The sequence below is a fragment of the Silene latifolia genome, chromosome 10, assembly GCF_048544455.1.
Source record: "Silene latifolia isolate original U9 population chromosome 10, ASM4854445v1, whole genome shotgun sequence".
NCBI lineage: Eukaryota > Viridiplantae > Streptophyta > Magnoliopsida > Caryophyllales > Caryophyllaceae > Silene > Silene latifolia.
The window spans coordinates 3618531-3672953 of record NC_133535.1 but is presented as its reverse complement, the minus strand read 5'-3'; the positions used below and the strand labels follow the sequence as shown (position 1 = coordinate 3672953).

The 54423-nt window shown below is 37.5% G+C and overlaps 4 protein-coding genes, 1 long non-coding RNA gene and 1 other non-coding gene across 9 annotated transcripts; 4 read left to right on the top strand and 2 right to left on the bottom strand.

Moving 5' to 3' along the window:
- Nucleotides 1-11612: 11612 nt before the first annotated feature.
- LOC141604733 (uncharacterized) lies at nucleotides 11613-16593 on the bottom strand. The gene is made up of 9 exons (XM_074423202.1): nucleotides 16359-16593; nucleotides 15338-15428; nucleotides 15129-15217; nucleotides 14568-14631; nucleotides 13705-13782; nucleotides 12611-12687; nucleotides 12458-12524; nucleotides 12271-12378; nucleotides 11613-11972 (listed from the first exon to the last, which is right to left on the bottom strand). Exons 2-9 carry the CDS (start codon nucleotides 15404-15406, stop codon nucleotides 11943-11945), a joined length of 582 nt encoding a protein of 193 aa, XP_074279303.1. The 5' UTR covers nucleotides 15407-15428; nucleotides 16359-16593; the 3' UTR covers nucleotides 11613-11942.
- Nucleotides 16594-18592: 1999 nt separating this feature from the next.
- LOC141604736 (uncharacterized) lies at nucleotides 18593-21627 on the top strand. Its single transcript, XR_012526209.1, has 2 exons — nucleotides 18593-18907; nucleotides 20757-21627. It is a non-coding gene; the product is annotated as an uncharacterized LOC141604736 (long non-coding RNA).
- A 1871-nt stretch (nucleotides 21628-23498) lies between these two features.
- TRNAV-UAC (transfer RNA valine (anticodon UAC)) lies at nucleotides 23499-23571 on the top strand. The gene has a single exon. It is a non-coding gene; the product is annotated as a tRNA-Val (tRNA).
- Nucleotides 23572-23858: 287 nt separating this feature from the next.
- LOC141604732 (putative inactive heme oxygenase 2, chloroplastic) lies at nucleotides 23859-28260 on the top strand. Of its 2 annotated transcripts, XM_074423201.1 has the most exons (6): nucleotides 23859-24147; nucleotides 24798-25040; nucleotides 26555-26778; nucleotides 27132-27239; nucleotides 27339-27394; nucleotides 27851-28260. In XM_074423201.1, the coding sequence occupies exons 1-6, from the start codon at nucleotides 23928-23930 to the stop codon at nucleotides 27870-27872; spliced, it is 873 nt and encodes a 290-aa protein (XP_074279302.1). In that variant the 5' UTR covers nucleotides 23859-23927; the 3' UTR covers nucleotides 27873-28260. The 2 variants fall into 2 exon arrangements, with proteins under 2 accessions (XP_074279302.1, XP_074279301.1); XM_074423200.1 differs by lacking the exon at nucleotides 27851-28260 and having other exon boundaries at nucleotides 23860-24147; nucleotides 27339-27721.
- Nucleotides 28261-30618: 2358 nt separating this feature from the next.
- Nucleotides 30619-33687, top strand: LOC141604731 (uncharacterized). The gene is made up of 6 exons (XM_074423199.1): nucleotides 30619-30780; nucleotides 31264-31547; nucleotides 32043-32301; nucleotides 32399-32578; nucleotides 33082-33237; nucleotides 33331-33687. The coding sequence occupies exons 1-6, from the start codon at nucleotides 30745-30747 to the stop codon at nucleotides 33505-33507; spliced, it is 1092 nt and encodes a 363-aa protein (XP_074279300.1). The 5' UTR covers nucleotides 30619-30744; the 3' UTR covers nucleotides 33508-33687.
- LOC141604730 (uncharacterized) lies at nucleotides 33635-45832 on the bottom strand. 3 transcript variants are annotated; one of them, XM_074423198.1, is made up of 16 exons: nucleotides 45760-45832; nucleotides 42527-42897; nucleotides 42193-42418; nucleotides 41877-42104; nucleotides 41681-41796; nucleotides 41138-41236; nucleotides 40949-41036; nucleotides 40117-40343; nucleotides 38585-38769; nucleotides 37998-38197; nucleotides 36483-36815; nucleotides 35956-36057; nucleotides 35529-35826; nucleotides 34873-35021; nucleotides 34319-34603; nucleotides 33635-34178 (listed from the first exon to the last, which is right to left on the bottom strand). In XM_074423198.1, exons 2-16 carry the CDS (start codon nucleotides 42823-42825, stop codon nucleotides 33972-33974), a joined length of 3042 nt encoding a protein of 1013 aa, XP_074279299.1. In that variant the 5' UTR covers nucleotides 42826-42897; nucleotides 45760-45832; the 3' UTR covers nucleotides 33635-33971. The 3 variants fall into 3 exon arrangements, with proteins under 3 accessions (XP_074279299.1, XP_074279297.1, XP_074279298.1); XM_074423196.1 differs by lacking the exon at nucleotides 45760-45832 and adding an exon at nucleotides 45118-45478; XM_074423197.1 differs by lacking the exon at nucleotides 45760-45832 and adding an exon at nucleotides 43591-43820.
- Nucleotides 45833-54423: the final 8591 nt, after the last annotated feature.

Sequence of the window (54423 nt, the reverse complement as noted above, 5' to 3'; positions counted from 1 at the left end):
TAATACACAGTTTTTCGGGATTCCGGGGTCCCGGAATAAAATTCTCCGGAAATCATATAGAAAGATCCTCGAGTCAGATAAAGCGGCCACGCAAAGTTTGAGCACCAACGGAAGACATTTTGGGGTGCCGGTGTGCCACAAACCAGCATTCGCCGAAACTCGGATTATCGTGAAAAATGTGTTAAAGCTCGTAATTTGAGGCTGAAATCGAACAGGTTGATTCTTGAAATCGAACAGGTTGATTCCTGAAATGAGCTCGGACGCGTGATTGAAAAACAGGGAGAAAAAGAAACAGGTTCTGGTACGACCTTCCGAATGGCTGAAATTGAAGTGTATAATACACGGTTTTTCGGGATTACGGGGTCCCGGAATAAAATTCTCCGGAAATCAAATAGAAACTTCCTCGGGTCAGATAAAGCGGCCACGCAAAGTTTGAGCACCAACGGAAGACATTTGGGGGTGCCGGTGTGCCACAAACCACCATTCGCCGAAACTCGGATTATCGTGAAAAATGTGTTAAAGTTCGTTATTTGAAGCTGAAATCGAACAGGTTGATTTTTGAAATGAGCTCGGACGCGTGATTGAAAAACAGGGAGAAAAAGAAACAGGTTCCGGTACGACCTTCCGAACGGCTGAAATTGAAGTGTATATATAATACACGGTTTTTCGGGATTCCGGGGTCAAGGAATAAAATTCTCCGGAAATCACATAGAAAGTTTCTCGGGTCAGATACAGCGGCCACGCGAATTTTGACCACCAACGGAAGATATTTGGGGGTGCCGGTGTGCCACAAACCAGCATTTGCCGAAACTCGGATTATCGTGAAAAATGTGTTAAAGCTCGTTATTTGAGGCAGAAATCGAACAGGTTGATTCCTGAACTCGAACAGGTTAATTCCTGAAATGAGCTCGCACGCGTGATTGAAAAACAGGGAGAAAAAGAAACATTTTCCGGTAAGACCTTCCGAACGGCTGAAATTGAAGTGTATAATACACAGTTTTTCGGGATTCCGGGGTCCCGGAATAAAAATCTCCGGAAATCACATAGAAAGTTCCTCGGGTCAGATAAAGCGGCCACGCAAAGTTTGGGCACTAACGGAAGACATTTGGGGATGCCGGTGTGCCACAAACCAGCATTCGCCGAAACTCGGATTATCGTGAAAAATGTGTTAAAGCTCGTTAATTGAAGCTGAAATCGAACAGGTTGATTTCTGAAATCGAACAGGTTGATTCCTGAAATGAGCTCAGACGTGTGATTGAAAAACAGGGAGAAAAAGAAACAGGGTCCGGTACGACCTTCCGATTGGCTGAAATTAAAGTGTATAATACACGGTTTTTCGGGATTCCGGGGTCCCGGAACAAAATTCTCCGGAAATCACATAGAAAGTTCATCGGGTCAGATAAAGCGGCCACCCAAAGTTTGAGCACCAACGGAAGACATTTGGTGGTGCCGGTGTGCCACAAACTAGCATTCGCCGAAACTCGAATTATCGTGAAAAATATGTTAAAGCTCGTTATTTGAGGCTGAAATCGAACAGGTTGATACCTGAAATAGAACAGGTTGATTTCTGAAAAAAGCTCAGACGCGTGATTGAAAAACAGGGAGAAAAAGAAACAGGGTCCGCTACGACCTTCCGAACGGCTGAAATTGAAGTGTATAATACACGGTTTTTCGGGATTCCGGGGTCCCGGAACAAAATTCTCCGGAAATCACATAGAAAGTTACTCGGGTCAGATAAAGCGACCACGCAAAGTTTGAGCACCAACGGAAGACATTTGGGGGTGCCGGTGTGCCACAAACCAGCATTCGCCGAAACTTGGATTATCGTGAAAAATGTGTTAAAGCTCATTATTTCAGGCTGAAATCGAACAGGTTGATTCCTGAAATCGAACAGGCTGATTCCTGAAATGAGCTCGGACGCGTGATTGAAAAACAGGGAGAAAAAGAAACAGGGTCCGGTACGACCTTCCGAACGGCTGAAATTGAATTGTATAAATACACGGTTTTTCGGGATTCCGGGGTCCCGGAATAAAATTCTCCGTAAATCACATAGAAAGTTCTCGGGTCAGATAAAGCGGCCACGCAAAGTTTGAGCACCAACGGAAGACATTTGGGGGTGCCGGTGTGCCACAAACCAGCATTCGCCGAAACTCGGATTATCGTGAAAAATGTGTTAAAGCTCGTTATTTGAGGCTGAAATCGAACAGGTTGATTTCCGAAATCGAACAGGTTGATTCCTGAAATGAGCTCGGACGCGTGATTGAAAAACAGGGGAAAAAGAAACAGGGTCCGCTACGACATTCCGAACGGCTGAAATTGAAGTATATAATACACGGTTTTCCGGGATTCCGGGGTCCCGGAACAAAATTCTCCGGAAATCACATAGAAAGTTCCTCAGGTCAGATAAAGCGGCCACGCAAATTTTGAGCACCAACGGAAGACATTTGGGGGTTCCGGTGTGCCACAAACCAGCATTCGCCGAAACTCGGATTATCGTGAAAAATGTGTTAAAGCTCGTTATTGAGGATGAAATCGAACAAGTTGATTCCTGAAATCGAACAGGTTGATTCCTAAAATGAGCTCGGACGCGTGATTGAAAAACAGGGAGAAAAAGAAACAGGTTCCGGTACGACCTTCCGAACGGCTGAAATTGAAGTGTATAATACACGGTTTTTCGGGATTCCGGGGTCCCGAAATAAAATTCTCCGGAAATCACATAGAAAGATCCTCGGGTCAGATAAAGCGTCCACGCAAAGTTTGAGCACCAACGGAAGACATTTGGGGGTGCCGGTGTTCCACAAACCAGCATTCGCCGAAACTCGGATTATCGTGAAAAGTGTGTTAAAGCTCGTTAATTGAAGCTGAAATTGAACATGTTGATTTCTGAAATCGAACAGGTTGATTCCTGAAATGAGCTCAGGCGCATGATTGAAAAACAGGGAGAAAAAAAAAGGGTCCGGTACGACCTTCCGAACGGCTGTAATTGAAGTATATAATACACGGTTTTTCGGGATTCCGGTGTCCCGTAATAAAATTCTCCGAAAATCACATAGAAAGTTTCTCGGGTCAGATAAAGCGGCCACGCAAAGTTTGAGCACCAACGGAAGACATTTGAGGGTGCCGGTGTGCCACAAAACAGCATTCGCCGAAACTCGGATTATCGTGAAAAATGTGTAAAAGCTCGTTATTTGAGGCTGAAATCGAACAGGTTGATTTCCGAAATCGAACAGGTTGATTCCTGAAATGAGCTCGGACGCGTGATTGAAAAACAGGGAGAAAAAGAAACAGGGTCCGGTACGACCTTCCGAACGGCTGAAATTGAAGTATATAATACACGGTTTTTCGGGATTACGGGGTCCCGGAATAAAATTCTCCGGAAATCACATAGAAAGTTCCTCGGGTCAGATAAAGCGGCCACGCAAAGTTTGAGCACCAACGGAAGACATTTGAGGGTGCCGGTGTGCCACAAACCAGCATTCGCCGAAACTCGGATTATCGTGAAAAATGTGTAAAAGCTCGTTATTTGAGGCTGAAATCGAACAGGTTGATTCCTGAAATCGAATAGGTTGATTCCTGAAATGAGCTCGGACGCGTGATTGAAAAACAGGGAGAAAAAGAAACAGGGCCCGGTACGACCTTCCGAACGACTGAAATTGAAGTGTATAATACACGGTTTTTCGGGATTCGGGGGTCCCAAAATAAAATTCTCCGGAATCACATAGAAAGTTCCTCGGGTCAGATATAGCGGCCACGCAAAGTTTGAGCACCAACGGAAGACATTAGGGGTGCGGTGTGCACAAACCAAAGATTTCGTAAATCGGATTATCGTGAAAAATGTGTTAAAGCTCGTTATTGAGGATGAAATCGAACAGGTTGATTCCTAAAATGAGCTCGAACGCGTGATTGAAAAACAGGGAGAAAAAGAAACAGGTTCCGGTACGACCTTCCGAACGGCTGAAATTGAAGTGTATAATACACGGTTTTTCGGGATTCCGGGGTCCCGGAATAAAATTCTCCGTAAATCACATAGAAAGATCCTTGGGTCAGATAAAGCGTCCACGCAAAGTTTGAGCACCAAAGGAAGACATTTGGGGGTGCCGGTGTGCCCTAAACCAGTATTCGCCGAAACTCAGATTATCGTGAAAAGTGTGTTAAAGCTCGTTAATTGAGGCTGAAATTGAACATGTTGATTTCTGAAATCGAACAGGTTGATTCCTGAAATGAGCTCAGACGCATGATTGAAAAACAGGGAGAAAAAGAAACAGGGTCCGGTACGACCTTCCGAACGGCTGAAATTGAAGTATATAATACATGGTTTTTCGGGATTCCGGGGTCCCGGAATTAAATTCTCCGTAAATCACATAGAAAGTTCCTCGGGTCAGATAAAGCGGACACGCAAAGTTTGAGCACCAACGGAAGACATTTGAGGGTGCCGGTGTGCCACAAACCAGCATTCGCCGAAACTCGGATTATCGTGAAAAATGTGTAAAAGCTCGTTATTTGAGGCTGAAATCGAACAGGTTGATTTCCGAAATCGAACAGGTTGATTCCTGAAATGAGCTCGGACGCGTGATTGAAAAACAGGGAGAAAAAGAAACAGGGTCCGGTACGACCTTCCGAACGGCTAAAATTGAAGTATAATACACGGTTTTTCGGGATTACGGGGTCCCGGAACAAAATTCTCCGGAAATCACATAGAAAGTTCCTCGGGTCAGATAAAGCGGCCATGCAAAGTTTGAGCACCAACGGAAGACATTTGGGGGTGCCGGTGTGCCACAAACCAGCATTCGCCGAAACTCGGATTATCATAAAAAATGTGTTAAAGCTCGTTATTTGAGGCTGAAATCGCATAGGTTGATTCCTGAAATCGAATAGGTTGATTCCTGAAATGAGCTCGGACGCGTGATTGAAAAACAGGGAGAAAAAGAAATATGGTCCGGTACGACCTTCCGAACGACTGAAATTGAAGTGTATAATACACGATTTTTCGAGATTCCGGGGTCCCAGAATAAAATTCTCTGGAAATCACATAGAAAGTTCCTCGGGTCAGATATAGCGGCCACGCAAAGTTTGAGCACCAACGTAAGACATTTGGGGGTGCCGGTGTGCCACAAACCAGCATTCGCCGAAACTCGGATTATCGTGAAAAGCGGGATTCCAGGGTCCCGGAACAAAATTCTCCGGAAATCACATAGAAAGTTCCTCGGGTCAGATAAAACGGCCACGCAAAATTTGAGCAGCAACGGAAGAAATTTGGAGGTGTCGGTATGCCATAAACCAGCATTCGTCGAACCTCGGATAATCGTGAAAAATGGATTAATGCTCGTTATTTGAGGCTGAATCGAATAGGTTAACTCTTGAAACGACCTCGGACGCGTGTTTGAAAAACCGGGAGAAAAAGAAATAGGGTCCCGTAAAACCTCCCGAACAGCTCAAATTGAAGTGTATAATACACTGTTTTTCGGGATTCCAGGGTCCCGGAAAAAAATTCTCCGGAAATCACATAGAAAGTTCCTCGGGACAGATAAAGCGGCCACGCAAAATTTGAGTAGCAACGGAAGAAATTTGGGGGTGCCGGTATGCCATAAACCAGCATTCGTCGAACCTCGGATAATCGTGAAAAATGGATTAATGCTCGTTATTTGAGGCTGAATCGAATAGGTTAACTCCTGAAACGACCTCGGACGCGTGATTGAAAAACCGGGAGAAAAAGAAACAGGGTCCGGTAAAACCTCCCGAACGGCTCAAATTGAAGTGTCTAATACACGGTTTTTCGGGATTCCAGGGTTCCGGAACAAAATTCTCCGGAAATTACATAGAAAGTTCCTCGGGTTAGATAAAGCGGCCACGCAAAATTTGAGCACCAACGGAAGAAATTTAGGGGTGCCGGTATGCCATAAACCAGCATTCGTCGAACCTCGGATCATCGTGAAAAATGGATTAATGCTCGTTTAATGCTCGTTATTTGAGGCTGAATCGAATAGGTTAACTCCTGAAATGACCTGAGACACGTGATTGAAAAACCGCGAAAAAAAGAAACAAGATCTTGTACGACCTCCCGAACGGCTCAAATTGAAGTGTATAATACACGGTTTTTCGGGATTCCAGGGTCTCGGAACAAAATTCTCCGGAAATCACATAGAAAGTTCCTCGGGTCAGATAAAGCGGCCACGCAAAATTTGAGCAGCAACGGAAGAAATTTAGGGGTGCCGGTATGCCATAAACTAGCATTCGTCGAACCTCGGATAATCGTGAAAAATGGATTAATGCTCGTTTAATGCTCGTTATTTGATGCTGAATCGAATAGGTTAATTCCTGAAACGACCTCGGACGCGTGATTGAAAAACTGGTAAAAAAAGAAACAGGGTCCAGTAAAACCTACCGAACGGCTCAAAATGAAGTGTATAATACACGGTTTTTCGGGATTCCAGGGTCCCGGAACAAAATTCTCCGGAAATCACATAGAGATTTCATCGGGACAGATAAAGAGGCCACGCAAAATTTGAGTAGCAACGGAAGACATTTGTGGGTGCCGGTATGCCATAAACCAGTATTCGTCGAACCTCGGATAATCGTGAAAAATGGATTAATGCTTGTTTAATGCTCGTTATTTGAGGCTAAATCGAATAGGTTAACTCCTGAAACGACCTCGTACGCCTGATTGAAAAACCGGGAGAAAAAGAAAAAGGGTCCGGTAAAACCTCCCGAACGGCTCAAATTGAAGTATATAATACACGGTTTTTCGGGATTCCAGGGTCCCGGAACAAAATTCTCCGGAAATCACATAGAAAGTTCCTCGGGTCAAATAAAGCGGTCACGCAAAATTTGAGCAGCAACGGAAGAAATTTGGGGGTGCCGTTATGCCATAAACCAGTATTCGTCGAACCTCGGATAATCGTGAAAAATGGATTAATGCTCCTTTAATGCTCGTTATTTGAGGCTGAATCGAATAGGTTAACCACTGAAACGACCTCGGACGCGTGATTGAAAAACCGGGAGAAAAAGAAACAGGTCCGGTAAAACCTCCCGAACGGCTCAAATTGAAGTGTATAATACACGGTTTTTCGGGATTCCAGGATCCCGGAACAAAATTCTCCGGAAATCACATAGAAATTTCCTCGGGACAGATAAAGAGGCCACGCAAAATTTGAGTAGCAACGGAAGACATTTGTGGGTGCCGATCACACTCGATCGAATGGGAGTGTACTCTTTCGAGTACACGGACTGAGAGTTTTCGCGCAATTTCCTTAAGTCGGTTACACTCTATTATAAATACCCAATTCGTAACCTATGTTTTTTTTATCCTTTATTTACTTCAAAAACCATAGAAAACTCTTAGTTTAGTTTTATTGCTCTTATATCGGATCTAAGTACTCTCTAGTACAGTATTATTGTTAATCTTTTCTCAATTATTAATCATTCAGTTATTATTCATCTTGTTATTGCCTTTAATCATGTCTACTACTTTTGTTATTGTTATAGTTACTATTAGTATGAGTAGCTAATTTCATAATATAGGGTGAAAGGGGATCTAGTTTGTTAGAAGGGGATTATATAATGAATTGATTGTTAAATTTCTTTTGGTTGTTGTTCAATTGTTGTCTTAAACCAAATTGATTAATTACTGGTCAGGATTAGTTAATTAGCCTTTCGAATTAGAATTATTACTGACCGGATTAAGACTAGAATATAGGCTACGACAATTGAATAGGCTGACTGAATGATAGCAACCGCATGTTAAGTATAGACCTAGAGGACATATTAGAATCGACCGATCACATGACCTTCGATAATATAAATTGCTATATCAACTAGTTAAATCATACCTTCGGATAACTACCTAGTGAGCTTGATCCCTAGACTCTTTTAATATATTTGAATTCACCTTTATTTTATATTGCCATTAGTTGTTAGTAATCAAACAAACAAATACTTCAAGAAATCGATTACCTTTAAGACGAACTTAAATATTAACAAACTAGAATGATTAACTCGCCTCCCTGTGGATTCGACCCTTTCTTCCCACTAGCTACCAATTAGTAGTAATTTAGGATTTATTTTGATAGGCCAACGGCTGAAAATAACTTTATCAATAGAAGTACTAAACAAATTTTGAGGCGCAACAGAGGAGGTTCGAGGGTTTCCGGTGACGATAAACGACATTCGTCAAAATTCGGATAATGAGGAACAATGGATTAAAAGTTGTTATTTGGGGCTCAAATAGATTAGGTCCACTTCCTAAACGAACCCGAAAATATGGCAGAAAACTCGTGAAAAAAACAAATGTGACGCGGTACAACCTCTTGAACGTCTGCAATTAAAGTGTATATAATACATGGTTTTCGGGATTCTAGGGTCCCAGAACAAAAATGTTCGTAAAGCACATGGATGGTTCTTCGGGTCAGATATAGTGGTCAAACAAATTTTGAGTTGCAATAAAGGAGGTTTGTGGGTGCCGGTGAGAGATAAATGGACACTCGTCCGAAAATCGGATAATGAGGATCAATGGATTAAAATTTGTTATTTGGGGGCTATAATCGATTAGGTCAACTCCCGAAACGAACTCGGATATGTGGTAGAAAATCCGGCTGAAAATAAAACGCGCCCCGGTACGACCTCCTGAATAGCTTAAATTTAAATGTAATACACGTTTTTCGGGATTTCAGGGTCCCAGAACAAAAATGTCCGTAAAGCACACGGATGATTCCTCGGGTCAGATAGAGTGGCCAAACAAACTTTTAGGTGTAACAGAGGACGTTTGTGGATGCCGGTAAGCGATAAACGACACTCGTCAAAAATCGGATAATGAGGAACAATTGATTAAAAGTTATTTGGGGCTGAAATCGAATAGGTCAACTCTCAAAACGAACTCGGAAATGTGGTAGAAAACTCGTGGAAAAAAAAAAACGTGAGCGGTACAACCTCTTGAACACCTCCAATTATAGTTATAATACACGGTTTTTCGGGATTCTAGGGTCCCTTAACAAAAATGTTCGTAAAGCACAAAGATGGTTCCTCAAGTTAGATATAGTGTCCAAACAATTTTTGAGGTGCAACGACGTTTGAGGGTGCCGGTGAGAGATAAATGGACACTCGTGCGAGGATAATGAGGAACATTGGATTAAAAGTTGTTATTTGGGGGCTGAAATCGATTAGGTAAACTCCCGAAGCGAACTCGGACACGTGGTAAACAATCCGACTGAAAATAAAATGTGCCTCGGTACGTCCTCCTGAACAACTCAAATTAAAGTGTATACTGTATAATACACGCATTTCGGGATTTCAGGGTTCCGGAACAAAAATGTTCGTAAAGCACACGGATGATTCCTCGGGTCAGATAGAGTGGCTAAACAGATTTTGAGGTGCAACAGAGGACTTTTGAAGGTGCCGGGGAACGATAAACGACATTCGTTAAAAATCGGATAATGAGGAATAATCGATTAAAAGTTGTTATTTGGGGCTGAAATCGATTAGGTCAACTCCCTAAGCGAACTCGGACACGTGGTAAAAAAAATCCAACCGAAAATAAAACGTGCCTCGGTACGACCTCCTGAACAGCTCAAATTGAAGTGTATAATACACGCTTTTCAGGATTTCAGGGTCCCGGAACAAAAATGTCCGTAAAGCACATGGATGGTTCCCTGGCTCAGATAGAGTGGCTAAACAGATTTTGTGGTGCAACAGAGGACGTTTGAGGATGCCGCGATAAACGACATTCGTCAAAAATCTGATAATGAGGAATAATGGATTAAAAGTTGTTATTTGTGGCTGAAATCGAATAGGTCAACTTCCGAAGCAAACTCGAACATGTGGTAGAAAATCCAAGTGAAAGCAAAACGTGTCCCGGTACGACCTCCAGAACAGCTCAAATTGAAGTGTATAATACACGCTTTTCGGGATTTTAGGGTCCCGGACCAAAAATGTCCGTAAAGCAAACAAATGATTCCACAGGTCAGATAGAATGGCCTACAAACTTTTAGGTGTAACTGAGGACGTTTGAGGATGCTGGTGAGCGATACACGACACTCGTGTGAAAATCGGATAATAGGAAACAACGGATTGGTAGGTTTTATTTGGGGCGGAAATCGAATAGGTGCTTCCGAAGCGAACTCGAACACGTGGTAGAAATTCCGAGTGAAAGCAAAACTTGCCCGGGTACGACCTCTTGAACAGGTCAAATTGAAATGTATAATACACGCTTTTCGGGATTTCAGGGTCACGAAACAAAAATGTCCGTAAAGCCCACGGATGATTCCTCGGGTCAGATAGAGTGGCCAAACAAACTTTTAGGTGTAACAAAGGACGTTTGAGGATGCCGGTAAGCGATAAACGACACTCGTCAAAAATCGGATAATGAGGAACAATTGATTAAAAGTTGTTATTTGGGGCTGAAATCGAATAGGTCAACTCTTCAAGCGAACTCGGATATGTGGTAGAAAATCCGAGTGAAAGCAAAACTTGCCCGGGTACAACCTCTTGAATAGCTCAAATTGAAGTGTATAATACACGGTTTTCGGGATTACAGGGTATTGGAACAAAAATCTCCGTAAAGCACACAGATGGTTCCTTGGGTCACATAGAGCGGCCAAACAAATTTTGAGGTGCGACAAAGGACCCATTTAAGGGTGTTCTTGAGCGGCAAAAATCGGATAATGAGGAATAATTGATTAAAAGTTGTTATTTGGGGTTGCAATCGAATAGGTCAAGAAGCAATCTCAAACATGTGGTTGAAAACTCACGAGAACAAGAAATGTGACCCGATACAACCTCCCGAACAGCTCAAATTGAAGTATAATCCACGGTTTCCGGGTTTTTAGGGTCGCGGCACAAAAATGTCCGTAAATCACACAAATGGTTCCTCGGGTCATAAAAAGCGGCCACGCAAATTTGGAGGAGAAGTAGAGGAAGTTTGAGGATGCCGGTAAGTGATAAACGACACTCGTTCAAAGATTGGATAATTAGGAAAAATTGATTTAAAGGTATTATTTGGGGTTGAAATCGAATAGTTCAACTCCCGAAGTAGCGAAGGACATGTGGTATAAAACCGGGAGAAAAACATACGTGACCCCGCACTGCCTACCAAATAGCTGAAATTCAAGTGTATAATACACAGTTTTCGGGATTTCAGCGTCTTGGTTTCTGTTGTCAGATAAAGCGGTCACACAAATTTTGAAGTTCAACGGAGGACGTGTGAGGATGTCGATAAGCGATAAACAACACTCGTGCGAAAATCGGATAATAAGAAACAATGGATTAGTAGTAAGTAGGCTGAGCAAACCGTATCGGGTATACGGTTTTTAAAACACCATTTTTTGTGTTCCGGATACAATACAATTTTCGGGTACCCGGTTAAACCGGATATACGAAATCCGGATACCCGGATACGGTTTTACTCCACGAGGAAGAAATGCCAAGTGCCACTTACTCAATCCACATTGGTGCTGAGTTGGTCTTACTTAAAACCGTCTTAACTTAAGACATCACACACAGTTCTTTTTATTTTTGTTCTATTTAAATCGATTATGAGTGCTGTCTTATCTTAAGACGGTTTTAAACAAGATTTTGTGCATTGGTGCCTATTGCCTAATAACTGGTTTTAAGCCTTACTTGAATGCGGAGGGAACTAAGATCACTCAATTTCTCAGCTGCCTTCAAGCCAATTTATGTTGTACTAGCTGCTCAAAATGTGCAACGGTACAAGGTTCGATCTTTTTTCAAGATTATAAACAGCAGCTACTCAAAATGTGTAACGATACAGGGTTGGAATATCCGGCGGCAGTAAGTTGAGTAGCATCACGCAGAATGCTCAGAGTTGTTCCTTGAATTCTTGACAACCATGCATTGAAAAGCATTAACTATTTTTTTTTTTCTAATGAAGCAACAGTATTTGAAGAAGCTAGTTCACTGTGTCGTGCAGATCTTTCGGCTTTTTCATAAGCATATCAGCCTAGTCTTGCTTCTCGTCTCAGTACCTGTACGAATGATAGGCACGCAGATGAGCTATTAAAGATTATGTTGATGATGCATTGTAACAATTACACAATCTCCTCTAAAACGAAATATTTTCAATCATTTTTATCATGAACCAGTGGCTATATGATAGTACAATTTTCGGTACTATTTTCATTATGAACCAACTGAAAAAAGCATCTTTGTATTGTTAACACGGGGATAAGGGCGTGCATTCGAAAAAGCCCATCCCCAATTTGTTGGAGGACTTGAGGCACTACGTTAAAGAGAACAAAATGTGAGAACTGGTACGATAGATACCTCTTCAGCAAATTTTATCAGGATAGTGGTTCTTGGTCGCAATTGTCCTTCCACTGGCACAAAATGAGCAGTCACAACAGCCGGGAAACCCGCACCATCCAAGACACCCTTCATAAAGAGCAGAAATATCAAGCTTCAACTCGCTAGATAACTGTTAGCCAAAAATACCCATATATGGAAGACGTACCCTTACTATTCCAGCAACAAATGCACCACAGTTGAATGTTCCCATATCTTTTGGTATCGAAATAAATCTAAATATACCACAGCTCAACAACTTTATCAATGTGCAGTAAAATATCTCTAGACAAAGCATTCTCTGTATAATAGAGGGGCTTACCTGTTTACAAGGAGCTCTTTCTCGGATATCATATATTCATCTTCATGCTCAGTGCCCTTCTCAAGTGAATCAGCAACCTAGTATTGAAACAGTTGCCGAGATTAATTAGATATTTTACCTAAAACCTGAAAGTACCATGCTCCTGACCTACTGGGTTCATATTGACAAAAACCTGACAAGTTATCCAGCCAACAAATTGTCGATCAAGTGGCTAAATGTAAAATTTTAAACTGAAACGATTACGGACAGTGCCGATTGCACATATGGAGAGTCAAATAAGAAACATTTCAAGAGATTTCAAATCCTCGCCACTAAATAAAGGTGTGGACTAGAATTATAGCAACCTGCTCAGAGCTCCACCCAAATTAGTTGGAGCTAACAATGAATACTAAACCAAATACATGGTTCATGCTAAAATTAAGACCGCCCCCAAAATACTTTAGCAACTACGTATTTGCAGAACCTTCACCACCTAGCAAACTCTCCATGTCAGGTAATGGGTGGCAGATTGCAGGTAACTCAGTGCAGCTTTTAATCCCACAAAGTACGACCATTAACACTAAAAGACAACAAAATTTTATTGAATTACAGTGATTACAGAAAGAAGAATAGTTTTTGCTTCGCAAGTTGTAGGAAATAGACATGTGGCATAACTGTAAAAGACAGCAGCGTGATGACCATTCCAAGACTCATAAAAACTATGCTTCAAGCTTACTCATAAAAACTATGCATAAAGCTTAAATCAAAGGTGTATGTGCTATATACAGGACACAGAATCATTGAATAAACGTCTAACAACAAAGGCACTCTGAGGACAAGGATGATTTTCTACAATACCAGATGAGCATTGATAAATGCTGACCCACAAGAATAAGTGCTTTTCTAGAATTGTGTCAATGTGTCTATCATGTGGACCAACCTAGCGTAGCTGTTTCAAGTTACGCTACCCACTGTTCATCTCTCTCCCTAACCAGTAACACGCATTCTTCCTAGCATCATAGCACAACACTTAAAGATGACTTACAGGGAAAAATATTTCCATAAAGATACTAGACTTCCAAAACAAGTTGCAAAATATTATACGCAACACATACCTTACCAAACAGGACCTTCCACACAGTGCTGTGTACAAAAGACAGAATACCGAGTAGGCGGGTCTCCCTTCTATTACCCTGAAACCAAAAACGAGAAAGTTCTTGAATAATCATATTAGATTTATCACTTATAATGTTCTTTCGTGTGCACTGGAACCAAAAATTCACTTCACTACAACAACAACATCAGAGCCTTAATCCCAAAATGATTTGGGGTCGGCTGACATGAATCATCCTTTCGAACCGTCCATGGGTGAACGCACGCCTCAAAATGCGAATAAAAAAGGGAAGATGAAAAACAAAAATTCACTTCACTATTCTTTAAATTTGATGGAATAAAGCAAAACAACTCAACAAATTGTTTGTCTTTCTTTTAATGTGGAGAAACAATTGATCAATTCAATTTCAAACGCAACTTTTGTTAGGCTTAATCAGGATACAATCTCTCAGGAATCTCAGCACAAAGGAAAGGCTTTGTATATCCAAACCCCCTTATCTCGCATAGGCATATTTCTTTGAGGCACTAAAGTATTATTGCTGCATTAAATCTGTGAAGTTTTCAGGATATTATGCAACAGTTTATATAATCATGAGCCAAGTATAATAAGCTATTTCAATCAATCGACACAAACTTGTGGAGCGGTTTTGCATAGGCGACAGCTAAATGGCGAAAGTACTGACTGAGACTTCCGTAAAGTGTTAGCATTTATTTCCAAAATGAAACACGAAATAAAACAAAAATTTTATGTTGGTGGGACTTGGGAGCATAAATATTGCACAAAAGGAAGGAAAAGGTTTCATGTTGTGCGTCTTGTTGACACGAAAAGGGGGAAATAAAGTTCTGCAGCAAATATACACACTACCTTTTCCCTATGGCAAAGAAGTTCCAGAACTCTTGCCCCTACAGCATAGCCTGCATCTTCTAACCTGCTCCGAGATGTATATACCAGTGGAAGTCACATTAAACACGAATGACAAAACACAAAGCAAGATGGCAGGCGTACTTGTTTAATGAAGTCTTGTGTGAAATGGTTATACTGTTATAGTCATGTAGCCAAACGGTTATCATAAATGAGGAGTACAGCACTACAGCTTTAAATGGCTTGACAAGTTTTTGAATTACTCGTATTGATAAATTTTGACAACTAGAGACATTGTAAAGTCACAACATGGGTCAGGACACGCACAATGGGAAGATAGAGTCTACTTCATACACCCAAATACGACAACATCCAAAAAATATTCGGTAATAGGGGCAGTAGCTCTTTGGTATATAAAGCAATCAACTCTCCCCTCTTTTCTTACAGTGGGGACACTCAGATGAGCTATGGGGTTGGAACACCCTTCACAGACATGGTTACAACTTACAATAGACTAAAGATAAGTAAACATAATGCACAATCGAACATACACAAAAGGATCACCTTCTTTCTAACTCAGTGATATTGTCAACCTGAGTCTGGTTAAATTGAACAAGCTCCGAGAACAGAAAGGCAAAGGCACTTAAGCTAACCTGCAAGAAAATCCCAAATTTTACACCTTCCCTAAACACTAAATACATTAATGAGCCGAGAAAGTGGTATAACAGTGCACAAAGAAATGAATCTCTCCTAAGATGGGTTAAATCGTGCACCTCGTTTTTGCCTTTGCTGAGTGGTTTCTCAAGAACATTAGAATACTGTTTCATTTTGGTCATCATCATTCCTCCACCCTCTTCCTACGCTCTGGCAAAATCCAATGACCAAATCCATGAATATCAGTCCGATCCACATTATAAGTTAACAACAAATGTCCAATTAAAGAGTATACTATAACTCAATCTGCTTAGAAATTTCTCAATAACGTTGGAATATTATTTCATTTTTGTCATCATCATTCCACCAGCCTCTTCCTACATGCTACCAAAGTCCATAACCAAACCAATGAATAACTCTCCGATTCACAGTAACTGAGTAAACATATGTCCAATTTACCTAATTTATACACCAATTGAGCACAAATTAAAAAGTACTCCGTATGCAATAATTCAATTTGCGAACGGACTGAGTCACTTTTGTCAATCATCATTCCTCCACCCTCTTCCTACACTCTTGCCAAAATTCTATAACCAAAACCAATGAATACCGCTCCAATTCACAGCAATTGAGTAAACACGTGTCCAATTTACCTAATTTATACAACAATTAACCGCAAACTAAAGAGTATGCAACAATTCAATTTGTACGCTCTGATTAACCAATGTCGGTCCAATTTTTCGCATCAATTGAGCAAACATATGTCCAATTTCCACAATTTATACAACAATTAACGACAAATTAAAGAGGAATATACAACAATTCAATTTATACGCTCTGATAAACTACGATCACCAAATCGACGAATATCGGTCCAAATTCGCATTAATTGACTATACATACGTCGATTTTCCACAATTTACACAACAATTGACCACAAACTAACGAGTACACAATAATTCAATCGGCTAATTAGCAATAAGAAATTACAAATCAAGTTAAAACTATTCAAAATACAGATCACAAATTCAAAATTATCTAAATAATTCATTAATCAAATAAGCTGATTATCAAATAACAAGCTAGATCAAGCTTTCAATTGAATCTAAAACGGAATCAAAAGGACGAAGAATGTGATACCTGAAAAATGAAGAAGATGATCGCTGAAAATGGCGTCGGAAGAGAAAGAGAGAGGGAGGGGAGCAGTGGTGAAGTTCGGAGACAATATCGGTTGCGGTCACGGTGGCAGTTGTAGGTGAAGTTCGGAGACAATATTGGTCGTGGTCACGGTCGCAGTTGTGAGGAGAGGGGTAAATCACTTCTTAAACATCGTCTTTGAAATCTTTTTAGGGGTCTTTTGGTTCAACAAGTCGGAATGGAATGGAATGGAATGGAGTTTGATAGTATGGTGGTTGGTTCATCATAAATTATAAAAGGAGGGAATGGAGTTTGAATCCAAGGGAGGAGAGTGGGTATGAGATTACAAGGGGTTGGGGTGGAGTTAGAATCCATTGGGTATCTAACTCCATTCCAAATCACCCCAACCAAACAATGGAATGGATCAAATCCATTCCATTCCATTCCAATATGTTCAACCAAACACTCCCTTAATTTTTTACGACAAATAAAGAGTAATACATTGTGGGTGTCGTCTTAAGCTTAAAACTAAGAGCTTGTTTTAAACGAGAATTTGTGTTCTTAACTAAAGGCCCACGGCTCCGGTCCTCCAGTACTCCCACATTGTTAATGGTAAATTATATCATGCACTAGGTGTATGATGCATGGTACTCTCACTCAAATTTACTTTTTTAATATGTTTATATTTTATTAATTAAAAAAAGATAAAAATTATACTATTATTCATAATTTTCATTTTTCTATAAGTAGAAATCACATTTGATATTTTTTTGTGTTTATAATTTTATATTAATTCTACTTACTTATTGACATTACATTAGTAATATATTCACAAGACTGAGATATTCACATCACATAATTACCATATTCACGTAAATTAAAAATCATATTCTCATAATAAGCTCACATATTCACGCAATTAATATAGAGTATTCATGTAGTTTAACAAACATATTCACAACTTATCAATTCATAAAAAAAAAATGTATTCCCTAAGCTAATCATAAATATTCATTTAATAAAAGTATACATATTCACACAATGACACATATTCAAATACATAGTTACATATTATTTTATGTATAAATTTTACTTTCATAATATATAATTATATATTTACAACGTATAAATTTTACATTCACAAGGTATTACTGCATATTCATTATTCATTAGATATAACATGTGAATATGTCACCTTAATTTTGTGAATATATATTTATATATCATAAATGAGCATTACAGTATATAAAATAAGATCTCTATTTATAAAGTAAAAAAAAATGAACACTACTAATAATTTTTAATTTTTGCAAGTAGCATTTTTTAGCCATTTAAATGAATGTACAATTTTAAAAAACTACCCACTATCATAAAAAAGATTATGGATGGAAGTACCAAACACTATACACACATGGATGTATGGTACTTCCTCCATTCAACTCCACTCTACCTATTTGTGTTTTGCACAAATATTAAGAAGGGTGGGGTTGGGTGGAATATATTGTAAATAAATAATAGGGTATGATGTAAATAAGTGGGGTATGAGTGGAAAATAGTGGAGTTTGATGTAGAAGTAGTGGGGTATGAGTGACAAATATTGTAAATAAGTAATGGGGCATGAGGATAAAATGGTCATATGTTATTGTCTTTTAGGAAATAGGTAGAGTGGAGTTGAATGGATGAAAAAGGAAACATGGTAGAGTGGAGTTGAATGGAGGAAGTATAAGAATTACATTGATGATAAAAAGAAGTTTGTTAACGTTTTGTTGTTTCTCAAGTTGAGTTGTCAGGCACCTATTGGCCACTTCTATAGTTCTATCCACAATTTAATTATTTTTTTAATTATACCGCTCATCTCATTGAAGACGGTCACTATCCATCACAAGTTGAAGACGGATAATGCCCTTCTCACAATATCACAAGTGAAAAGGTAAGTGAGGTGCTCCATTTAATTCTCACTTGATTTGCCACTTGCATATTGGAAGAGGACACTATTCGTCTTCAGCTTGTGGCGGATAATGTTCGTTTTTAATGAGAATTTGTGTTAATTATATTCCCTTTCGCTTATTTATTTCTCTTGCCATTTTGCACAAGAAATAAGAAAATGATTTTGAATCAGACAAAACACTCTACCCCACATGCAAATGAATTCGGACCATATAAACCTTTTTCTAAAAGAAAATAGGGAAAAAAATCCGACTATTATAAAAAAGGAGATGGGGAAGAAATGACCGATTAGAAGGGTGTATTATTTTGGTATTTCAACAAGAAGAAATGGTAAAATGATGGGTCGGTTGTTGAGACGTGACTTAACACCTAAACAAATATTCTTGCAATTATCACACATTTATTTAACACATACCATTTCTACTTTTCCACAATCTTCTTGAGCTGATCTTCCTTTAACAAACAAGTCCAAATTTTCATTCTTTGAAAACTAAACACCAAAAAAAGGTAGATTATTGCAATTTCAAGGGATTTCCTAATTTTTTATTAGTTAGATTTATTCTAGTTTTGTGGCAAAATCAAGAGCTTCTTCATAAAGGGTTTTGGTAATCCCCTCTTCTTTGGTTATTTTGTTATTTTAATACTCCGTATATAAAAGGTAAACAAATAATCGGGAGTCGGACTGGGTTAGTAACTAGTAAGTACTTGCTCCGTCCCAATCATTTGTTATTAGTGAAAATTATTAAGATGGAGTTGTTGAGTTTTGATGAAAATGTACTTAGGAAAAGTATTTGTTTGTCTTTTGTTTGTTTTTATATTATTTTTATTTTATGTATGATTGATTGTATGCTGAGTGTGTATTTTATAGTAGTAATTTTGTTCAAGATATTGGTTGGCATTTTGATTCATTTGTGGTGCAAGTATGAAAGATGAATTTGTTGTTGAGATGTTGAAGGGTTTTGATTGTACTCTTTTACCAGTCATGTCTTTGTTGAGACTCTGGTTTGCTTGACTGTAGAATGAATATACTCTCTCCGTTCCAATCATTCATTTACCTTTTATTAATTCCTGGGATATTCTACCGTGTATCCTTGCGTTTTTCAGTGTTCTATGTTGTACCCTACATTTTTAAAATTCTATGGTATACCCCTAAACTCTATAAATTAGTCTATACCATAACCTTATTTATTATCTTTGCTAACTTGGTTTCTTAATTGACCTATTAAATCGTTTACTTACCATTCCAATTACTCAATAAGTTACTCATTTACTTATTAGTTGGCCGCATTACCTATTAACCCACCAAATAGTATAAGAATCTAACTAAAAGTTCATCAAATCCCCATTATCATGTCATGAATCATAACGGATGTTTTTAGTAGTAATTTGTGCTTATTAAAAGTGATTTATGATATTTCTCATATAGGATGGTGACACAAAACTAATAAGTCAGAATAAAAGTCAAAGTACGGTTGTTTGATAGTGATAAAGTTAATGGAGAATTAAACTTGGTCATGATGGAGAAATAAATAGGAAGTTTAGGGGTACAAGGTACAATATAAAAAAATGAGGGGTACAACATAGAAAACCGAAAAATTTAGGGGTACACCTAGAATATCCCGTTTATTGTTTGTGAGGGTATCAAAGGTAAACAAATGATTATGACAAAGGTGATGGTGATAAATCGCGCGTTTGTCTAGGCGGGTGTGTGGGTAGAGGGTTTGAATAGAGATGGCACTCATGATTATGAATTTGGATTCCATTGTCGGATTTTTCTATTTCCAATAGAATCAAAATCTCAATATTCCTTGCCTTTGGGACTAGGCAAAGCAAAGAGATATGGCTCACTAAAACAAGATACTGGTACGGTAACGGGGGTCGTCTTCATAACATAAATCAGATTTCAGTATATGAAACAGTGAGCTTATTTTATTGAAATTCAAAGATGTATGTAACATATGTAGTCAAAAACCATACAATATGCTTCATATACCATACTTGATACTTCTGATTTACTTTTGTCATGCAAGCCCTTCTTTTTGCATCTGCAAGGAGAATTGTGAAGGGAGCCGTTGAGGTGTAATGTTGTTGCGGGTCGTTGATGTCTAGTTTCGACTATGTGGTTATGGCCATGTACATTTAGCTTATTTGTTTGACGAATTGGGGGCATGTTAGCCTGTTAGGTACTAAGTAATAGTTATGTGCTTTTGAATGCAGCTTAAGATTTCTTTCATAGTGGACTCTATAAATATCTCGCTTTTTTTTTTGTCAACGATATTTTGTTAGGACACGTTTCATTCTATGCATTTTTGAATGCAGCTTAAGATTTCTTTCATAGTCTCAAATGTTGTTGTGATGGTTAGACGCATTCCTGTAGACCTGAACATTTATTGATGTTACTCGGATGACCAGTAGGTTTCCTAATTTCTGCTTCTGCATTGATTTATTTTGCAGAATATATCGAGAACTGAGAACCCTTTTGATCCTTTTGATGACTCTGCGAAAATCCAGCTGTATTTTTCTGGTGGCAACCTGAGCTTGTAAGGGATTCGCAGTTCTTTCATTGATATTCTTAAATCATATATTGAAAATAACGAAGGAAAATGATAAGATACTCAAACTAGTAGTGAGAGATCTTGAGACTGCATTTTGACATGGAATCTAGAGACGGAAGAACACATTGGAGCGTCTTTGACACAATCAAAGTTTTTCCTACTACACCTGAAGCACTCCTGGCAGAGATAAATACAGCTATCGCCGCTTTAGAATACGCTCATGCTAGTTCAATGCTCGAACCATTTCCATCCCCTTTAAAGAACAAGTCCAACAAGAGCCCCATTCAAAGTTCAGTTCCCGTTTATGACGCTCAGATTGCCGAGGAAGCGTATAAGCTTGGATGTGTAGCATTGTCTGAAGGGAAAGTTGAGGAAGGGCTTCAGTCCTTGAACATCTCTCTGTCGAAGTGTCCACCTGATCAAACTGATGCCATTGCCAAAATTCAGTCGCTGATTTCTCTTGCAGCTCGGCACTTTAGGACTTCCAAGTGACGATTATTAGAATCGTTTTTTTTCTTTTCTTTTTAATGCTCGAAATTAAAGTGATCATCAAATGTGATTTCAACTTTTGAATTTACTTGATGACCCATTTAATGCACTAGAGCCTTAGTCTGAAGTCTGAACTGTGAAGTCTATGAACACTAGAGCCGTCGACATAGAAATGCTAATTATCCTGTAAGTTTCTGGTTGTTCAGTCTGTATTACGACTGTAAGGTAAATGCCTTCCAAAATGTCGAAGTTGTTATCAGGAGTTGTTTTCTGTGCTTGAATTCAGGCTCTGATACTGATACCTTTTCTAAAGTTACCTTTTCTCTCTGAAGAACAATAATACAGGTTGAGGATTATGGATGAGTTGACAAGGGATATTCAGGACGACATCCCTTGGTGTATGATGTTTGCTGATGATATTGTGTTGATTGATGAGACAAAAGAGGGGGTGGAGAGAAAGTTGGAATTGTGGAGGCAGACTTTAGAGACTCGTGGGTTCAGGCTGAGCAGGAGTAAGACTGAGTATTTGAGGTGTCAGTTCACTAAGGTGGCGGGGTTGAGATCGACAGAGGCGGGGAGTATTATTTTCGATGGGAATGTTGTTGAGGTTGATTTCTTCGGATATCTAGGATCTATTATTCAAAAAGATGGGGAGTTAGACGGAGATGTGGCTCACAGAATTAAAGCGGGATGGTTGAAATGGAAGAGTCTTGGGTTTCTATGCGATAAAGATATGCCCCAAAGATTAAAGGGAAAATTTTATCGCACGGCAATTAGGCCCGCCCTACTTTACGGCTCCGAGTGTTGGGCCGTGAAACATTGTCACATTCAAAAGATGAGTGTGACGGAGATGCGCATGTTGAGGTGGATGTGCGGACATACAAGGAAAGATCGGTTAAGGAATGAGGTGATTAGGGAAAAGGTAAAAGTGGCGCCAATAGAGGACAAGATGATGGAAAACCGGCTAAGATGGTTTGGCCATGTGAGAAGGAGACCTATGGGCCTTTTGGGTTAGGGAGGCTGGAGACTTGGAGAACAGAAAAAAGGTCCCTAGAGGCAGAGGAAGACCGAGACAGACATGGTTGAGAGTGATAGAGCACGATATGAGAGTTCTGGGGCTTGAGGAGAGTATGGTGACGGAGAGGGCGCAATGGAGGGAAAGGATACATGTGGATTTTTAGTATTTGATGTTTTTTTGACAGATTTAGTGTTTTATTTATTTATTTAATTTAAAGAAATTAATTTATTTACCTCTCTCCTTTATTACACACTTTTTCAAGAACCACTTTCTTATAGATTTTACCTGGTTCATTCCGGATCCTTAACTCTATTTCGGTTTTTAAAAATCGTTTTAATCTTTTCTCTCGATTTAAATTTTAAGTTTTTATAAAAGAAAGACGAAATTCGATTTTAAAACCCCTAAGTTCACCTTGACTTTCCATCACATTTTCGTTCTCCCTTTTTGTTTTTCATCTTCCCTTTTTTATTCGCATTTTGAGGCGTGCGTTCACCCATGGACTGTTTGAAAGGATGATTCATGTCAGCCGACCCCAAATCATTTTGGGATTAAGGCTCTGATGTTGTTGAGGATTTTGCGGCATTCTTTAATGACCGACCAGGCGAGGTTGATCGAACACGAGTATGCGTCGAGCTAATTATCAATTATGTTTAATTTTGAGCCTAAGATGAAGTATCAATGTACGAATCCATTTCTAAGTATTAAGGACAATTAAAAAGGCCGAGAAACACAGGCTGGTGAAACGTATAGAGAAACGGCTCGTTAATTCATCCTCTGCATGTAACTATGTGAGATTTTATGAAAAAATTACTTGTATTGTTTATGATTGAGGATGAAGTGTTGGGTGAGCACGTGTAATAATCCGTATTAAAAAGGTTATTAACTTCAACATAAAACAAAGTGTTTAACTGCATTTCCTTTTTGTATGTTCCTAAGATTTGTAATAAAGTCGTTCATAGACTAGCTAAGCGTGCTATTAAACTGTAAAGATTTGTTATCCTGATTGTCAAAGAAAAATTAAAACATGTTACGTTTATATAAGGAACAAATCCGAGGTTCTCGACCTGGCGATCAATATTAGAGGATGTTGTTTTAACAGTTAGATGTTAAAACATGTAGTCTTTTATCAACAAAGCTGCCATGGTGTAGTGGTTATCACGTCTGCTTTACACGCAGAAGGTCTCCAGTTCGATCCTGGATGGCAGCATTTTTCTCCAACCTTTTTACTTTCCCATTTACTTTTACACGGTCTCTAAAACGCTACTTATGCAAGACCTGACAATATTGACCCGATTCGTACCCAACCCGACGTACGAACTTAGGACCCGAACTCGAATTGCCGCGACCCTATATAACTCAACCCGAATTTTTATTGTTAAAAACTGACCGTTATCCGTAAATAACTTGACAATAACCGACCTGAAAACCCGAATTAACCCAATCCGACCACGAATTCAATATATCCGTAATGATCAAACCCGATGTCGAACCGAATAAGCCGTTTGCCAGGACTTCCACAAATACTCCCAGAACATTGAGCAATTACAAGCTAACTCCACAACAATGGCATTCACACTCTCTTTAACAAAATTCACACCTCCATTATCACTATCACTACCTACAACATCTCTAAAATTCAACAAACACTCCTTCATTAAACTATCAGCTTCCGACATCGAACCGATAACAAACACAGAGGAAGAATCCAAAACGACGTCGTTGAACTCAGAATACCCACCACCATTAGTTAAAAAAAGAAAGAGGTACAGAAAAGAATACCCAGGTAAGCAATTTCCAAATTACGGGACTAGCAGGAACGCTCGCCCCTTAAATTTTAAAAAGTTTCAAACTTTTAGTTAAAATTTTCAGTTCTTTTTAGTTTACCTTAGACCAGTGGCGAAACTAAGGGCTAGCAGAAGCGGTCGCCCTAAATTAAAAAAAAAAAAAAAAAAAAAATTCAATACTTTTAGTTAAAATTTTCGACTTTTTTTGCGAATTGGGGGTTAACAGGAACGGTCGCTCCTTAAATAATGAAAAATTCGTAACTTTTAGTTAAAATTTTCGATCTTTCTGCCGAATTGGGGGTTAGCAGGAACGGTCGCTCCCTAAATAATGAAAAATTCGTAACTTTTAGTTAAAATTTTCGATCTTTCTGCCGAATTGGGGGTTAGCAGGAACTGTCGCTCCCTAAATAATGAAAAATTCGTAATTTTTAGTTTAAATTTTTGATTTGTACTGCTCAGTGCTCACTTGGGGGCTAGCAGAAACGGTCGCCTCCTAAAATTTACGAAAAGTTTGAAACTTTTAGCTAAAATCGAAGATTTTAGCTGAAAGCTTACCTTATTGCATTAGTTAAAATTTCCGATTTTTTTAGTTTACCTTATTGCATTAATAGTTCGTATCTAACAATAAATTCTGGTTCCGCCACTGCAGGGGAAAGTAAAGGGATAACAGAAGAACTGCGTTTTGTTGCTATGAATCTTAAGAATAGTAGAGGGTCTGGAAGATTGTATGGGGATTCTCAACCGTTGGATGGGAATGATGAGATGAAGGTGGATGGTGGAGATGAGAGTAGTTGGGAACCGAGTTTAGATGGGTTTCTTAAGTATTTGGTGGATTCTAAGCTTGTGTTTGATGTTATTGAAGGTGTTGTTGAGGATTCTAATGATGTTTCTTGTGAGTTGTACTTTACTCTTTTCGTTTTAATTTGCAATTTTCGATACAGCTTTTATTATGAGGTTATTTGGAAAGAGTCCCTTTGTGTCGGTTATAGGTGGATACCTGCATACATTTGAACCCCCTCCCTATAATGCTATTTGCAAGAGCCTTTGAGACATTGTTATTGTTGCTGCTGCTGCTGTTGTCTCTTTGTGTCGATTATAATTTATACATGATACTTGCCTACATTGAACCCCCTCCCTATAATTCGCTTTGCGAGAACCTTTGAAATGTTGTTGTTGTCGATGTATACTTGCCTACATTTCCTTTGCGAGAGCCTTTGAAATGTTGTTATAATGCTCTTTGTGTCGGTTATACATGGATACTTGCCTACATTTGAATTTTGAACCCCTCTCCTATAACGCTCTTTGCGAGAGCCTTTGAGACAGTATTGTTGTTGCCTTTGTTTGTGGTAAGTTTTAGAAGAAATACCTTTTTCGTTTGATGGATATTGTGAGGATTGAGGAAGGGCTTTTGATTATATGTAGTTGTGGATTGTGTAGACTTCTTCAATTTTGACTTATGTTGCATTTTGCCATTTTCTCCGAACGAGTTTAGCTGCAATTTAAAAGCACTTGTAGCAAATTCCAAAAGCTTACAATAATAAACAGCCAATTAGTTACAATCAAGGAGGGGGGTTTCGGCTATGATCTTATTAGCAACTTCAATGTCCCTAAGCCATCTCCAACTCTTCCATGTGGACTTCTTGGCACAGATTTCTCTTTTACAAAAACACTGTGTTAAGATTAGACTTGGGTAATTTCGGTTTTGTGTTAAGATTAGACTTCGGTCATTTCAGGTTCGTTTAAAATGAAATTTTTTTTTACCTGGAGTTTCGGTCATGGTTGAGAGCATCTTTACTTTCAGTACTCTAATTTGTGATGTCTTAGAGATAGGAGCTTTACTTTCAGATGCCCTAATTTGTCACGTCTTCCAGTTTGACTTGAATATAGCATTTCACCTGTCAATCTCTCTGAAACGGCATCACTTTCCCCAATATCTAGAAAGATACTTGAGAATGTTTCCGCTCTGAAGTTTAAGATGCTATAAAGTGTAGATTCCTTGTAGGCGGTTTCTTGTCGATTAGCTATTCAAAACCGCATCAGGCCCTGTTGCTTGTGGTTTATTTGGAATAAATAATTACCTTGATCAATAAGCAAACATGTAACCGTGTTCCTGGTATGGATAAGCCTTGTGGTTATTAGATGTATAAGTTAACTGGTAAAGTTTATAAGCGGTGGTGCTCGTGACTTGGGTTCCCACTTTAGCATCAAAAGTGGCCCCTTGTGGCTCCTTCTACCCCAAAAGACAGCCTTTAGGTTATAAACTTAAATTGCTTGAAGATTAGGAGTGTACAAATATATATCTATTGCTTATGCGCTAAACCTGGTTTATTGATTTTTTTTTTTTTTTTTTTTTTTTTTTTTTTTTTTTTTGTTTCAATATTAACTAGTTTGGGTATTGCTGAATAGATGCATATTTCAGAAGAACTGGTCTTGAACGATCAGAGAGTTTGGCTAGGGACCTGGAGTGGTTCCGCCAACAGGACATGTTGATTCCGGAGCCTAGTAATCCTGGTATTACATATGCTGCATATCTGAAGGAACTTTCTGGAAAAAGTGCACCGTTGTTTCTGTGCCATTTCTACAACTCATACTTTTCTCATATAGCTGGTGGACAAGTTATAGCAAAACAGGTAGAAATCTCGTCTTTACATATTACTTCTAATATTTACTCACTCTCACATAAGGTTGTGGATTCATATATGGGGTATCCATTGCCGAAATGGTTCTGTGAATCATTTTTTTCTTCTTTTTTTTTTTTTTTTTTTTTTTTTTTTTTTTACCATCTTCAGCGACACTTCGCCTATAACAAGTTTAATATACTCCGTACAATAATGCCTCATACTATAAGCTGGTTACTCTCCTAGGAGTATTTGTTTGTAGACAGACGGCTGGCTGTTTCAAAAACGTAATCTTTTATTCAAAGGGTAGTAATTTTCGCTCTCATGTATTAAACCTTTTCATCAGCAAATGTGCATTTACTCAGGTAGCTGAAAAGCTTCTAGGGGAAAAAGAATTAGACTTCTATAAATGGGACAACAATGCCGAAGAATTGCTGAAAGATGTCAGAGAAAAGCTCAACATGCTTGGAGAGGTTTGTACTCTAAGATCATCATATATAACTTGCTGAATTCCTCTTTTTTTCTCGCTTCTATTTGACTCGGCTAAGGAGATTCACCATGTTTATTGCCAGCATTGGTCTCGTGACGACAAAAACAAATGCTTAAAGGAGGCGACAAAATCATTTAGGTATATGGGGCAGATTGTGCGCTTGATCATATTATGAGATAAGCTGATTGCTCTGACTTTATTTTAGATGCTGCTAAATTACTAATGCCACGGCCTCTGTGACTAATCCACGGAAGTCTGTGAGAGGCGTGTTTAAGATGCTCTCTTTATTTTACGTCGTTCCCCTGCCATTGTTGGGATGGATAATGAAAGGCTGGTTATTGCCTTGAAGGATGAGATGAATGCTGGTTTACAGTTTACTGTCTTTGATATACTGTCAATTTTGAAGTGCTATTCTTTAGCTTTCGGAACATTATGGAATAAAGCACGGTATCCCATTAAGCGGCTTGCATTTGTGTTATGACGGATAATTGTATAAGTCAATCGATGTACTTATGGGTCATTTGGATACAGTCTATCTGGGTTATCAACACATAGGTAAGGTGAAGTACATTTGACTCCTCGTAACTTGCATAGGTGGGAATCTTCGAGGCACTGAGGTAATGTGGCTGAACCTTGAGACGGTGTTGAAGCAGTAGTCACGGAACTAGAACCACGCGCAAATGATTAAACAACAAGACTTAAGCTCCTTGAGAGCCTAAAACCAGTTCCCATCCAGTGGCCAGGTAGGCATGCAGACGCGGAACACTGAGGTGGTCAGAATGCATGCCATCGTTCAAAGGGCCTTGATCATCGACAACAACAAAACAAATCATCTTCGAGTTGCTAATAGTCATTATTACTCGTGATTCGTGAACACCTTCAAATCATACTGGTGAAGGGTACAGTCTATCAAAAGATTTAAGGTTCTCTTAGTAGGATTTGATATATTAGTCGACTTTTTATATTATCATGGCTAACACCTCAATATCGTTCAATTTGCAAAATTATATTACTGCGCGGTCTTCTATTTTGTCGATTTTTCAGCATTTTACTAACTAATAGAAATCCAAGTTTCTAGTTTATGTACATGTATCTAGACTTGGTAAAACTGACACGACCTAAATGTTCTGATCCGTACCTGATTCAGAAGACCCGAATTTGACCTGCAATCCAATTTCACCCGACTGCATCCGGGTCAACCGGTTTGACCCGACCCAAACGTTTATTGTCGAGTGTTGACTATTATTCCTAAATAACCTGATAACAACACACCCAAAACTGCCCCGAACCCAAAATTACCCTACATCATGACCCATGTTAATCCAAACTCAAACGGTCCTGATTTGGATCCGATCCGGTTACGAAGTCCATATGACTATGAGGGGTTCTTACTTCTTAGAACACATTAATTGGAATTTGCTTGATTTACAAGTTGCATTGACTAGTTTAACTGGAGAACATGAGATAATTATGGGTGTGGTTGGAGCTTAGTTGGATCAATTGTTGTTGCTTGTAATTTGTGTGAAATACTCCCTCCATTCAACTCCACACTACCATTATCTTTTTTGTACACTATTCATAGTTAAACATTCAATTTCAATTTTCTCCCAATACATAAGTGAAAATATATTCATGGGTGATCTTGTTTTATTCGTCTTTACGAGTACATTAAAAATATCTAACTTTTATATTTTTCGCAAATACATAGCTAACGATATTTAACGCGTAAAAGACGCGTTGGCAAACGTGAAAAAAGAAAGTGGTAGTGTGGAGTTGAATGGAGGGAGTAATAGGGTCAATTAATTGGTAAATGGGTCAAGTGCTTTTAATGTCTTGTATTACTACAAGCAGAACTTGGATGCCGGAGCTTCTTGTCAGATTGTCAGTGTCCACTTGCCAAACATTACTGGATTTCTGTGCATCGGTTTTTGAGATTAGTACTCCCACTTTCTTATTTTAATTTAATATTTATCCGTCTTAAATTTAAAACAGATCATATACGATAAACACGACAAATACACTACCCCACCATACAATTAAATTTGGACCACATAAACACTTACCAAAAAAGGAAATAGGGAAGTTATTGTGAATAGACGGAAATGATAATAGGGAGGTTTATCTTGAATAGGAGGGAGTATATTCGTCTTAAACATAAAACGGGTCACATACGATTAATAAGACAAAAATAAAATGCGTTGAAATAGGCAAAAACTTTGCCCCATCTATGCAAGTGGTGGACTATTTAACTCATTTTATTCTTAAATTGGATATGCTCGTTTTTCTTATTTAGTTTTGTACTAACTTTATCATACAAATACAAGTAAAATAAGATTGTTTTATGGTGTAGGTTAAATTAAACGTATTGTTGTACACTCACGAACTTTTATTTACGGGGTTTTGAAAATGCCTATAGTTGAACCATAACAAGATGTTAGTTGTTCTTGAAAAATATCACTTTAATATCGCAAACTTGTAGAGTAATAACTTATTCATCTCATAATAACTTACACATCTCGAAAATGCTCGGAGTTTTGAAAATGCTTGTAGTGAACATTGTGAGTTGAACCATAACACGATGTTAGTTTGTCTCGAAAATTATCACTTTAATATCGCAAACTTGTAATAACTTATGCATTTCATTTAACAGATGAAATATGTATTTATATTTTAATTTTTATAAACTCATAATATACATTTTACAAGTGTTTCCCTTAGAACACATGATATAATTATTAATTTTAGGTGCAAAACCACAAAAAGATGAGTACTCATTAGATTGAAGACTTTACTACTAAGATTACATTATGGAAAGTCTATTCTTCTTTTTCCTTCAAACTTCAAAGGGAAAGACTTCTATTTGGTTCTCTCTCGGTTTTATAGTATCGCTTTTTCTAACATGTGTTCAGCATACGCCATACGGTATATGCTGAATTTGTGATAATATTTAATGCATCATCTAAAATAAAGGCCTAAGGACACAAAAGTTAAATAAAAGTAACTAAAAATCGCTTTCGTCCATAAATAATATTCTCGTATTAATCATTTGTTTTTTTTTTCATTCTTTATAAATTACTCCATATTTTAATGAAGAGCCGAACAAATAATTGTGACGGATCGCGTAATAATACTGTTCTATTTTAATCGACTTTTTCATTCTCTATAAATTATTTTATATTTTAATTAAAAGGCGAACAAATAATTGTGACGGATCGAGTAATAATACTGTTCTATTTTAATCGACTTTTTCATTCTTTATAAATTATTCTATATTTTAATTAAAAGGCGAACAAATAATTGTGACGGATCGAGTAATAATAATGCTACTTCTATATTATAATCAAACTTCAGAGTGAAGACTCAGAATTTCATGACAATTTTTATAATAAAAAAACCAGTAGTAGTTATAGTGTGCACTTTGCTGTCTTTCTGCATCTTTAAGACACTATACTTTCTTCACCATTTTTTCCTATTCCATTACATTTTCAATGAAAATGGCACAAAAAGTTTTGTTCTTTGACCAGGTATGTTACACTAACTATATTGCATGTATAGTTGTTTTCAGTGGTGGAGCTAGGGAGGTTTAGCAGGGCAGGGGCGGTCGCCCCTGACGGTCGAGTTTTTCGAAGTTTTTAGTTAATTTTTTGAATTTTTTTCGAGTGTACCTTATATTATTACCCATCTGCCCCCCTAAGGTCAAATCCTGGCTCCGCCACTGGTTGTTTTTATTCAGGTCGTTTTATATGGGGTCTAGTATATCGACTATACGAGTCATGAATATCATCCAAGTCCTAGGACAAATGTGGTTATTATTTATTAGCAAGGGGTAACAGTCGCTATTCTGCCCAAGTAGTGGCATGTACTACATTGTTGTGTACAAGTTTCTAATTTTAAATATTTTTTTAGTTTGGCTACTTAGAAATTTTGAATCTTAGATCCGTAATCATATCTGACCCAGTGTAGCAAGTGCGAGTGCTGATAGTTTATTATAATGTTGTTAATGACAGGATAAATCAGGAATCAAAGCTCAGAAGAAATCACCATTACTAATGAGGATGGCATTAGTAGTAATGGTCATGGTTTCAAGTGTTTACATTTGTTTTAATGGAAGTTTTAATATAATAAATCCAATTGTTTTTGTAATAGTTGATAATAATAGTAATAGTAATTCTCCCCTTAATATGAAATTACTTAATAATCGCGAAAATCAGGATAATTTTCGGCATTGCTCAACTATAAATGAATCAGAATCTGGCTTTCTACATTACCCAAAACCTCTTACTTTTAGCAGGTAATCAATCTTCCTTTATGTTCAATTTATTCAAGCTTTAAGTTCGTGAATCGAGAAACACAAGTATTTGTTATGGGTCGTCTGTTAATAATTTCTCGGTGTTTTTAGTGGAGTAATAAAGTTTTGGACATAGCAGATGCCAGCCAGATTAACTGGTAAAGTCATGAGGGTTGACTGATACTCAAGACCTGGGTTCAAATCCCGTCAACAGCATATTATCGGAAAAAAAAAATGCTAGGGTAGTGTTGTTGGTATCTTGTCGTTTTTATCGTCTTAGCCTAAGTTAGAAATCTCAAAACTTGTGGCAGACTGTTCTCATTCGAGATTTTAATGGTTAAACGCTAGCGCGACACTGAGTGATACTTGAATTTCAATACCAGAATACGCATGTACATTATTTTATTTTTATTAGGATGCTATATTACATGCGAGTATGGTGATATTATCAGGAAAAATTGCTTAAAAGTGACAGAATTTTCATATTGGATGGAGCAGGGAAGAATGCGAATGCAATGCAGTACGAGGATTTGCAATAGTGTCAATGCAGAGGTCAGGAAGCGGGTGGTTTGAGACGATGTTAAACAGCCACATTAATGTCAGCTCCAATGGTGAAATCTTTTCTGTTAAGGAAAGAAGGAGCAATGCTTCGACGATTCTAAAAACATTAGATCAAGTTTACAATCTTGATTGGTTCACTAGTGCCTCTAAGAATGAATGTTCTGCTGCTGTTGGCCTTAAGTGGATGCTTAATCAGGTAATTTTACTCACTAGTAATTCCTCGTGTTGGTGGTATTTCATCGGATGTATAATCTACTTACTGCAATTCTTTCACTATGTGACTTGGGTTGTAGGGTTTAATGGCGCACCATGAAGAAATAGTTAAGTACATGAACCGAAAGGGAGTGTCTACAATTTTCTTGTTGAGGAAGAACTTGTTGAGGAGAATGGTTTCGATGGTGGCGAATTCGTATGACCGAGATGCCAAGCTGCTTAATGGAACTCACAAATCTCATGTGCATTCCCCCTTGGAGGTTTGTCTTCCCTTTCCCTTTTCGACAGAGACGTCAGTAGTATTAATGGTCGAGGTTCATAAAATTTGTATCAAAATCGTCTTTGTAGCAACATTTGAGAAAATGACATAAACGGAGCTAATCATTTGATAAAACTCGAAATGTCATAATAATAATAATCGGTTAAAGGCTAGAGACTGTCATGACACACTCGCACCATCTCCATAATCGATCATGAAGCGGAAAATATCATGAGAGTCCATCATCTACTCCTTTTCGGAGCTTTAAGTGTTTGCAGAATGTTCCAAGTACTAGTGGCGGAGCCAGGATTTTAAGTCAGCGGGGACGAAAATTTTCAGCGGGGACGGAAGGGTAATATTATAAAGGGACCTCGAAAAAATTTGAAAATTTTAACTAAAAATTTCGACATTTTCAAACGCCAGCGGGGGCGAGCTTCCCTGCTAGCCCCCCCTTGCTCCACCACTGGTTCTAAGAGCTGCCCTTTTTTCGCCTCTATATTGCAGGCTCAATTACTTGCAAGTTACAAGCCGAAAATCAATGTTACTGAACTAAGACACAAATTGAAGGTAGAAGAAGTAAAGATAGCGAAAGCCCTGGAGTATTTCAACAGCACCCGTCACATGATCCTCTATTACGAAGACCTAATCGCCAATCGAACAGTAAGACGCTAAACTCATACCGTAACTTCCACATTTTTATCCCGGGTTTTGGAAAGGTCTGACGCTTTTTGTGTGAAACTTCACCTGAAACAGGAAAATCTATTAAAAGTCCAAGAGTTCCTCGGGTTGCCTTACCGAAATCTAACAAGCCGTCAGGTCAAAATACACAGAGGGCCGATGGCAAATCAAGTAGAGAATTGGGACGACATTAAAATCGCCCTCAACGGAACATCACACCAGAGTTTTCTTCATGATGATTACAGAAGATGACCGCCCGCATAAGATGTAGATGTAGATGCAAATGCAAATATGTAAATACAGGTACAATTTAATGATCAAAAACGCCCTTGAAGCGCTTTAGTCGACATTTTAGCCAGGATCAACAGAAAACAGCACCTTTAAAACAATTGTAATCAGTTCACTGATATATATATATAAACATTCTGAATACACTTAGATTACAGCTTTCTGGAATTGAACTTGTTGACGAAATTAACCTAATACTTTTACTCTAGTACTTTAACCTAACTTAAATAATCTAAATTTGCTAGGCAAATAAATACAACAGCGTAAGCCGATATGTACACATGAAACAAGATGGGAACAAGAGGAAACAACCAGATCTACACGTAACACGTGACTAATTTCTCGCTTCATCAGAAACATTTCCTATGCTGCATAGCTGCATCCTAATAACAAAAACTACTAACATTATCGGGTTTTGTTTAATTAAGTCAGCTAACGGTTGGTCCATTACTATGCGAGTCAATACAAACGGTTCTTGGGATTATAAATTGGTCGACAATCTTAACTGTGGAAAGCGGGTCTTGATGCTTTGTAGTCGCACTCCATTTGCTGGGGTGCTTCCTCCGATAGCTTAATTGCTCTTGTTGTTTCGGCTCCCCATCCCATTTCGGATCCAATTTCCAATCCTTCGGCACCTGCACAAATGGAGAAGTAAGATAAAGCTACGGTAAATATTCCTTTTTCTTTTAGATATGGGTAATGAGTTATGACGGACTCAATCAAAATGTCGGGATCAAGTTAAATAATCGCACAATGAAACAAAAACCTTGAATACCTTGTCAACGGCAAGAGTATAGACTTCAAGGTCACCTTTCAGATTGATGTGGAAGCGGGTAAAGGACTTGTAGTTCGCAATGCGGAGGGAGGAGAAGGCTTCATCAAAATGTATGTGAAGCCAATTGATACAAATGTACAAGTAACTTCCAAATATCAAAGAGACAATCGGGGTTGAGAAGACCCAGAAATAGAGGAAAACAGAAGCGTAGTATATTGAAGCGTAGCCTCTAGATAATGACTGCATACCCATCTTGCAAATATTGCTCCTAGTAACAGCCATTACCTGTTCCATCCATTATCTTAGTCCATATAAAGAAGACTAGTATCCCACTGACCCACGAAAAAAAAAAAAAAAAAAAAAAAAAACGAGCTTGGAAAGATTTCCTAGAAATCTTAATTATTGTAGGAGGGGGAGTTAAACATGTTCGGGTCAGACAATCGGATTGAGTTCAGTCTAACAGACAACGAGCATAGGTCCCGAGCTGAGTTAAACTACTGACTTTCGAAAGAAGAAGAATAAGAGAATATAATGAAAAAGGTAGGTTAGCGTACCTCAGGGACATCAAAGGCAAACATTAAATATTTAATGCATGCGGGATAAAGGCCAAAGGTCCATTTCTCAATACGAGCTCGAAGGCCAGTCGGGTCAGGAAAGTGCTCCCTCTCCATTTGTCTGTACCACTCATATAAAGTGTGATAGCCTGAAAAAAAGAAAGGGAAACAAAAACAAATCAGTTGAATGCATAGAAAGGAAATAAAAGAATTATACCACAATTAGCAACAGTGTGCCGTAAAGACTCGATTTGAGACTTTGACCTTAGAACTTTAGATAGCTTGGTCGCTATTGCAGTGTCGGTACGTCACAGCCGAGATTTTGAACCATGATCTCGCTCATGGCGAGGTAAGAAGGGAACACGTGTATGCAGGCATAAAGCCTGTACAGGTGACCCATAATGGAAATTACGTCATGAATTGCAGCAGCCGATCACTGCTGCTTCATAATACCAGCGCAGATAGTTTAGTGGACCCATTTTCATTATTCCATCATATTCCATAGCCAATTAATAGCTAGACTTTAGTCCCAATTTGTAAATGCAAATAAAATCCCGACAGACATGATCAAAACTAAGATGTGGGCTACGTCACTAGACTAGTCTCGTCAGCCTTCAAGAGGAACAAACAAAAACTCCAAAGGAAAGGTGTGTTACCAGATGTAGCTAGTAGCTGATGGCGGATACACATTTCCACACCAAGCTCCATCACCAGCATCAAGATTAGAGCAGCAGACACATGGGCGGATGCATGGAGAAAACCAATAAATATTTGTCTCTTACGTGACACTTTCGCCGGGACAAACATAATAGCTGCTATCAGCAACATTACAGTCCCAACAAATGAAACATAAGAGTGGTCTACCACATACATCAAGGTGTCCAGTACAGTCGTAAAGAAGCTTTGCAAATGACCAGAGAATGAATCATGGCGCAAAAGATGGTCAAGCTCACACTACATACAACCAAGAGCAAAGAGTCAAATACTAGGACTTACTAATGTAGAAGCATATGTGCAATCCTTGTTTCAATTATTTAAGAAGCGCCAAGAAACTAAAAAAAACTAATCGAAGTTTAAAGTTACCTGTGGAAACATGGAGAAAGCCAGAACAAAATAGATAATTCCGCCAATAAAGTCAAATTGCCAATTTTTCTTTCGAAATTTTAATATATTTCCCAAGGCTATCTGCAAAAGCATACGAATACAAATCCACTGACGGTCAAAAACCCGAATACAGCTTTAAATATTAGTGACTATCCATGTAAGATGTAACAAGAGTCTGATTAAGTTTTGGACGATTAATTGGTGACCTCATATGACTCAAATCTATCTTTTACTTCTTGTCCAAATATATAAAAGATATTAAGCACCACAAAGTATCAAATGGGGGTGTCTCTAATCACAGGGTATGAAAATTCTATCATTGGTATTTTTTTTTTAAAAAAAAATATTTTATTTTTATAGTTAAGATATACAGTTGTTGCAAGATATGTTATATCGTTTGTTTGAGCATGACATCACCTCAATAGGCCTCTTGACCTACGTAAAAGTCCGTCCAACCTATATATCTTCTCTCTTTTTCTTTTATGCCAAAAACTCTCAAGTCTTACCTTGCTTGAATCTTCATAAGAAGGATATGCAGCCTTCATTTCATAAGGGGTTCCATAGAATTTTCTGAAATTACTGAAGACGTGAGTGGGATGCAGAAAAGCTCCGCCACATCCATTTACGAGGAGATGGTGTACATGAATAGGTTTATCAGATGGGACATAGGAATGACGCATATAATGATGCAGATCCCCGGCCATCCGGAGTTTGCACCTTCCCTTTAGATGGTCACGGATCAGATGGGCTACGTTCTGTCCAGAAGAATGATCCCAGTACCAATCCAAAAGCCAACTTGGTTCATGGGTCATTATGATTACAGAGTCACTTTCTCCAACCTGAATTGAGTTGAATGAAAAGGAAATTGATTCAGCAACTGTTAAGACATAAAGAGTTCAAGAAAGGAAGTCATATGTATACTACTGAGTACTGCCACTATCCCGTTTATATTATCCCAAATTGACTTAGACCGATATTTCGGACAATATACCAGTGTTTCAATATGATGTTATGTAATTACTACCTCCTTTCAAATCCAAGTTCCCTATAAATTAAGATCCAGTACACGAAAGAACTATCAATTTGAAATGGTGAGTCGTCTTTACCCCACCCACCCGTTTCCTCGGAAGTTTTTTCGAATGGGGGACTATGGGGATGGGGTTCGGGTAAGACTAAGTAAATACAGGTAGCCACTCAATGCATATGGTTAAGAGTTAAGACTAGAGTTAAGACTAAGTAAATATAGGAAATTAAATGATTGTTCAAAAAAGCGCTTAAGATATTAACTTTCGACAGAAGATAAATACCAAAAGAGGAGACAAATGCATTTAACATGTTAAGACTAAGTAAATACATTCATTCAGCATGTTATGAAAGTCTTAAGTCTACCTACTAGGAGGGAATTCAATTCCAATATAGACAATACACATGAACGACGCGGGATGGAAATAGCCCATACTAGTTACCAATTTGATAAACATAGACCAGCTAAATCATGTTGACGATTAATTTTTATGCTAAGTGAGATAGAGAAAAGTGAAGTAGAGAAAAAATTATATACAGAACCCATAACCATGGAAAAAAAACATGGAAGTGCCAGTTGATCAAAAGCTCTTAAACTTCACCACACACTCCATTTACATCACATGTCCTGTTGGGTACTCGTATGGGTGTGGCTACTTCGATTTTCCGTGTAAGAAAGAAAGTGGTAAATCTGTAGAGACAATAGAGTTCTACACTTATACCCTGCATCTGCACACGTGTCTGATACCGACACTCTAGATAAAACGTACGGACAGCCCGCGTGTCACCAGCATTAAACAACTTGGAATATGCTCTAGTTTGTGGAAGAAATACAACAAGTATAACTAAAATGCTGGACAAAACTAGCTCAAAAAAATCAAAGAAAGGGGTTACGAGTAAATAATGTTGTCTTGTCTATTTAAATTTTAAAGGTTCTTTCTATCATAGAAGTAAGAGAAAAAAGAGCAAAAGAAATAAAAGGATAAACAATACCGTACCTTATCCTTTATAAGTTGAGAGAAAAATCTGAACTGATACACATCAATATCGCCATGGAGTGCTAAATCAAGGCCAAATACCCACCATCCTTGAGGAAGCTTCAGGGCAAAGTAACTCTTCTTTTGAGGCATAAGCCACCCGCCAAACCAGCTCTTATGACATATATATCTCATAAATGTGTTGAGGCCATCAAACCAATCTGTTAACAAAAATTTATCATAATTGTTTCTTTCTTAATCAAAACCTGAAATGCAAAAACAGTCTATCGAAAAGCAAACATGTTTGAGTGATTACTATCAACGACAGAAACAAAGATAACTATCACAATTCACAAGTGAGTCAAAACTCTCATGAAAAGAATCGGTATACACTTGACTTGCTTCATGACCTTCATAACAACTTACAAGTAGAGGCTAACAAACTTAAACTCAAGTTGACTTGATCCTCGATAAGAACATGGAAATTTAAAAGCATTAGTACTTGCGCAAGAACCAACAAAATGTTTTTTTTAAATCAAGCATAGCACCATATTTACGTCACATATCTCTATTACTAGAAGTTAATTCCAGGAGAAGTAAGAACAAACCATGATTGCCGGGGATAAGAAAACATTGAGGTCCATCATAATGCCTTATCTCAGACACCCCACTGGGCAACTCAGGCTTGTTCACAGCTATCTGCTCTTCTTTATACCAGGATGGGGGCTGGAGAGCATATTCAAAGGGACGAAAGAAGCGATTCTCGTATGTAAAAGAAGATGGATTTGGGTACCTGTTGGAAGGCAATGAAATGTAAGTGAACATATTGTATTACTTTTGGTAAAGCAAGTTCAGACTCAATGCATCTTTATTCTGCCTACAAACACGTCGACAAGTACCCGCTCCGGTCCATTTATGAGGGACCAGTTGACTTTGGTTGTCAGCTGATGTCCAGTTTCACCAATATTTTCACACAAAATACACTGGTTACCAAATTTTAAACGCTCATGTGAAAATAATGACTTTAATAACAAACAAAACATGAAACTCCATCTTTATAGCATATAGTTGGAAAAGGTAATGGACAAAACTAATAAAAACCGGCCACATAAAAAAGGGAGGACAATAAAAACAAGATAAGGCTGTAATATACCTACCGAACTCAAAAGCATGTAAAGAGCATTAGAGTAAACGAAAATCGAATTCTACATATTCCATATCAGTCAAGAATCTACCAGATTTGTTGAAATCTAGATACAGATCTCAAGTGATGAGATTTTATGAATAAAAAATGCACAACTAATTAAGGCATTGGAGCACACAGCAGGAAATATTCATTTTTAGTTGTGCTTTAAAGGATCACTGCAGCATACAAACAACATCCTCTAATGTTTCAAGACTCAATCAATGCACGATGGAAGTGCTTCTTGCAATCTTGCACCGCCATTTAGTTAAAGAAAAAATATTCCAAATTTCCAGTAGTACTTTGATTTTATACTACAAATCTACAAAAGCCTAGTTACTTTGAAGTTTGGATTACCGACAGAATTACACTAAGTGAAATATCCAGAAAATAAGACATGAAGAGGCGGCAGGCAGCTAGGTCAATGGGTTCAATTAACGTTCACTGTTCAGACTGGAAAGAGTATCAAGAGAAGGATATCTGGTTAGCCAAGTGGATCATAATCAAGGAGTCCTAGTCACTGTCTATCAGATAGCCTGTAGGAAGGCAGCCCACCGCTATTCTATTAAAATTATCAAACACCAATTAAGTCATTAACAGACAACAAAAAATATTCTAAATACTAATGTCTTGGCGTAGATGTAACCTCAACGTCAACATTGCTGTGACCCATACTGTAGAGAAACAAACCGCTATCAATTAGTGAAAGACAGGGCAAAACAAACATGTTCCGCATAATTTTAGCATCTTTTTAAAGTGCTTTGCAAGCTTGATCTGAAATGAAATTCAATGTGAAACATATAGCTAATATATTAAGAATGGAAAGTTTAGCTCATCATATGATGAGCTCAACATACGCTACAGTTTGCAAATTTTCTACCAATCAATGTAGACAAATTAGTACAGAGAGTCAGATAGTGAAATAAATGATGGTAGATACACAAGCGCAGAACTTACGCAAGATCACCTCCAATAAGCAATAAATTGCCACGTGGCAGAGCATGAACCTGCTCAGTGTCCTTAATTTTCAGCAAAGGCTGAGCAAGCAATCGTGCAACAGAATACGATGAGTTCCCTCCATCACCGGTATCAGCCATAAAGTCAAACCAAAAATCATCTTTCTCTTGAAAATGATCATATAAAGGGTCTCCTTCAGCTGCATCTTGTGCGGTACTAGTCGCTGCCTACTCATGGAAAACTCAAAAATTAATCACAATGTATCAAGCAAAATAAGAATACACATTTCCTCAATCGCAATCAGTTATCAGGCACACAAAGAGATATGGTGAATGAAAATTACAGATCAACTAATCAACTTTACAATGCTGTCTTAAACCGATTTGGGAGAAATGCAAACATAACCCCAATGTCTAAAGGGCTTCGTGAATGGTTTTTTTTTTTTTGAGGGAGGGGGGGGGGGGGGGTCACATCGCTCACATGTACGCAGCCTTACCTGTGCAGTAAAAGTACAAAGTGGAAAAGATGGGAAAGAAGGCAAAAGGAAGGTCAATACCCTAACCTTTCTTTTCTCTCTCTCTCTCTCTCACCGACATGTCCTCTCCTTTCCATCCAATTAGAAGTACTACTTATAAAATAAGAGGACATTGCAAGCAAATGCATTGTTAGTGGATTATGTCTAGTAGACCAAGCTTACACGATTGTGTAAACATAACTAGCATTGTTAGTGGACTATGTCTAGTAGACCAAGCTTACACGATTGTGTAAACATAACTATGTAATAAGATGCTTTTACTAAGAGAAGAAGAGAGAATTTGAAGAGATCAAGTACCTGCATCATACGCATGTCAAAACGCCCAAGGAAGACAGTCACCGACACCAAAAGGTCAAAAACAGTTTTAAATAAATCAGCTGAAGTCCTGGAAATTCAAAAAAGTTAACCAAGGTTGACTTTCTTTTGCAAGTTTTGGGCACCAAAAATCAAGTTTACAAGAGAGTCTGGGGAAATAAAAGCACGTACCCTGAATACCAAGGGACCATGTCTAGAAACTCAGGTTTCAACTGTTTCTTCTTCAACTTTTCAACTTCTTTAACTGACAAAGGATGAGTAAGAGCCCATCTGTGGATTGTCAGAAATAAATGGAACAGAAATGAAATTCAGAAGGAAAAAAGTATCAAATACTGCGCAAATTGAGAAAGAATGATAGACACCAACAACATTTTCAATTTTCAGTCTTGGGAAACAAAAAAAATAAACCGGGGACTTCCACTAACATATGTATGCATCTACCATCCTCGACAGATTAACTAAGGGACTTCAATATAATCAAGTAGTAGATGAATCAATCAACAAACCCACATTAAAACAAACGGCATGAAACTTTTTAAAGGACAACCATGTCCAAGAAGACATATTTACGTTTTAGCAAGCCACAACTATAAATCTCAAAATGCCACTTTCTGTTCACATCCAAAGCCTGGAACAAAGTTTAAAATAATTGAACAGAACAAATTTGATTCATAATCATCTTCATCCATAGAAAATGGTCATGTAGTAACTCACCCAGTAGATCGTTCGACAACATAGTTAGCTATGTAGAGCCCAATAAAGGTAGCCCACAATGAATATATTGGAGAAATTTCATCAGGTGACTCTGCGCCTGCACCACTGCCCCCTAGCTGTCATGGGTAAAACAACAAGTCAACGAAATGTCATAGCCACGGAGATTAAAATCCAATAGGATTTCCAACATTAATACCTCTCCGTAAATAACCCACTTTGACAATAGTGGGTAGTCACTTGCAGAGCCAACAGGAGCGAACCAAGATGAACACACTTGATCTTTAAACTCATTCATTTGTAAAAACCAAGATGGGCTGTTTTTATCCTTTTTCACAAAGGGAAGCCAACTGTAGCTCCCCTTTTCTTTCACTATGGCTCGGTTACCACAATGACTATAAAATATACAGCAGGCGACACTGATGACCTGCAAAGCCAGACATTTAAGGAGAAAGATAAGAGCTACGCCGTAGTCAGGCTATGCAATTAAAAATTTAATAATATGCCAAATATACCGCGCAATTTTGAAGGATAGTCCAGATCTCAGGTCTCTTTCCAGCCACACGAGCAACAAGACCAAGATACCAAAGACCATAGAAAATAACATGGAACACAAGAAGAAACAAAATGGACGATATGTAAATTGTTATGAACAAAGACAGGTTCATCCTTAAATCAACTCCCATGGATAAAAGTTTGGGAAGATGATATACAGCCGCCAATAAAATCCAGGCAATATACCTGTAGAGTCAGTTACCGATGAGCTAAAAGTTAGTCCTACCGAAATATTGATGTACAAACTATTTGCTGAACAATCGGAAGTTTTTCTATATAAAACAGACCACTCACCACATGCTGAACGTCGAGTAACTTGGTTTAATTGTCTTCCCAATGAATGGTGATGAGAAAAAATAGAAGAATCCAAATAAACATAAATACATCGACCACCACTTAATGTTGTTGTCTAGCCCTTGTATGATTGTATACATACTGTCGAATGATATAAAGAAGAGGCAACCTAGAACAACAGCTATGATAGCATGGCGAGAATGTTCATGTGGATATGGATAAGTATCAGTCAAAATAGTCCTGACACTCTCCATCTTAATTGTTTCCAGTAGACTAACAGTTGGCTTGTTAGAACCCATCCAGCGGGATAATATTATCTCCGGTTAGACTAATATCGGCTTCTCAATCGTCGTACTAACTTCTCGAACAACCTATTCAGTTCCAAAAACCAAACTTTAAACAAGACCATGCATAACAAGTTAAATGACAAATGATAAATTGTATAACATTAAAGTATTAAATAATAGGGTTATTTCATGTGAATAATCCAAACTAAACCCTCTCTTCTCATATTAACCCAAACTAATGTTTAACTCAGAAAAAGCCCAACTATCGCATCATTTAACTTGTATTGAACTCGTCCCACATATGACCTGATACAACCAGTTGCCCAACAGGTCAGTATGTAGGTCCACTCCTTTTTTATTTTTTCTGCTTCCTTCTTCATTGTCATTCTTCATATCTTCTTCTTCCTTCTACACTATAAATTCCAGCGTGTGTTTCAGTTCATTAAAAGCTATGCTGAATCTGATTTATCAGCCATGGTGATTTAATCGTTCCTTTTTGGTCAATAAATATATTACCCTATGATTTCTGGAAAGAAATTCCAATACAAACCATGTAAAAGCAGAAAAATATAAAATTAACCTTGAACCACAATAAAAGCAGTAAACCCAGAAACATAACCAAGCAAATATATCAAACTAATGAAATTAACAAGAAAGCAATACAAACCCAGTTACATGAAACCATTCAATCAATCAAATTCATTACAAAAAACACAATATAAATCAAAAGTAATGGTGAAATAACATAAAACCCAGATTAAAAACAATCAATCATACCAAAGGTTGACTTTTGTAAGAAAAATTTGGACATAAGAATAGTTGGGTCCGTAGATTTTTTAGGAGAAAAGAACTTTGATGCAAAATACCAAAACACTCTCATTTTAATAAGGAAACTCGCAGGAATTGAAGAAGGAAATTAATTTAGGGTGAATTAAGTTAGGGGTTTTGACCATGATTAATTGGGATGCAGGGATTTTTTGTTGTTGTTTTTGATTAAAAGGAGGTAGAGAGATGTTTTGTTTTTCATCAATGGTTATACAAAGGGGTAACCGGCTCTATGAGTTTCCCTTCCAAGAGTTCAATGCAAGATAAATGAGGTAAAAGTCCGGATTTTTCTGAGTTAAACAATAGTATAGATTAATATGAGAAGGACATGCTTAGTTTGGATTATTCTTATTAAATAACCCTAAATAATATGAATACAATGAACAAGAGTTCATCTAAAAAGGAAATATGAAATGGGATTGCATAGGAAGAAGGGGGTGATATTCACACCTCATCTTGTGAGAACACAGTTTCCTGAGTTCTTCCCACATAGGGAATGTAAAGTATACAAGTCTAATATCAGAACCTGTAAATAGGGAGCCTATGTAATCGATATGTAGACACCTAGACAATGAGATCAAGACTCAAATACGATGATTAGAAACTATCCAGCCGTAATCAAAATTCAGTTCTTCAGTAATTGACATACACAACACATGTTACACCGACTCTTCTTACTCCCTCGCGTACCCGTGTTTAACACTTGACGGTCAGACATGGTCACATGGGTATAACTCATGCAAACCTCAGTTTGAGCCAAATCGGCAGATATTTCATAAAAATAGCCAAGTCTGACACTTCGACGCAAACCCATGACAGATGACTCTCATTCATCTAAACAAGTTTTAAGGAACATAGTCCACAATCACAACGGACGATTTCAAACACTTATATTACATGGGTATGGCACATGCAAACCTCATTTGAGCAAAAACAGTAATATATTTCATAAAAATGGCCGAGTCCAACACTTGCACACGAGATTACTCTAATCCATCTTAATGAGTCTAAGCAACATAGTCTACAATCGACGATTTCGAACACTTATAATCAATAACTGAACCAATCTTCCAAATCCCATATGGCACAAAACTAAAATTATGAAATGGGCACTTCCACAACCTATGCAACCACTAATCATTTCCCCACCACCCATTTCCAAACTCCACAACCCGAAAAATCGATCAATTTCCATCCTATCTAATCTAATCAACCAAACCCATCACTAAAAATCATCAAAAACACATCAAATTAGGGCAAAATAACACAAAAGTCAACAAATTTAAATCACCCAGATTCACAATTACTCAACTAACTTAACATTATCAATCATTATAGTAACAACCCATCAAAATTAACAACAAAAATGATGAACCCACATCATAAAATCAAATAATTACTAACATAAAACATCATAAATCATAATTAATCATAATTAACAACATACAAAATCAAGTGTGAAAAGGGTTGATGACTTACGTGGCACAACAGGAAGAAGAAGAGTGCATGTAAATGAAAAGAATTATTAAAAAGCAAAATTAAATAGTTGGGTATTGGTAATTTGTATTGCAAAAAAGAAGGTCGGTGTTGAATTTTAGTACATATAAAATTGAATTGGATGATTTGTTATTCCCAATTATACAGCATAATAAAAGGGCATATGCTTTTTTTTACGCAAAAAATTCCAAACCCAATCTAATTAATTTACTCCGCAAAATGTTTGACGATGTTGTTTACTTTCTGCCAATTTTGGTGCAAGTTGGGGTTATGTGGGAAAGGCAACCGAGGATGTTGAGAGGTTCAATTGTTCAAATCCAATATTCGTAGGATGTATGGGAGTAGAATCGAGTCGATTTGGGAAATGGGTTATTTGTGTCGGATTCTCATTAAATCGAGCTATTTTAATTTATTTGTGAAAGACTCGAACCGATGCTATGAGTATGAGATTAATTTTTCGTATGGGCTATTTCGGGTATTTCAAATTAGAACAAGGTATATGTTGAGACATATTTGTTTAATTTAAAGTCCCCAATTTTAACATCAAAATTGAATATTAGAGTAGATACAATTTAGTTGCCAAAAATTAGATTCCTAAGTTTTCATTTTATTAAAATATGGTACCTTTAAAATCGAAGTCGAAACTTGCTGATCGGTGTTGTCGTCGTTCTTCTATTTCGCTTAACGGCTTGGTGCTACGAAGATGTGTGGGTCGATGACAGTAGAGGTAATGGGGCGGCAGGGATAGCGAAGGTGGTGGGGCGGCCTGGATAACGGAGGTCGTGGGGGCGGAGATCGTGGGCTTTGTGGGAATGGAGATGGAGAAGACAACTCCGTGTGGCTGTTGAATTTTTGATGATGGGAGCAGTGAGTGTTAATATTGTTATTAGAGTTCTATTGGGCTAATTTCTCTATTGGGTCCGTCCTATGTTATAGGACGGTCCTATAGGAGAGTTGCTGTTAACTCGGGGTTGATCCTTTTGCGTTTGTATTATACTTCGTATTTGATTGGGCAAATACGGGTTACGTCTTGGTCATATACTCATATCATTAAGGTAAGGAGTAATCAGTAGCGAAGTCAAGATTTGAGTTTAGGGGACGAATATCTCATCCGCCGTACACTCAAAATAATCGGAAAATTTCTCCAAAATTTTTGAAAATCTCATCCGTCGTGGGGGCGAGCTCCCCTGCTAGACCCCCCTAGCTCCACCGCTAGGTGTAATATCCTCATAGTGATCTCTCTTTCACGTCTTTGTCTTTCTATGACCGTTTAAAATACCTTTTATACATACCCTTATGACTTATCCAAATGCCAATATATACATTTGTCTTTATGTTCATCATATATAGCTTAAACGCAAATTCTTATTTGCGACGGGTACTATTCGTCTCAAATAAGAGACGGGCCAAATGTGACCATTTTATTAGAAAATGTGACCATTTTTTCATAGGTAATATTTTATGAACAGTTTATGAGTGGTTACATTTTATCAAAAAATGGTCACATTTGGCCGTCTCTTATTTGTAAAACAAGCAAGACTTATTGTTTTTTTTTTTTGGTTCAACGAAACGCGCACTTAGTCGCATTACAATAGAGGGGAGGGGGAATCGAACCTGAGACCTATTGTCCAGATCTCAGTCTTAACCACTAGACTAAGACATCATTGGTACTTATTGTTAAATAAACTTAACTTGAAAAAAATCATCAAATAACATAAGTAATCAAAATATCTTTAGTTTAGGTAATTTTGATTGATTCATAATTTGTGTAATAGTCAAAATAGTCATTATTTATCATCAATAACCATATTTTATTCGCAATATTTAACGGATACAGAGTATAAACAAAAATAATGATATTTAGGTTAGTTGAGGAACTACTCATTAGGTATCCCGTATCACACGATTTTTCTTTTATGCCTTTCTCGGTCTCGGAAGTTAAGAAAAATAGACGGATTAAACAACCTTTATTTTACCCATTATTAGTTATTCCTTCACTCACGAGATATAATGTATTATGAATTCATGATGTTTGCAATGATACATAATCTACATACCTCAAAATCTCAAATCCTAATATTTCACAAATTACACAACTGAATCGAGTTAAACTAACTAAACTAAAATGAATCGTAAACTTACGCGCATATTCATTTCCTCGTACTATTTAATTCAACGACGGTACATGTTTGTATACCTGAATATTTCACAAGTTACGAATTCCCACGTACTAAGCTAAACTACAGATAAATACTTGCACAAATTTCCTTTTTCTCCCGAGCACAATCAAATGACTGTACATAAATACACATACCTCAAAAACTAAGAACTCGATCGAATTAAAACATAACTAAACTAAATCACGGACAAGTACATGCACAAATTAAAACTCCTTTTAACCGCAACATAATCAAACGACAATAAAACTATTATGAAGGATTAATTATTGCGTGAGACTGTTTCACATTATAAGACGGTCTCATTATGTACAAAGATAACTCATTATCTTTGCAATAAATGATTTTTTTTACTGTATCACGGTGTGAGACCGTATTCTATAATTTGTGATTGTAAAGAGATTATAGTTCAGTGTAATATTTCTCTCCTGTGAAGCACAAAAAGGAATGCAATGAACTTCTTCGAAACACAGCTGAACAAATAATTATGACATCTCATAACCGTTTTAAATAATGTTAAAAAAAAAAGGGGATTGTGAAACGTTATAAGATTGTGACTGAAGCAAGAACAGCGGTGTCCCGAACACTCGAACAGATCATGGGAATTCAGGAAGCTAATGTCATTCCCCTTCTGCACTTAAACATTCATTAACCAGAAATCAAATGGCTATCAAAGTCAGACTCTAACCTAGCGACCGTCTCACATATAAGACCGTCTCACACGCAACAAACAAAGAACAAAGCAAAATAATTATTATCGAAGCAATACTCAATAGCTAAATGATACGATCTAAATTAAGACGGAAAGTAAAAAGATAGAAATGCAGCTGTTCGATTACGAGAATCGATAGGCTACCCCAATAATAGAATTGTAGTGAATAAATCACCTAGATTCCATTAAGACAAATGAGATAAATCTCATAAGTACATTCATAATTTTCATTGATTAATTATTACAAGGCAACTAATGCCTTTATATAGGCTACTAATGACTTGGGAAATAAGAAACAAAAAGGATAAATGACTAAGCTACCCTTAGTCTCATTTTGATGTGTATCAATACCCGCCCCTTGAAACGATCCTTGTCCTCAAGGATCTAAGACAAATGACAGTTGAAACAAGGCATAACATGAGGCATTCAAGGCTGTAATTTTGTCATCATGGCATCATTACAAACCTCACCAATGCAATGACCCTCCTGGATCAAAGATATAGGCCCGATGGTTCTCATATCTCCTGGCCTTCGGTTGCTTGACGTCACGCTGATATGTTTGAGATCTGTCCATCATCCACGGTCCAATATCGTAACCCCCTGGGTCAAAAATAAAGGAGCTAGTGACACCCAACCTTGTACAAACTTCCCCTTTCCTCAAAAAGTCAATAGTGGTCATTCTTTTGACATTCACTGATCTCCTACCAGGGAAGATGCCTTCATATACTGCATCCAGCCGTTATATATACCAAATAAGTCTCTCATGGAGGAAATACTCATAGAACTCATTGCTCCTAACAAGTCGGTGTTTCCGCCAGGGTCAAAATTCCAAACAGTAGTGCACTCCTTACTTGTAGCAACTCTAGGAAAGCTGACGAAGGTCACAACCCAAAATTTATCATAAGGTCCACCCGGGTCAAATATGAGAGAGGTAAATGTCATAGTCATAAGAATGGTGTGAGTAATTATGAGATGGTTCCTGGCATATATCAAACTAGACGTTCTCCACCATAGAGCTAAGCTCGTGTCATTTCCTACATCCTTAAAATCATTGTTGTCCTCAAGGGTGAGGGTAAGAACTAGTTGGGACTTACAACTAAGTAAGAACAACTTCTTAATGAACAAACCATTTAAGACCTCCATCAACAATTGACCTACATGTAACGCAGAACTGCCTGGATCAAAAACAAAGGTAAGAAGCACGGCACTCTTATTTGCCAATTCCCAAGTACACTCCTCATTATGATTCTCCTCACCCCTAAAATTACCCTTGTCCTCAAGGGTGAGGATGGAAAGATGCATTTCTTCGGTTTCCCCAGCACAAAAATACATACCCTTAACCTCAGACTGGCAGAGAGGAAAAATGGTATGCGTCTTGAGCATATGCTTGTGCCATTGTATGGTAAGCTTCACATAGCAGTCAACTTTAATAGGAGAAACAGTGAACACATTGAAATCAAGAGCTAAATCAAAAATCAGTGTTACCGTTGTAGGATAAAAGGGTGTCACAAATGACATCTTAGCTTTGATAGTAACAACTCCAACATCACGGATATAATTTATAGTAGATGACCAAATTGAATTTTCAAGACCTTCCCTCCAAGTTAAGGTGACATATAACTTACCCCAGCTATGCACTTCTTTATAGTTAACATTTGCATTCCATTCATTTATCATCTCAAAAAGCTTAGTATGATCATTTATATCATCTCTGTTTATGTGCATGAGCAAAACACCAGGATCGAAAACAAACCAATAGCAACAATTTGGTTCAGATATCATATTCCATACCAAATCATTGAAATAAGAGGCATCCAATGCATCCAGTGGTGCAAATAGTTGTTGCTTGTGAGTAAAATGGTCATCTTGGATTGGAGTGTTTTCATTGTTGATCACAGCAGGTTGACATAAGATTCGGCCCGCATTAGCTTGTTCGGTTGGTTCGGGCATTGCATCGAACAGTTGGTGCGCGTCTGCCATTTCTTCATTTTCTTGTGTAGTTTTTACCGCTTGAGCCATCTCTAAAATGAAGGTTGGAACTGGCAATTTGTCGAACATGTTGTGTGCACTCGACAACTCATTAGGTGCATTGAAGTTCAAAGTCGGCAGAGCTTCATTTTCTGCAAGTTTGACGCAAGGCATGGCTGAGCTTCCAGCAATTAGGTGATTCCGAGTATTGTCGCCATTGTTTCTCAGCATTGGGACTTGATTTAAGTGAGAAATTGGTTCAGGAAATTTGTCGAACACCTGGTGGGCACAAGATATTGTCGCTTCTTTTGACAAAATAGACGGGTTTGTTTCATGCACCATTTGAGCTTGATTTAGGCTTGTATTTGGTTCTGGAATTTCATCAAACGTTTGATGCGCACCGAGTGATTTATCGCTGGCATTCGGAAAACTTGCAATTGGAGACGCTATCACCTCACTGTTGGCAGTAGCGGGAGGAAAGCTGACTCTGATAACCAAATGATACGATCTAAATTAAGACGGAAAGTAAAAAGATAGAAATGCAGCTGTTCGATTACGAGAATCAATAAGCTACCCCAATAATAGAATTGTAGTGAATAAATCACCTAGATTCCATTAAGACAAATGAGATAAATCTCATAAGTACATTCATAATTTTCATTGATTAATTATTACAAGGCAACTAATGCCTTTATATAGGCTACTAATGACTTGGAAAATAAGAAACAAAAAGGATAAATGATTAAGCTACCCTTAGACTCATTTTGATGTGCATCACTAAATTACTTAATTATATGCTAAAGGAGTGATCCGTGTGAGAGGGTGAGGAGGAATGTGAGACGTTGATTGATAGACGATCGACGGTTTAGAATTGATGAAATAGTCTAGTGTGGATCGTGGATTTGGCTAAAGGCTGAAATGTTTGCGCCTGTTATTATCTTCTTTTTTTTTCGTTTTTATCTTGAAATATTTCCGGAATTTTAAAATTTCACGTTTAACTATTGATCTTTACTTAGCGCCACTTTTTAAGTTACGTCCCGGTCATTTTTCGTCATTTTCTATTTTTGGTGTCTCAGTCAATTATTGTTCTTTTTATTTTAGCATTTTAAGAATGCATTTGATGGGTAATTTGATCATTCAAACTCAATTTGGTTCACTTATCATAATTGACTCGCTTCTCTTTTCTTGGTTTTTGTGCCAAAACCAAAGAGAACAATTGAGCGGGACATAATCATGTTTGTCATAATGACGTTTTTCAGATTCCATAACATTAACCTTGTACAGTTATACATTTGTAGAGTTATGTTTGCAGTACAAAAAGTTAATCGTTACTAGGCACTAGTCAGTAGTAAGTAGTCAAGCCCCATAACTTTAATAAAAAGTGAAATTCAACCTCATTATTTGATTTTTCATGAAATTTCACCAAAATTCATTTTTATAATCCAATTAATCAAATATAAAATTTAATTTTATAACTTTATAAATTTTATACAATCTATAAATTTTATACAATCCAATTTTTTATAATTTTACAGTTTTAGACAATTTATTCTAAATATAATAATAGTTCATACGATTGTATTATATTTTTGTTTTGTTTAATATAGATGAATGTAAAATTATTATTTAGATGAATAACTAAACTTATATAAATTAAGAAGGTTAAAATTAGTAATTTTATGTATTATTAGTTGTATAATATAAATATAAAATAATTTTTTGATGAAATTTAAGTGAAAAATAAAAATTGGGGTTGAATTTCACTTTTTGTTAAAGTTATGGGACTTGATTGCTATAATTGAAAGTTAAGGGGTCTAATTTCACCATTGAACAAAGTTAAGGGGGTAAATTGCCACTTTTGCGGGGTAAAAAGTGACACATCTAGTGATAACATTTTGTGGATTAAATGGTTACATTCTCTAAAAAAAATGGCAATATTTTGTCGGCTTATTTTAGACGGAAAAATAGCTCGTTTGAAATAAGAATTTGTGATTGATCTCTCGTTAGCGCCTTTGTCTTTCTATGACAGTATAAAATAATTCGTGCCTTTTATACGGGAAAAAAGGAACACGCATCTGAGAAGTGTTTTTATACCCATGTGGATTATACTTAACTTGAAAAATTCATCAAATAACGCAAGTAATCAAAATCGCTTTTTCATATGTTCAGTTTAAATAATTTTGATTGATTTATAATTTGTGTAATAGTCAAAATAGTTCTTTTTTATTGTCAATAAGCACATTTTATTAGCAATATATTTAACGGCTACGGAGTATAAACAAAAATAATGATATTTTGGTTAATTGAGGAACTACTCATTAGTATTAGGTATCGCTAGATTTTTCTATTCTGCCTTTCTCGACCTCAGAATTTGAGAACAGTGGACACATAAAAAGACCCAGTTCAGATTTTACATCTGTCTGATTACCTTTTTGCCTCTCATTCTCAGCTGTCCGTACTTTTCCTTCCTATTTGAAGAACACTAATAAGCTTTCCATATCGACCTTGGACTATGGTCTGTCATTTTCCGATGTGACTTACTTTATTCCGGTTTGCAGGTCATCTCCTCGGGACCAGTTCATCATTTCTACTTCGGACTCTGTCTCTGACACTCCCTTTATTCATCTCGTGCGGGCTTCCTTTTTTTTTTCAGCAACGACAAAAGGCCTACTACTCACCATGTATAGGGCCCACTCAGCTTCATTACCTTCCGTTTCCTTCCGGGTTACGTCAAAAAAATTATTTGTTGTTCGGCGCCCCTTCACAAAGTCTGCACGTCAATCGACCGCGCATTCACTCATGCGCACAATTCGTAGTTTCCTTCGTATGTTTGTTTTTGGTCGGTTAGTTAAACTCTTGGTGATACTTTCCTTGTTATCAACACTGCTTTGTTTGTTTGTTGTTGTTTAATATATAAAGTTCATTATTGTCAAAAAAAAACGACTTTTATTTTATTCAAAATTAATTGTTTCTTCACTGATGAGATTTAATGCATCATAATGTTTGCAACGATACTACAAAATCCACATACCACAAATCCTCGATATTTCACATGTTAAAAAACTCAATCGAGTTTCGCACCAAAAAAAAAAAAAAAAAAAAAAAAAAAACTCAATCGAGTTAAACTAAACTAAACGAGTAAAATGTAGACAAATTACTCCCGCAACAAATATCTACGCGCATATTATTTTTCCCGTATTTAATTCAACGACGATTCATGTATGCATACCTAAGAAAAATTCTTGTGTACTCCGGGAGGACGGTACTCCTTACACTCAAGCTATTAAAATATTCTATTTTGTAAATTGCTTTTGAGTGTAAGGAGTATCGTCCTCCCGGAGTACACAAGTATTTTTCGCATACCTAAATATTGCACAAGTTACGAATTCCCACGCACCAAGTTAAACTCCGGATAAATACTTGCACAAATTTCCTTTTTCTCCCGAGCATAATCAAATGACTATATATAAATACACATACCTCATAAGTTAAGAACTCGATCGAATTAAACGTAACTAAACTAAATCACGGACAAATACATGCACAAATTAAATTTCCTTTTAATCGCAACATAATCAAACGACGATAAAACTGTTATGAACGAGTAATTATTGCGTGAGACTGTTTCACATTGTAATACGGTTTCATTGTGTAAAAAGACAGTTCATTTTTTTTTCAATAATGAATAGTTTTTTTTAACTAAAATGGACCGTCTCAGTATATCACGGTGGGAGACCGTATTCTATATATAATCAAACGACTATACATAAATACAAATACCTCAGAAGTTAAGAACTTGATCGAATTAAACATAACTAAACTAAATCACGGACAAATACATGCACAACAACACAAATTAAAATTCCTTTTAACCGCAACATAATCAAACGACGATAAAACTATTATGAACGAGTAATTATTGCGTGAGACTGTTTCACATTGTAATACGGTTTCACTGTGTAAAAAGACAACTCATTTTTTTTTGCAATAATGATTAGTTTTTTTTTTAACTAAAATGGATCGTTTCAGTGTATCACGGTGTGAGACCGTATTCTATATATAGTTTGTGATTAGTAAGAGATATAAGGAAGTATAAATTCAGTGCATTGTAAGCCATTTAATCAAATGGAGCACGAACTACTTGATAAAGGCTGGTTGAGACTTGAGAATTGAGAATTGAGATGTAATTGAATCCCCTGTTTCGTCTCCATCTCAACCGCGCGACACCTTCAACATCGACATCAGCTCCGCCTTCTTACACCGTTGTTGTCGTCGGAACCTGTATTTATAGTATGACCTCAGCCGGTACAACCTGCATGTTTTAAAACCCAAATGTCTAATTAAAAGTGCATGAACCAGTCCAGAGAAACAATGTCGTGTATTAGGATCCTCTCTATTTCCTCACAACTCTGAAATTTACAAATTCGTTTG

Excerpts from the sequence above, each read along its gene's own strand:
- LOC141604731 (XM_074423199.1), top strand. The coding sequence starts at position 30,745 with ATGAAAATGGCACAAAAAGTTTTGTTCTTTGACCAG. Across the intron at positions 31,548-32,042 it reads AAACCTCTTACTTTTAGCAG|GGAAGAATGCGAATGCAATG; the intron begins GTAATCAATCTT and ends TGGATGGAGCAG. Across the intron at positions 32,579-33,081 it reads ATGTGCATTCCCCCTTGGAG|GCTCAATTACTTGCAAGTTA; the intron begins GTTTGTCTTCCC and ends TCTATATTGCAG.
- LOC141604730 (XM_074423198.1), bottom strand. The coding sequence starts at position 42,825 with ATGGGTTCTAACAAGCCAACTGTTAGTCTACTGGAAACAATTAAGATG. Across the intron at positions 36,816-37,997 it reads CTCAACTTATAAAGGATAAG|GTTGGAGAAAGTGACTCTGT; the intron begins GTACGGTATTGT and ends AACTCAATTCAG. Across the intron at positions 35,827-35,955 it reads CTTTCTCCATGTTTCCACAG|TGTGAGCTTGACCATCTTTT; the intron begins GTAACTTTAAAC and ends GGTTGTATGTAG.
- LOC141604732 (XM_074423200.1), top strand. The coding sequence starts at position 23,928 with ATGGCATTCACACTCTCTTTAACAAAATTCACACCTCCATTATCACTA. Across the intron at positions 24,148-24,797 it reads GTACAGAAAAGAATACCCAG|GGGAAAGTAAAGGGATAACA; the intron begins GTAAGCAATTTC and ends CCGCCACTGCAG. Across the intron at positions 26,779-27,131 it reads GACAAGTTATAGCAAAACAG|GTAGCTGAAAAGCTTCTAGG; the intron begins GTAGAAATCTCG and ends GCATTTACTCAG.
- LOC141604733 (XM_074423202.1), bottom strand. The coding sequence starts at position 15,406 with ATGATGATGACCAAAATGAAACAGTATTCTAATGTTCTTGAGAAACCA. Across the intron at positions 13,783-14,567 it reads TTCTTTGCCATAGGGAAAAG|GGTAATAGAAGGGAGACCCG; the intron begins GTAGTGTGTATA and ends TTTTGGTTTCAG. Across the intron at positions 12,379-12,457 it reads TTGTTGCTGGAATAGTAAGG|GGTGTCTTGGATGGTGCGGG; the intron begins GTACGTCTTCCA and ends CTCTTTATGAAG.